The following is a 72,089-nucleotide window of genomic DNA, read 5'->3' on the forward strand; positions in this document are numbered from 1 at the left end:
TTAGATTATTTACAGTGTGGAAACAGGCCCTTCCACTAGTCCACACCGACCCTCCAAAGAGCAAACCACCCAGACCCATTCCCCTATATTTGCCCCTTCACCTAACACTACGGGCAATTTAACATGGCCAATTCACCTAACCTGCACATCTTTGGACTGTGGGAGGAAACCAGACCACCCGGAGGAAACCCACGCAGACACGGGGAGAAACTCCACACAGACGGTTGCCTGAGGCGGGAATTGAACCTGGGTCTCTGGCGTTGTGAGGCAGCAGTGCTAACCACAGTGCCACCGTGCCTGTTTTTATTTCAGATTTCCAGTATCAGCAATATTTATTTTACTTCTGTTTATGTTGCTTCTGGTTCATTTGCCAATTACATGAAATTGGTGTCTTCTAATTAACAAAAATCCTTCTGAAACTGGAAACAGTTTCTCCTTATTCACTTCAGATATTTTCCTAATTAATCTAATCAGAGATGTCATTACAGCCCTGGAGGAGGCAGGACTTGAAACTCAGACCCCTGGCTGCCAGGTAGTGCCACTATAGCCCGTCCTCATTTACTTTATTTCCTTTTTTTAAAGTTCAGAAGTATTATCACATAGCTGAACGAATTAACCATCACCAAGACTCCTTATTTATTTTATCAACTTCTGAACACATCAGTTTCAGCTGCCTTAATGCATCTTTTCATTCCGAAATCTTGTGACTTTAGAACCTCCTTACAATTATCTGCTGCCATGTGATGTTTGTTGAGTTCTTTTTTTGCTGGTACAATGTTATTCAAAGTCTGTTAAGGGTCTCCAACAATTAAGGTCCTTTGTACCAATTACACACACTGAAATCAGTTTCCAGATCATTAATTTAACTTAAATTTCAGTCTATTCCTGGAGATATTTTCTAACCAAGCTGTTCAGGCCTGTTACAGCAGATGTCTAGGGCAAGGTAGAACCTGAAACTGACCTTGTAGCCCAGAGGTAGGGACACTACCTCTGTCCCACACGAACCCTCCAGTCTTTCCTCTGGATATTTTCTAACCAATCTGTTAAAAAGTGTTGTCCCACACCTCTGGGACTTGAACCTTGTCCTACTGGTTCAGAGGTCAGGATACTGCCACAATACCACAAGTACCCTCCAATCTTTTCTACACCTCAAACTTGGACAGGTGTCACGTGAGACTCAGTGGCAGCACTTTCACTTCAAGCCCTCTGCTAGGAACCTGAGCACACATTCTGGGCTGACAATCCAGTGTAGTGCTGAAGGGTGCCTGTTCGATTGGAGGTGCTGTCTTCCAGAAGAGACGGTCAACTATAGACATTAAAGAGTCTATGGAATCCTGTCTGATTATCCTGCAAGTAACCCCATTGCAGTGTCCAACTCTGTACTGAATTATTTCAAAGTTTTGCTTTCACTGCTTTACCTGATAGTCCATGCCAGGTACTGGTGCCTCTTCCTGTGAGTAAGAATCTGCCCGTATCAGTCTGTAAATCTACCATTTACTAATTCTCACGTGCTACTCAGACAATCTGAAGACATTTTCCATATTCACCTCTTGCTGCCCTTCGACTCCTATGTCTCACTCAGTAACCTCACTTGTCAGATATCCCTTTAAAAAAAATTCAATCTCCCCAGCCTAGTCTCATTCGTCAGCGTGACATTGGTTATCAATCTCGTGGCTCCCCTCTGCACTGCCTTCAACACTTGAATATCTCCCTCAACTGTTGCTGACTAGAACCACTTCAAATACTGAAACTGCAGTGTGAAAAAGGCACTGTTTCATTTGACTGCAATTTCATCTGGCTTCCATCTACTGTTTCAGTGATTGGATTTCCATAAATGGAACTTTGCCGGATCCTGTTCCTGTCATTCCTCATTTCCCACCACCTGTGGCAAGGCAAACAGAACCCTGCTAAATCCAAGATTGGATTTCAGTAAATCTCATCAGAAAGATAGTAGCAAAGTTAACCTACACATGATGACTAAACAATGAACCTTATACTTAACAGTGTAAAGCTTGCTTCAGCCCGACTACATTCAGAGACACAAACACAGGCCCCTCACAGCCTGGAATAAATGGTGGAAACATTCACGAGGTCGGGATTCATCTGTTGAAAGAGGAAGAGTCAGAATTAATGTGCCTTGTCAATGATGCACCGCTCTGTAGTTTATCTGCATGTTGAAACATTGCGATAAATTTGATGAAAGAAGCTTCTCTCAATGAACCATTTAATTCCGATTGCATTAACACTAACATGGTAGGAAATGTGCAAACAGACTTGTCATTAAGATTGAAATTATTTGTTCAGCTGCTTTCTGCCTTCTCCTTGTCCACCTAGGTACATCTTCGAGCAGACTCCCCATTCCCTGAACCAAAGCCTCCTTGGGCTTTCTCTCCTGGTCCCTCATACCCTGTCTCAGTCCTCCTCATTGCTAAAACCCTTCCCCTGAGCATTTGATCTCATTCCCACTATTAGAAATTCGAGTTCTCTTTAAAACTAAATTCTTTTAACATTTTACATTTAGTATTTCCAGTATAGCTGAAGGGTTACAGCAGTAACCACCCTTCTACAAATATAAACAGACCTCAAGCATACGAAAACAAAAGGAAGGTTATAAGAATCACCAAGTTTACAATGTTCTACTGGAATGATGTCAAAAATTTACCAGATGCTACACTCATCCAATATCAATGATCAAAAGTATCAATTGATGCAAAATGCATCAATTTGCAAAAACTATGCAAAAGCTGTGTCAATTCCGAGTTTTCCTATTCTCAGAAAATCATGTGTTTTAGTCTTAAAAGGGCAACTGAAGTGCAAATGATGTTGGGCAAGAGGATAACATTCATCCTGACTAATAAGGAATTGCCCATGTCATTGGCCAAGAGGGTTTATTCAAGTGATTGGCACAATATAGGTGACCTACCCCCAGGGGTAGGTGGGGGTAAGCATGAGGACCAATCACCACTTTCTTGAGAGGGGTCTTGAATTTCTCCTCCAGCAGCCCAAAGGAAGATCAAAGATGGTTTCCATCAAAGACTGCACGATGTCAGGGACGGACACTCCACCACTCCCAAAACTCCCACCACTCCTCCACTCAAGAGAATAGCTTTGGGATTGGTAAAGTATTCTCATCTGCCACGGGCCACATGTTTACTTTGTGTCTAAGTTAGAAACTGCTGCTTCTTAACAAACTCCATATACTTTCTAACATTGTTTACAGATGGCCAATTGCATGTATTAAGTAACAATGATCACAACCTCCAAAATCTAACAGCACTAAACTAATGACCAACCTCAGATTTACCATGATCCTATTGAGTGGCAGAATGAGCCAAGTTCCTCACTAAGTCTGACCCTCTGCCAGCCCCCTACTCTGGAATGACTGAGGCTTCAAAGCAGAGCTTCTGTCTTTTATCCCCAGCATTGGCTTCCTATATGAGTGACATGTTGGAAATGGCAGAGCAGGTGATGTGCTGCAGCTGCAGAATATGGGAGCTTCTAAATATTGGTATGATCCAGATCAAACTCATCTGCAATAAGTGTTTGCAGCTTTAGAAATTTCACCTTAAGAGCTGGAGGTGAACCTCAGCAACTGACACACATCAGGGAGGAGGAAAATTCGCTGTACATAAGAATACGCTCACACCTATTAAGATGTTTTGATCAGTATTCAGGGACAGGAAGACGTGATTGCAAGCGAGGCAGGTATAGGGAACTAGAGGGTAGGAGCTTCAAAACCTCAGCCTTTGTAATTGTCCAAGAAGTTTGAAGTTCTCTCATCCTGTTTAGATTAAAGTGAGGGCTGGAGTATTGATGAACTAACTGGATCATGGTACCCTAGTACAAGATGCCATTCAAGAGGCTGAAGTAATCAGGATGTAATCGTCATCAGGGAGTGTAGTGAGGAGTCTAACAAAGAGTATGAGTCCAGACAGTTGGGTTATCCACTCAGTGCCAGGGTTTTGGACATCTGCCCAGGGCTAGAAAAAAGCTTATAGTGGGAAAGGAAGGATGTGGTGAGCATGATCCATGTTAGTATCAATGACATAGACACAGCTAGAAAAGCAATTCTGCTGAGCGAGTGTGAGAAGTTAGATGCTTGCTGAAAGGTAACCATTCGGGAGTACTACGTGAGCCACATACAAATTTGCACAGTGTGACTAAGATTAGAGAAGTTCATGGTTCAAAGACTGGTTTGGGAGAAGTGGGCTACAGTTCACTTGACAGTGGCACCAATTCTGGGAATAATTTGATCTGTATTATTGGGATGGATGACACTGTAACCTTCCAGGGACTTACATGAGCCACATAGCTAAAAAGTAGATAGTGCTTTTTAAAAAACATCCCTAGCACCCTGCGGCAGAACCAGAATCGATACTCGAGGGGATGTATTTGCAAGTGCAGTTGGAGATCGTTTTAATCTAACATGGCAGGGGATGGGAACCTACATAGGGAGATGGACGACAGGTAAGGACTAAAACAAAAAGACAGAAGGGGAAATTAAATAGGTGATGGGAGGAGAATTCAAGAATTGAAGTGAGCAGAGCCACTATGAACAAGACTAAAAATGCTGAAAAGACAGGCCTTCATGTCTTGTACCTTAATACATTGAACATTTGCAAATAAAGTGGATGAATGAGTCACACAAATATATCTAAATGGGTATGATATAGTGGGGGTTACGGAGATATAGATGCAGGGTTACCAGGAATGGGAACGGAATATCCAGGGTTTTCAATTTTTAGACAGGATGGACAGAAAGGAAAAGAAGGAGGGATAGCACTTTTGATTAAAAACAAAGTGAATGCAATTGTGAGGAAGGATACTGGCTCTGGTGAGGTAGAATCTGTATGGTTCCAGTTCTGAGGAAGGGTCACAGGACTAGAAACATTAACTCTGGTTTTTCTTCACAGTTGCTGTCAGATCTGTTGAGGTTCTCCAGAAATTTCAGTGTCTTGTTGTTTTAGAATCTGTATAGGTTGAGCTTAGAAACATGAAGTGGCAGAAAACAATAGTAGAGGTCGCCTACAAATCACCAATTGGAGAAGAAATTAAAAATGAAATTAATGATGCAAGTAATAGAGGCATGTCTGTAATTATGGGAGACATAAAAGTGCATATAGATTAGACCATAAGACATAGGAGTGGAAGTAAGGCCATTCGGCCCATCGAGTCCACTCCATCATTCAATCATGGCTGATGGGCATTTCAACTCCACTTACCAGCATTCTCCCCGTACCCCTTAATTCCTCGTGACATCAAGAATCTATCAATCTCTGCCTTGAAGACATTTAGCATCCCGGCCTCCACTGCACTCTGCGGCAATGAATTCCACAGGCCCACCACTCTCTGGATGAAGAAATGTCTCCGCATTGGGCAAACCAAATCAGGAGCAAGACTGTAGAGAAAGAATTCTTAGAGTGTACAAGGGATCGTTTTATGAATCAATAGTAGAGGAACCAATTAGGGAGAAGGCCATCAATGACTGGGTATTGTGTAATAAGGAAGGAATCATTAAATGTCTAGTTGTGGGTCCTCACAGACGTAGCAATTTCTGAGACTAGGGTACTGAATTTAAATAAAGGAAATTACAATGGTCTGAGGTGTGAACTGGCTATGATGAATTGAGGATGGCTATTTAAAGGGATGATGGTAGATAGGTAATGGCAAACATTTAATGAGTGCACAGACAAACTGCAAAAGTTAAAAGTAAAATGGAAAACATGGTCAGATCTTAAATAATAAAGTAACTTATGGATCGTATTAACTTCAAGGAAAAGGCATACAAATAGGTCAGAAAAGCAACAGACCTGAGGATTAGGAATAATTTAGATTCCAACAGAAAAAGACAAAGAGACTGTTTAAGATGGGAAAAAGTAGGAGTATAGTTGTAGCAAACATACAAAACAATACTTAAAGCTTCTATAGGAAGAGAAAAAGATTAGCAAAGACAAGTATAGGTGCCCTACAGTCAGAAATACTGGAAGTTATAACGGGAAGTAAAGAGATTGAACACTAATTAAATGCGTACTTTAATTCTGTCTTCACAAAGGGAGACACAAAACTTTTGGGGCATTCAGGGAAGGAGGAATTGAAATATCTTAATGCTAGTAGGGATAGTGCTGGGGAAACTAACAGGATTAAAGGCAGATAAATCTCCAAGGCCTGATAACCTTCGTCAGAGTATTTAAGAAAATGACCCTCAAAACAGCAGATGTGGTCATCTTCCAAATTCTAGACTCTGGAACAGTTCCTAATTGGAAGATAATTAATGTAATATTACTACTTAAGAGGCAAGGCAAAGAGAAAACAGCAAATTGTAGACTTGTTAGCCTAACATCAGTAGTGGAAAAGAACATTTACTACCCTGATTCCTGGGCTGGTGGGACTTAAGTACAGAAAGAGATTGGATTGGAAAGGACTCTATTCACTAGCCTTTAGAAGAATGAAAGCAGTGGCAGCAGAAATAGTGGCTCCATGGGTGATAATATTCCAAAATTCCCTGACTACAAGAAAGGTTCCAGGAGATTGGAAACATGTTCATATCACGCCCTTATTCAAAAGGGAGGGAGGATGGCAGAAAATAGGAAACTATAGACCAGTTAGTTTAACATGTCTCACTGGGAAATTGTTAGAATCTATTATCAAGGAAGTAACAAAACATTTGAAAAGTCACAATACAGTCAGCACATATTTATGAAGAGTAAATCATATTTGATTAATTTGCTTGTTATTTGAAGATATAACAAACAAAATGGATTGTGGGGATCCTTGAGGTGTAGTATATCTGAACTTTCAGAATGCTTTTGATAAGATGCTGCACGGAAGGTTAATACACAAGGTAAGATCACATGGGGCTAAGGATAATTTATTAGCTTAGATACAGCTTGGATACTGTTGCTAATCAACAGAAAGCAGATAGTCAGGATAAACAGTTATTTTTCTGATTGGCAAGATATAAGTAGGGTTTGGTCCTTGGGGCCCCAATTATTTAAAATCTATATTAATGACTTGGATGCAGTGATGGAAAGCACTACAACCAAATTTGCAGATGACACTAAAATAGGTGGGAAAATAAGTTGTAATTAGGAAACAAGAAATTTACAAAAGGATACACATACATTAGGTGAATGGAGCAAAATTGCAGATGATGTTTAACATGGATAAGTGTGAGGTTATCCATTTTTATCAGAGAAATAGAAAGGGCACTTAATATCTAAATAGACAGAAATGGTTAGAGCTTGCAAATGAGATATTAAAGATCACAGAATCATAGATCATAGAATCTCTACATGTGGAAGCTGGCCTTTCGACTCTTTGTATCCACACGGACCCTCTGTACAGCATCCCACCAAGACCCACCCCAGCCCCCACCTTATCCCTGCAACCGTTTTTTTCCCATGGCAGAACTTTAATTTAGTGTTTACCATATATTTAGTCTGCCTATCCCTGGACATCATGGTCTATTCGCCAATCCACCGAACCTGCACATCTTCTAAAGTGTGGGAGGAAACTGGAGCACCCACTGAGGCATCGCGGTGCCGCAGAGATGTCTTTGTGTCTGGTGTCAGAATTCCTGCTATTATGGATGCTGCTATTTGGCTCTAATGTATTTTATTCTTAGACTGGAGAACAATTACAGCAAAGTCACATAACCAGTTTTCTATCAACCTTTGCGAGGGACACAGAGAAGAACAGCCTGTTTTAGCAGCCCAAACTGTACACAAGAGAAGACATGAAAAAACCACAATAAAGAAAACTTTAAGTCAAGTCATTCATGAAAACAAGGCAGGTCCAAATATTTATTTTGACAACATCACTTCCAAATACTGTATAATTTTGAGACCTATTAAAAAAACACAAAATCTGTTTCTACATTTCTTCTATTATGTAAAAATATATAAACCCATTATTTCTCTTGCAGATTGGTAATTGCTCTGTCAATAATTCCTGCCATCAGTTTTATAGTGTGGGCGAATGCCACAGGCATTCTGTGGATATTTCACCATTTCCAATCAGTCTTTCAGCTCAGAGCGGCTCTCTCATCTTGCTGTTGGTCAGGATCAAGTTGCTTGTTGCTCTCATCACCATTCCAGTGCCTCTTTCACAGTGCTAGTTCATCATGATGAAATTGGATTTGCAGTGTGCTGGAAGTACATTACACAGAACTTTAATTCAGTGTTTACAGGTAGTTAACATTATAAATCCATCACGTCCCGCTCCAATTCCTACAACCAGGGAGATACAATCTGGGGATCTGTGCCCAAATTCAAAGTCAATCCTGTTTTGACCCAGCCATTAAGAAATATGAGCTCTGCCTTGACCTCATTCATAATGCCCCTTTAGATTGGTTGGAGAAGATGGAATATATCAGAAGAAAGCCAAACCCCAATACTCCATAGTGCGCTGAATTGAACATGTGCATCTTAAGGGTGTTCTGGGCAAGACAAGCTTTTCAGTCAAAAGGCCACCTGGAAATTGTACTGGTGGTGGCTATCCAATATTCAAGAAAGAGGCAATTGCAAGATAAGATTTGCTACAAATAAAAATAAAAGTGGGCGGCACGGTGGCATGGTGGCACAGTGGTTAGCACTGCTGCCTCACAGCGCCTGAGACCCGGGTTCAATTCCCGACTCAGGCGACTGACTGTGTGGAGTTTGCACGTTCTCCCCGTGTCTGCGTGGGTTTCCTCTGGGTGCTCCGGTTTCCTCCCACAGTCCAAAGATGTGTGGGTCAGGTGAATTGGCCATGCTAAATTGCCCGTAGTGTTAGGTAAGGGGCAAATGTAGGGGTATGGTTGGGTTGCACTTTGGCGGGTCGGTGTGGACTTGTTGGGCCGAAGGGCCTGTTTCCACACTGTAAGTAATCTAATCTAAAAACCTTTATTATGATAATTACACTGTTATTAACAATGCTTCACACACAATAACAAAACCAGACCAAATCCTCTTTTACACATTCTCTCAATAAAATGTGCATCATGCAGTTGGTCGCTCTGCTTCATGACGACCTTGAAATATGGTGTCACATTTTTCTCTCTCTACGGATACTACCCGATTTATTTATTTCCAGCATTTTTGATTTTATTTTAGTTTCCCATCAGAGACAACATTTTGCTTGTCTTGCCAACATAAATGTCGCTTTTATTGTGATCTACCATTAGTGCTGGAACTATTAAGCAAAGAGCAAAAATCAAAAGGTATCATGAAGAGAGTCACCTTCACCTTCCTGCTCTCATTTCAAGAGCTGGGATGTAATAACCTTGCAACATATTGTAAAAGAGGTGTTATCAAGTTTGAAATCTGTTCCCACTGTCTAAGAACCTTTCAGTATTCCAAAAATACATAACTTATCCTAAAACCAAACTAGTAAATTCATCATTCTTCTTCCAAACTCTCAACCATAACTACATTTCATCACAGTCCCTATAGTGTTGAAGCAGGCCATTCGCCCCATCGAGTCCACACCAACCCTTCAAAGAGCATCCCACCCTGACTCAACCCCCTCTACCCTACCCCTGTAAGCCTCCATTTTCTATGGCTAAGCCACCTACCCCTGGACACCATGGGTTAATTTAGCATGGTCAAACCACCTAACCTACACATCTTTGGACAGTGGGAGATAACCGGAGCACCGGGAGGAAACAGATGCAGACACGGGGAGAACATCTGTGTTGAGTTTGCACAGTCACCAGAGGCTGGAATCAAACAGGATCCCTGGCACCTTTGAGGTAGCAGTGCTAACCACTGAGACACCATGCCACGTTGCACCATACTGCACATCTGTGGCAAGAACAGGAGAATTTTTTCAAAGTGAAGATGCAGAAGCACATAACCAACTGAGCAATCAGATGCACATCTCAAAACGTCTGCTCAGAGACCTTCAGGCAAATATATTTTGCAACTAACTGTTTTAATATTTCAATATTTGTTCAACTAATAGAAATGTTGATCTAGGTTTTACTGGGTCTATACTCTGCTTCTTTCACCAATTACTTTCAACCTGAGTTGTCTTATTACTGACACTTCTGCCTCACAAACAATTTTTCTTATCTACCTAATCTATACTTTTCACAGTTTTGAACATCTCTAGTAAGTCCACGCTTAACTTTCTCTGTTGTAAGGAGAACAACTTCAGTGCTTTTATACCCCCACTTCTGACACTATAATAAATTATATTATTATTATAGAAATAGAATTAATCTTATCGTCAAGTGTACTCAAATCTAGGAATACATGAGTACGGTAAAAAGTGTACAAAGTCGCCATTCTTCGGTGCCATTTTGGTTACAAAACAAGAATTTTTAAAAAAAGCAGGAATAAAAGAAAGCTAAAAGGCAAGAAAAATATCCAGATCTTAAAGTCTAAGTCTTATCTCCATAAAGATGTCTGGAACCACCGACGCAGGCATTTGGGCCTAGCCCTGGCCTGAACTCTCACTTGGCCTGCAGGTCTCACACCGATCACCAGGAGGAGCCACATCTTGTTACCTCCACCTCACATTGCTTGAGAAGCTTTGCCACTACTGCTGCTGCTACCAGTCCTAAACATTGGGAGGAACGACATCTTTGCTGCTGCTGCAACCTCCAATTGCCAGGAGGCTGCCGCCACTCCATACATAGCCCCTTTTTGCTGCTGATGCCGAGCTGCTGCCACCTCCAAATCAACAAGAGGCACCCAGGAGGAACTGCGTCCGCCACCTCAGACTGTTGAGAGGCTGCCACCATACCATGCACAGCCCGTTCCCGCTATCTTGCCAAAGCCGCCAACTAATCTGCCACAAAAGGCTTGTTGTGCTGTGATATTGCTTCCAGCCAGGGGATGCACGATTCCTGGATAATCATTCCCAAAGGAAAAGTGCCTGATATAGTGAATCATTTTTATATGTCTAAAGAATTTACAATGTGAAAAAATTGACAGGACATATCCATAAAAGCAATACTTTTCATAGATTTCTGATGCAAAAATACTCCAGTGGGGAAAGACACCCTTCAGTGCAATACTTTGTCAAGACGGATCCGAAAATTTTAGCCTGAAATTTTGGACTGTCAGCGTCCATGGCACCAGACCCCAGCAACAATCAGCATCAAAGTGAGGGAACAAGATAAATGGGATAACAAAGGGTTGACTTGTTTTTACATGAAGTGAATTAAAACTGAAGTGAGAGGAAGTTTTGAAATTACTGTGTGTTCACTTGTAAAACCAAAACTCAAATCAAAACTGCAATAGTCTAATGGGTAATCTCCTATGCACATACCTTGTGCTCACATCACTTTTCATGTTACACGTATTCTCCAAGAAGGCATGCCTCCAATTACCATCCAACTCCAATTTACCTCGAAGTCCTTCCTCTGGATATCTTGTTGCAGCTGCAGACTAGAATAGAAGCTCCTACAAACGTGAGGTGGCTAGCAGGCCACAGTTTTTCCTCGTCTGTGGCAGATCAGGCAATAATGCAGCACAGGAGACTATTCAGCCCATTGTGTCTGCTCTTTCATCCTCCTGGGAAGGGATTTTGTGTTTAACTGAGACCACTGTAACTTGGACGGCTTCAGTGGGTGCGTGCTATCCCAGCGCCATTGCTGAAAAGTGCACATTTTGTACAATATTGTAAATATTATACAAGCCAGGCTACTGGCTTGACAACACTCAATGGATAGACGTATCTATGGAGCAAGGCCACTTGCCAGTGTGAGAGGAACGGTCGACCAGACAATTTCAGGAGAAACAAGACAAATGTATTCAGGCATGGCAGAAACTCACACTTCAACTAATCCCCATTGAGTAAACAAAATCAAAATACAACTCAACAAAAAACGTTGTCAACGCAAGAGGAGAAGACCAATTTGCCTCGACTCAACAATACAGTGTACACTCAGCTTCCAGTCAGATCTGCTTCTGTGAACAGTCTATTCATGGATACTTATCAGTGTGTTATGGAAGGACAACAGAATAGAGCTGTCATGCTCCGTAATGTGAAGGAACACCTTTCATAACCTTAAGATGCTGGTTAGGGACAGTTACTAGTGTAATGCAACAGTTAATCCTAGCCAGCAATACACTCTCCTGTGAAAGTATAATAAACATTTGCACATCATAACGTCCCACAGGCAGCAATGTGATAATGATGAACTAATGCTAGCTCAGGAATAAATAATGAAACATTGGTCAGGAGACAGGGAGAACTTAACTGCTCTTCTTCCAAACAGAAACCAGCGCAGTTGAATATCATATCTGAAAGATAGTGCAGCATGCCCTCAGTACTGTACTGGAATGTCAGCTGAGGGATGGCCCTACATTCCAAAACCTTCCGTTTCCATTCCTTCAAATTTCCAGTACTTGTGGTTTCTCTCTCCACATCTGTTAAATCTTTTCCCTACTTACCGATAAACTCTGCCACAGCATCACACTCCCCTTCTGTTTTTATTGTGCCAACAATGCTATCATTCTCCAAGATTGGGAGAAAAAGGTGGACAAAGTCTGACGTGTATGGAGGAGCAATGACATCCAGTACCTGCAAGCACACAACACAATTCAAGAATGATATAAGACAGAAGGTGGTCATTCAGCATAGTGCATGTGCTAGCTACCTAAACAGTCCCACTCCCTTGCTGTTTCTTCATAGTTTGCAAATATGCCCCTTTAAGTAAACACCAATGTCCTTTTGAAAAATACTTTTGAAATTCTCTTGAGTAGTACACTCAAATACATAACAACTTGATGTGCAAAGAAAACTTTCTTCATGTTGTTTCCAGTTAATTTGTCAAACACCCTAGATCCATGTCCTCTGGTTACTGACCCTCTTGCCAAGGGAAATTGTTTCTCCTACTTTGTCTATCAAAACCATTCATCATCTTGAATATTTCTGTCAAATCTCTTTTTAACGTTCTCAGTTCTAAGGGGAATGACCCTGTTTCTCCAGACTTTCTATGTGGCAGAACTCTTAGCTCTAGGACAGACACAGTAAGCTGAATTGCTTTCTTTTATGCAACATTGTGTTTAATATCTCTATTATAGGAAATCACCTCTGTGCCCTTTCCAAAACATTAACACCCTTGAACCTCAGAATTGAACACAAAACCCCAGTAGGTTTAGTACGTTTCAGCACTCTACACCTCTATGAATAAAGCCAAGGTTTTCAAGTGGTTATAAAAATAGTTTTCTCAACTTGGCCTGCCACCTTCAAAGATTGGTATATGTATAACCCCAAGCACTGCCCTTTCTGCATCCCATTTAAAACTGCAGTAAGCTCATACTGCTCCAAATCATTCATCTGTCATGGAAAATATCACTCCATGCTTCTCTGCATCATCTGCCATAAACTACCCAGCTCACCAGTCTGCCTACACCATTAATATATGTTGCTATCACCTTTGCAGTTTCCCATATTTTGTGCTACCTGCTCCTGAGAAAACGTACTCTCAAGTAGAGCACAACCTCCCGCAGTCCCATCTCAAGGGGCTGAAGGTCCAAGCTTCTGCTCTGCAGAGATGCCAATTAGGCAAGGCTCACTGCTGCCTGCTGCATGGTACAGCAGGGTCTGGTTTGGCTGTGGGACTCTTAAGGGAACTCAGCCTGTGCCAAAACTCGCTTTTTGATACAAGAATGCTATGAGTGGAGTGGCGCCCACAGAACAGCATGACTCTGCACCATTGGCACAGCAAAGGCAAGCCTAATGAAAGAAGCACAACACACTCTGTAAACCCAGAACCTATGGTCTCTGCCTCACACAATCATTCACTGAGCATCCAGCTGCCGGAAATCAGTGTGCATGCTACTAACCTCTGTGACAAAATATCTGATGAGTGAGATATCTGTGTCCAGTTTCTCTAAACATTTGCGGATGTAGCTGACTACAGGTAGGACATAACCGCGACTCAACAAGTGGACCATCCTGTCCAGCAGGGTCTTCTTCAACTCCAGCTATTAGTGACAGAGAAAAAGCATTCAATATTCAGTTACCTATACGCAACTCTCACTATCAGATATTCAGGTCAAAGTCAGGGGAAAGCTGCAAGGCTTCTGCTTTGGCTGTGTTGACATCACATTAATATTCCACCAATGTTTTTATTATGAAAATATTAAAAATGTGACAATGACTAAATATTCTGTTTTTTGTGATGTTGTTTGGCCAAGCCACCAGGGATAACTTCTCTGTTCTTCGTCAGAAAGGCAGTGTGGGATGTTTTATACACCTTTATAGGGAAATGGGGATCTCTATTTAACAACTCATTAAAAAGACAATACATCCAAGTTGAAAATCTCCTTCAGTACTGCACTAAAGTAAAGGTTATATCATGGAGTTTCCACCCTACAATGATGCAGGGACACCGTGCACAACCACTGGTGCAGTGCTCCTCCTGCACTGTCAACCTTGGTTATTACGGACACAAAACCTACAGTGGGAGTTGAACCAAGAACCTTGTAATTCAGAGGCGTGAGGGCTATCAACTCTAGTACAGCTGGCTCCAGGATTGCTATTAAGAGTAGCTCATCAAAGGAACCTTCCAAACCACCTTCCCGCTGGCTTCTCATGGGGTGGAGAAATGGAAATAAGTCTTGAAACAGAAAAGGCAAAGATGAACCTTTCTCTTATCTTCTCTTATCAGTACCCGGCTAACATCTGCATGCAGATACGAGGCAAACTTTATTGAGAACTGGCAGAAAACCTACCCTTTGGGTCTCAGTGCACAGATTAGCAGACAACATGTGAAACTGTGTGGATCTTTATTCTAATTGTATCTGACTCAAAGATGTACAAGACAAAAATGTCGTTTGCTCTCAGCGGATGAATGAGAACTTTTTCACAGATAGGAAAGTTTCCCTATGTTATTAAGGTACATGTTACACATTCCATATATCATAAGTACACACGAAGTGCACCTGTCACAATGCTTTGAAAACTCAACTAGAGATTATCCATACTGTACAAGAGTTTGATTCTTACACATCTACATCATTATCTCATAATGAATCTCCACATTACTGTAAACTGTGCTGAACAACAAGATAAATTCTTCCAATGGTTTTGCAGTTTGTGACCATTGTCCAAAACTAATTAATAGATGCAGAAAGGAGCCTTAAACTTTGCTGAAAGCACAAAACTCAGCTAAAATTCTGCCAGTGTTCACACTATGCTTTCCAGTCTGCACCAGAATGTGACCTTTATCCTGAGGCCCCCAGTCCAACTATTCGGAAAACCAACAAGCAAACGGACATTAGATTGGCATGTGTTTTGTATTGTTTTTCCATTGTCTCCGTCAGTCCTCTGCCAATCCAAAACAACAGAAGGATTACCTGTTCCATGACATCAAGCTGGGAATGTTCAGTCTCAAACAGTTTCACAAGGAGCTGCAGCACTTGGGGATGGAGGAGTTGGTGGCAGGTACTGATCTGAAGAAAGACACAAAAGCATAGGATGACAATGATAATCAGGTCCTAAATTCTTCGAAAAACAATAACCAATACTGCAGCTCAGGTCCCCAGATGGAGAAGAGGCACAATATTGCTTAATCTCATCTAAGCTGATTTCTACCAGGACAGCAACAGCAAGGTTACAAATGGGCTCAGCAATTCTAGAGTTAACCAACAAAAATTATCACTATTTAGAACTGACAGTTCCAAAATATTTCTTTCTTATTTGGTTATTTGTATGCACAGCAACTTATCTTTACATCACAGTAATGCAATGCACAAGGGCAATGGGTTGGAATGTTCCTTTGATGTCTTGGCTCTTATCAGCAACCCTGGAGCCAGTTGCGCCTGAAGTTTAGGTGACATCTAAAAGGGTGAGAGTGATCACTTGAGTGATCGATGTGGTACTTCCTGCATAGTGCAGATGCAGCTTACAGGAAACACCTTATTTACATCACTTCCCATCCAAACACACCCAGAAAAGGATCGAAAAGTGTGGTGCTGGAAAAGCACAGCCGGTCAGGCAGCATCCGAGGAGCAGAAGAGTTGACGTTTCGAGCCAGAGTCCTTCATCAGGACTAAGGCAGTTTATGCCTGAAACGTCAACTCTGCTGCTCCTCGGCTGTGCTTTTCCAGCACCATACTTTTCAATTCTGATCTCCAGCATCTCTTGTCCTCACTTACACCCAGAAAAGGCCCAGTTCTACCAAATCTGGATTCTATAACCCACCATGAATCCATGTGCCAACAACTTTACCTATAGCTATGCACTTACACAGGATGTTGCTTGGAGTGGAGCTTTTCAGTTGTACAGAGAGGCTGGATGAGCTTGGGTTGTTTCTTTTTGGAGCAGAGAAGGTTGGGGATATGGGAGTTAAAGAGATGTACAGGATTATGAGGGGCATCGTCAGAGTGAACAGAAAACAGCTGTTCCCCTGAGTTAAAAAGGTCAGGAAAGGGGGCACACTTTTAAAGTCAAAGACAGGAATTTTAGAGGGAATTTGAGGCGAAGTTTTTTTCACCCAGGAATGCACTGCCTGGTAGAGTAGTTGAGGTGGGTAACCTCAACATTTAAAAAGTACTTGGATGAACACTTGGAATGTCATAACATCCAAGGCTCCAGGCCTAGTGTGGGAAGTGGGACTAGTGTAGGTAGTCGTGTACTTTTGGTGATACAGACTCGATGGGCAAAAGAGTATCCTCTGTACTGTATAATTCTACAATTCTCGGAAACTCTATGGGGCATTTACAGCTGCTGGTTTCCAATTGCGTCTCACTGTTTATATGAAACATATCGCTCAAGAATGAAACTCTTTTCAACCCAGCTCCCTCTGTCAATATGAAGCAGCTCCAGATTAGGTACAAAAAGAATACAAGCACCACCCACTGCTATTCAGTTTCCACATCTCCTGGCCTCTTATTAGTGAAAGTGCCAACTTAATAGCCACCCATTCAGTCAGTTCTCAACAGTGAGAAATATCTGTTTTCAACAGGAGGCTTGGCAAATAAATGGCAGTCAGGGTACTCAGAGGTACATAATAATAAAAAATAAGGCATTGAATCTTTTGCAACATCCTCGTCATGTGAGGTCTCAGTTTAATGTGTCTCGGTAAGGATGTTCACTGGGTGAGTGCTACACTGTCAATGAAAACACAATGTTTTGATTCAAGGGTCAGCAAGCTACCACTGAACCAAGACTAACAGTTATAGATAGGTAAGGTTAAGTCAAATTAATGTCTAAAAGTGAACTAGTAATAATGGAATATGTATTAATGAAAGGTACCTTTAGAAGAGGTATCAGAAACACCACTTCTGAAAAAATCATAACAGACTCAAAACATTAACTCTGTTTCTCACTTTACAAATACTGCCAGACCTGCTCAGCTTATTCACTATTCTGTGTGATTGTCTCAGATTTCCAGCATCTACAGCATTTTCCCTTTATCAAAAACATGACAAAAATGTCTGGAACTTGTTCCAGGTGCTTTTGAGATGATCATACAGCGATTTTCAGGGTCACAGTTGAAAGCCTTGAACATATTCAAGAAAGAGACTGATGATTTTTTTTTAGATTTTAAAGGCATCAAGAGATATTGGAGAAAAAGCAGGAATAAAAGGATGGAAACAGTGATCAGCCACAATCATCTTAAGTGGCAGAGGAGGTTCAAAGGACTAAATAGCCTACTCCTGCTCTGAGTTTCTATGGTTCTGCTGTTAAACTCACCAGTCAACCATACCTATACATTGTGAAGCAAAATGCTATCAGAAGCAGAAACTCAGGTAACTTGTGTTTTTTTCCGCCTGAACTAGATTAGCAGGACTGATAACAACAAAGCAATGACTATCCCCATCCGAGATGTGCTAACGTGGTTCAGAACAGGAATGAGAAGCAAGTGATAGACAGGGCTAAGCAATTCCACAGCCAATGGATCATATCTAAGCTCTGCAGTCCTGCTACTTTCATTTGTGAATGGTGGTGAACAATTAAACAACTGACTGGATGAAGCAGCGTCAGGAATAACCCCATCCTCAATGATGGGGAACTCAGCCCGCCAATGCATAAAAGGCTGAAGTATTCTTAACAATCGCCAGCCAGAAGTGGATGATCCATCTGAGTTTCTTGTTAATGTCCCTAGCATCAAGGATGCCAGCTTTCAATCAATTCAATGCATTTCATGTGAAATCAAGTCACAGCTGAAGGCTCTTAGATAAACACTATGGGCCTTGGAGACATTTTTACAAAAGTAATAAAGGCCTGTGCTCTAGATCTAGCCACACCGCTAGCGAAATTGTCTCACTACAGGTACATCTACCCAGCAATGTGGGAAATTGCCCAGATATGACCTGTCCACAGAATCAAACCCTGCCAGTTATAGCCCCAATCTACTCGAACATCAAAAACAGCACTTCCTTAACAATAATCTCTTTACTGTCACCCAGTTTGGGTTCAGTCAGGGCCACACAGCTCCTGACATCATTACAGCCTTGCCTCAAACTTGGTCAACACAGTGAACTTGATGGCAAATTAGGGTAACTGTTCTGACATCAAGGCAGCATTTAATTGAATGTGGCATTAAGAAGCCTTAGTAAAACTGAACTCAATAGGAATTTGAAAAATAAATCCCTGCTGTCTGGAGTCATACCTAGCACCGAGGAAGATGGCTGTGGTTGTTGGAGGTCAGTCAACTCAGCTCAATGACATCCATGTAGGAGTTCCACAGTGTAGATATTTTAATCAAATGTTCAGAGAGGTTATTACACACCTATGGAGTAGGTGAGCCTTAAACTCAAGACTCCTTGCTCAGAGGTAAGAACACGACCAGTCCATTACAAGAGCCCCTCTTTCCTCAGGGTAGGGTCTGAGGTCCAACAATCTTCCGCTGTTTCATCAGTGATCTTCTCTCCAGTTTAATGTCACAGGTAAGTTGTTCACTGATGATTACACAATGTTCAATACCACTCAAAACTCAAAATACTGAAGCAGTCTATGTCTTTATGCAACAAGACCTAGACAAATTCAAGCTAATGGGTAGGAAGTAACATTCATGGCACACAAGTGCAAGGCAATGACCATTTCCAACAATCTTCCGAAAGCAACCATCGTCCCTTGACATTTAGTGACATTACCATTGCTGGATCTCCCCACTATCAACATGCTGGAAGTTTCCATTAACTAGAAACTGAACTGGAGTAACCATATAAATACTGTGGCTACAACGAGCAGGTCAGAGGCTAGGTATCCTGCAGTAAGTATCTCATGTCTTAACACCCAAAAGCCTGTCCACACCTACAAGGCACAAGTCAGGAGTGTAATGCAATATTCTCCTAGAAAGGTACAACTTAAGAAGCCTAACACCATCCAGGGCAAAGCAGTCTGCCTGACTGGGAGCACATTCACAAACATTCACTCTCTCCATCCATGACATCAAGTAGCAGCAGTCTGTGGATACCCCTAAGACTCTTTCAAAAGCACCTTCCAAACCCAAGATCGCTATCACCTAGAAAGTGATAAGGCCAACATTTACAAGGGAACACCAGCACCTGCAAGTTTCCCTCAAAACAACATACCATCCTGACTTCAGACTTCACTGCCATTGTGTCACTGCATCGAAACCCTAGATCTCTGACCCGAACAGCATTGTGGATGCCCCAACTCCCCAAGAACTACAACTATTCAAGAAGGAAGTGTACCTCCTTCTTCCTCGAGGCAATTAGGCATTCCCTTGGCACAACATCGTGGGCTGATGGGCCTGTTCTGTGCTATACTGTTCTATGTTCTATTTCTCAAAAGAATTTAAAAACACACATTTAATTGTTATGTCCTTCTTCATGGGAAAAGAGCTCCTATCTTCCAACACGACAAAAAAAATCTTAAGTTAAATTAATGATACGGGATGGAGATTGTATTTATTTCAGTTACCTCATCCAGTAGTGCGAGGTGAACAGGTGTATGGTCAGTCTGCAACTGAAAATAGCTGGGCTCTGATACTGTCCAGTCAACCCATTTCAGCACTCCCATTGCTACCACTGGGAACCTAATAATCAGAACAAAATAATCAGGTATCATGATGCAAAAATACAAAGGCAAGTATTGCTTGCACATAGACTGGTAAAGAATTTAATCATCACTATTCCAACAGTTCCCATTGACGTACTAAATTTTAGTCCCAGAATATCTTGGCATTTCTTAATATATCTGGCTAATTCTGGTATCTGACAAAAAAAAGACAAAGCCCATCAAACCGCCAATACCTCTGACATGCAGGATCACTGCCCAGCACACCGACAGAAGTGATGGATGTTATTATACTCTGCTATAGGCTGTGTACAGCGCAGGTTTAAATGAAGAGTAAAGCTCTACACTTTCTAATCAAATACTCCCATGTCAGGGCACTCCATTACAGATCAATCACTAGACGTCTCTCAACATAAACACAAATCTTTCAGCTTTATGCAAAGAAGCATTGAGGTTTAAAGGTATACAGAGCTTTGTGGGCTGACAGTTTCACATAGCTGATAAGATGGGGCTGTGGATAGAAATTTAGTGCTTTATAAAAATAGAGCATGAGTATTTGTAGTAAAGTAGGCCATAGAGAAGAGGAGGAGTAATGAAAGTTCTCATAGAGATAATGCAGGGGATGGGAGAATGGCAATGAAAGAATGGCAGTAGATAGAGGTTCAGCACTGTACAGATGGTCCCATACCCTATGACAATCACTGCATACAATGATAGAGGAGCCTCAAAGCTCCAACATATCCCGTGGAACTCACCGAATACATTGATAGAGGGTCCCCAGCTCTGCAACTAACTCTGAAGCCCCTTTGTTTTCATTGCAGCACAAATTGTGAACGGTTTCGATGGCCTTTGATGTTGATTTCAGCTCATCTTTGTTGATATTAAATCTTTTGTTCTGTCGATATCAATAGCACATCTGAGTTATAGAGATACAAAGTACTGAGACATATTACAGCTAGTACATTCTGGACTCAAACATTCCTTGGCCTTTCCCAAATTTGTCTTGTTCTCTCTGTAAATGTTGCAGTTTTCTTTCCTATTTTCTAATCAACCTATTCAGAGATGTTATCATACACCACTGAAGCAGGTGGGATTTGGACACAGGTCTTTCAGTCTAGGGATAGGGACACTACCGCTGCATCTGAAAAGGGTCCTAATCATAAGATGTTTCTAATCAACCTGTTCAGACATGTTATTACACACCTCTGGAGCATGTGGGACTTCACCCCAGGCCTCTCATTCCAGAGGTAGGCACACCCCCAATGAACTACAAGAAGGCCCTCATCATAAAATTAAACTTTTAATTTTTTAAAAATGTAACCTATTTTTCTAATCAACCATTCAGAGATGTTACTGCACACCTTGGGAGCAGGTGGAACTTGGAACTGGGTCTCTCAGTCTAGGGTTAGGGATACAACCACAAGAGAACATCATCATAAAATTAATGCATTGGTACCAAATTGTTTTCAGACTTTCTAATTACCATTCCACCAATCAACTCCTAATTAGCACTTAGACACTGATAACCTTGTTAAGACGGACCCGCGGGATCCCGTCTTTGCGTGTTCTTTTGGAAGGAGAGACCCACACTGGCAACTTTAGTTTGGCGCAGACCGCCATTTATTCACAGAATCCTGACTGGGAAACGATACAACGAATTATCAAGCATGCATTCGTTGGAGAAGGCGTTCTGCCCCCTCGTTCGGACTTGGCACAGTTATACTTCGCGCTGCCTTGAGTCCCCGGTTAGATTTTCCTTGTCCGCCTTCCTCATTGGCCCGTTCATCTGCGTGCGATGGGATCTGTCTTCCCATTGGCCGCATCGAGGTGCCTGTCCAGCTCCCGCCGTGCTTGACAATGGCACAGACGTCCTGGGGCCAGCGGTTCCGATCCCATAATCAATAGTTCATTGTTTAGAGAATCAACTCTCATTACTATGTGTCTGACAGGCTAGTCGTTTTCCGAGATTTAATCAATAGTTTCAGTAAGCAAATTAACAGGTACTTTTATCAGCTATGAGTTCCGATAGAGCAATTCACACTGTCTGACAGTTACCGGTTCCTTTATCAACTATGAGTTCCGATAGAGCAATTCACACTGTCTGACAGTTACAGGTTCCTTTATCAATCATGAGTTTCGATGGAACAATTGACACTGGCTGGCAGTTACAGGCTCCATGATTTAATTAACAAAATGTATATCAATTACGAGCTCCAGACAGGTAGTCATGCAGTTGCCAGCTTCAGCCCGCATAGCTGTTATTAACCGTTTCAGGGCTGGAACTAGAAGTGTCTGTTGCAGTAATAGTATTACCCTCCCTAGCCCTACATTAAACACCCTAGTAGTGTAATCACCCCAACAACCTGCTCACCAATGCTCAGTTTCCATTCCAACAGGACCACTCAGTAGTCCAAAAATAGACAACAGAGTTGAATTTTGCAGATATGTTTTGGTCAGCATAGAATTGTTTGAGCCAAAAGGGCCTGTCTCCATGTTGTAGGACTCTGACTCTATATGGGAGTGGCTGCCCACAACATCCACACCGTACTTGATCACGTGTGACACCAAGGTGCTCTAGTAAAACTAAAGTCACTGGGAATCAGGAAAAGGCCACACTAGCTGTAACCATACACAACCGAAAAGAAGATGGCTGTCGTTATTGGAGGTCAATCATCTCAGCACGAGCAAGAGTTCTTCTGGGCAGCATCCTAGATCCAACTCTGTTCTGTTGCAAACATCAATGACTTTTTCTCTATCATAAGTGGAGCCATTTGCTGGTGATTTGAAAATTTCCATTCTACTCCTCAGATCCTGAAGCAATCCATGCCTACATTCAACCAGACCTGGTCAACTTTCAGGCTTGGTGTGTTAAGTGGTGACTAACAATTATGTCACACAAATGCTAAGCAATTACCATCTCCAATAGGGAGAGTCCAAAAATCTCCTTTACATCCAAACATGTTACTATGATCACTGAAGCAGTTTAACTGTCTGAAGTGAAACACAGCATCTCTGATGATGCAGTATATCAGAATGCCAGTCAAGGCTACATTCTCAAGTACAGGAGTGGGGCTTGACCCTATGACCTTTTGACTTCAGGATGAATACTTCCAAAACATGGTCACAATTTGATCAGTAGAATTTATTTGTTCTTTTAAAAATGTTATATTCCAAAAGACAACTGTGCTAAAACAGAATTCAAGTCCACACTTTTATGTGAGAGCTACATTTATAGCCCAGTGATTACTATCTCCCCTTATCTGATAACCGATTCAAACTCAACTATTATCCATTAGGTCTCAGTATTGGTTCAGAACACATTGGATGATTAAAAAAAAAGACATGACAACAGATTACATTCCCATTTGTCCTTTGCACATTTAAGTTCCAAGAATCCTATCGCGGGTATATCTTATATTTTCTTAGAACTTCATGCTTTTTCTATGAAACAGATCAATAGCAATTTCATAGAGAAGTGGGCGGCACGGTGGCACAGTGGTTAGCACTGCTGCCTCACAGCGCCTGAGACCCAGGTTCAATTCCCGACTCAGGCGACTGTGTGGAGTTTGCACGTTCTCCCTGTGTCTGCGTGGGTTTCCTCCGGGTGCTCCGGTTTCCTCCCACAGTCCAAAGATGTGCGGGTCAGGTGAACTGGCCATGCTAAATTGCCCGTAGTGTTAGGTAAGGGGTAAATGTAAGGGTATGGGTGGGTTGCGCTTTGGCGGGTCGGTGTGGACTTGTTGGGCCGAAGGGCCTGTTTCCACACTGTAAGTAATCTAAAAAAAAAGCTAACTGCTGCTATCCACCTATTTGGATATCTCTCCATTCTCCCCCATCTATTTTCACATTGCAGTACCAATTCTCTGTCTTTTTGCATTCACACATCATGATGAGAGCACATTATCCCATCATGACTTATTATCAATGAAGCACTCAATGGATATTGCTGCTAATTCCCTGCTTGGAATCTCTTCCAATAATTTCTCCCACAAGAAAGATATAAATCCTCCTTGCATTCAAGAACCCATCTCAGTGATTTGCATAAGGAAAGCAAGAAGTTTCACGTTCCCAGTATCTCCCAATGATGAAAGCTTCCAAACACAATGCTGTGTTTTTTTTTAATGCTTTGTACACCCAAATAAACTTTCCAACTTGAGATTTTTCATAGTTGTACTCTATTCTAATACTTCAAAACTGGAATCTGGCCTTATGAGATGGCAAGGCCAGTCAATTCTGCTGTCCAATTGGCCTGGACTACAGCAGTACAAGAAGGGAGCTCATCGCCACTTTCTCTAAGGCAATTAGGGATGGGTGATAAATACTGGTCCAGCCAGCAACACACATGTTCCATGAGTGATTTAAAAGAAAACTCAAACTTCAGAACTCCTTCTTTTCTGTTTTGGAGTCCCACTTTGATGAATAGCACTGGGACTAACATATTCCACATAAGGTTTGATCCATTCTGCCTGATTTCCAACTCAATACATATAAAAGCCCCAAAAGCCTGATTTCCAATTTTGAATTCAACTTTAAGCTCATTTCTGAGAAAGTTTTCAAATTCACTGTTCCCATCTACAAACAAAATCATTTGCATGCACTACAAAAAGAACTGAAAGCTCCCCCTTATGATGACAATAAAACATGGCAGGGTCTGCTTTTAACTGAAGACAACCCAATTCTATTGAATCAGACCTTACTGGGAAATACCAAGCTGTAGACACATTATTTAGGCCATATACACGTGTATTTAACTCCCACAGCGTCTTCAATGCATTTTCTGCCTCTTTTGGAGGGTAAAGACATACTTTCCTCTTAAGCTGGTCTCCCTACAGAAATGTAGCTTTAATATCAATTGAAGTGCACTCCCAAGTATTTGTTGCTAACAAATATAAAAAAATTCAAAATTGCTTTTTCTGCCAGTGAATCTACTCTTATATCTTGATTTCTCAGTCTTTCTGCAAAATCATTTCAGATCATATTAGGTTAAAACAAGCAAATAAATAAACTAGCAGATTTCCCAAGGATTTGAGTAGTGTGGAACACCCTGATGACGGTTAGCTGCTAGTTTATTCTTCACTGTTGTTTTTAAATTGCTCAGTCACTTGGAACTTGTTTGAAAAATGTTTTACTCTAGGTCAACAAGTGAACTTGATTTTTAGAGACTGTTTTGCTTCAGCATTAAATATGATGTCTGAATTGTGAGAGGCTGCCAGACACACTACATTTATGTGTATACATAAAATATGCAGGCTGCCTACAACAAACTTCCTAACAATGTCCTTTCCTTGCTGCTTCCAATTTACTGCCAAGGCATTATCCATCTTTGTAGTAGGAGAAAGTGAGGATTGCAGATGCTGAAGATCAGAGTTGAAAAATGTGTTGCTGGAAAAGCGCAGCAGATCAGGCAGCATCCAAGGAGCAGGAGAATCAACGTTTCGAGCATAAGCCCTTCTTCTGATTCTCCTGCTCCTTGGATGCTGCCTGACCTGCTGCGCATTTCCAGCAACACATTTTTCAGCTCCATCTTAGTAGTGGCTGGCTACATCCCGTAGACAAAGACCTTTATTCATTCATTTTTCCTCTTTTGCCCAGTTCTGTTGGACTACAAGAGATGAAATAAATTGATAATTGGTAATGTCAATTGTTGGGAGATCAGGAGTTTCCAATTTTAAAATCGGAGAAAGGAATGAGGTTCAATGAAAGACCAGGAATGGGCCATGGCCTCATCTCAGTTGAAAGCACTTGGAAATAAGTACAGATGGAAAACGCAAGTAAAATTTAAAGGAATAGTAACATAACAAAGACAAAATAGGAAGAGATGAAAAAGGTTGCAATGGAAGACAGTTTGTAGGATTCAATAACCAATCACTAGGTTTTCCTTTTAATTTGTTCATGAATTAGATATGTTCAAAGAATAGTTTATGCACTATTACACAAACATTCTGTCTGTTGATTTGGAGATGCCGGTATTGGGCTGGGGTGTACAAAGTTAAAAATCACACAACATGGACTATAACCTGGTGTTGTGTGATTTTTAATTCCATCTGTTGACATAATGCATATTATTACATAATGTACTGACACCTGAAGACATCATTCCAACTGATATCAGAGTATTTGAAATTTACAACTGACCTTTTTCCATGACTCCACCACACTGGCTGCATAGGCCAGGATGTAGATGTATTTGTGTTTATGCTCAGGGTTGATTTTAGAGCCTGGTTTGAAGAGGGATTGCATGAAAAGATCGAGGAATGCAGGGACTCTGATCTGGAAGGAGACACATAAGGATCAAATTAGATTTCGCAATGCCTGGGTAAGAGAACACACTTTTAGGGAGGTAATTAATCATCAAAGGGAGTTGAGAATAGGTACACTGGTCACAGTTTGTGACATCTATTTTCAAACTCAGAGATAGTCGCACATACAAAATGTAAATAAATTTCTATTTATTTAAGGGTGACCCAACTGAAAGTGATATCTCAAATATCCACGCAAACTGGGCAACTGCTTTGCCAACATTCTGTCTGCAAAAATGACCAAGCTTCAAGGCTACCACATCAACACGCCACTGTCTTCCCTAGCCAAAATTTCTGTCTCATTCTTGCTGCAGTGCTCCAGTGAGATTCAGTGGAAGCTGGAAGAACAGCATCTCATTTTTCACTTTAAGGGCAACACCCCTGATGGTATCCAGCGTAGCATTTAGTCAGATTTGCTGCTTTATGCTCGTAAAGGAGCCCACATACCAGTATCTCATTTATTAAAGAGTTCAAAGGCTTAATTTATTGTCAAACTTATCACTAAGTGGCATACAAACTGTGCCGAAACTTGGGTTTTTAGTGCCACGTCACTGCAAAGTTATGGAACAGCAGCTGCCTGGAACAGAGATGCACTGTCCACATATTCACACTGTAGGGTAGAGACAAACCGCTGAGAATTTCCTCACTGAAATCAATTAGAACATCACTTCAGCATGGCAAAGCAAAGTGTTCCTAATAAGAGTCGCCAAGAATGTAAAAACAGCTTGTAAAAATCAAGAAAACAAAGAAACAAACAGCTTTTGATGTAGACTAGTCTGTTTTTCTTATAATATAATGCAAACAAATACATTTCAATATTCTGTGGTAATGTAATCCTTCTGTGAATATTTCCAATCAAATGAATACCACAATTTCACTTTAATAATACAAAGACAATACTACAAAGCTGGACCACAGAAAACCCTTCATCAGAACTCTGGAAAATCTCATCTTTTTATTTATTTACTTCTATCATCATAGAATCCCCACAGTGTGGAAACAGGCCATTTGGCCCAACAGGTCCATCTCAACCCTCCAAAGAGTATCCCACCTCGACCCATTCCCCTACCCTATTACGTTTTACATTTTCCCATGACTAATGCACCTCATCTACACATCCCTGAACACTATGGGAAATTTAGCATGGCCAATTCACCCAACCTGCATATCTATGGACTGTGGGAGGAAACCAGAGCACCTTGAGGAAACCCATGCAGACATGGGGAGAAAGTGCAAACTCCACACGGATAGTCACCTGAGGCTGGAATCGAACCAGGGCCTCTGGTGCTGTGAGGCAGCAGTGCTAACCACTGAGCCACCATGCCACCCATCTTATTTTAATTTTTAATCCCTCTTTACAAATTTAGAGTCTGTAATGCATCAATGTCTGAACGATGGACTGAATCTCACTTCATAATTTTAGGCACCTGACTCTCCCGTTCCTGTGAGATTTTAACCAGATCAGGTCAATGTGACCCAACTGAAAGTGATATCTCAAATATCCACGCAAACTGGGCAACTGCTTTGCCAACATTCTGTCTGCAAAAATGACCAAGCTTCAAGTTGCCTATCACATCAACATGCCACTGTCTTCCCTAGCCAATATTTCTGTCTCATTCTTGCTGCAGTGCTCCAGTGAGATTCAGTGCAAGCTGGAAGGACAGCATCTCATTTTTCACTTGGGGACCCTGCTGCCTCAGGACTCAATATTGAATTAAATGACTTTAGATCCTGAACACCTTCTCCTATGTCCTTTGCCCATTCCCACACCCCAGGCCCTGTCATGTCATGGGCTATTTTCAGCACATCCAACCCATTTTCACCTACTCATCATCCCCACTATAAGCCTTTTTTTCCCTTTCCTGGGCATAGGATAATCCATCCTTCTGTCTAACCACCAGTCTCTCTTTCTGTAGCTTCATCTCAAAGTCTATCCACTCACTCCTCTACCCCGATCATCTCCTGCCCTCAGCATACATAAACATCTTTTCCTAGCTATTATCAGTTCTGAAGAAGGGTCACTCAACTCATATTAACTCTGCTTTCTCTCCATAGATGGTGCTAGATTTGCTCAGTTCCTCTAGGAACATCTGTTTCTGTTTCAGATTTCCAGCACCCGCAGATCTTTACTTTATCTCAATTACCTTTTTTTTCATTTATGGGATGAGGACAACACTGGCTAGGCCAGCATTTACTACCCATCCCAGAGGGCTGTTAAGTCAACCACAATGTTGTAGGTCTGGAGTCAAAGCCCAGGTGAGGGTGACAGGTTTCCTTCCCTGAAAGGACATTAATGAATCATCTGGATTTTCCGTGAAAATCAGCAATGGCTTCATGGTCATCATTGGACTCTTTCCTCCAGATTGTTATTGAATTCAATTTTCACCTTCTGCCACAGCAGGATTTGAAGCCAGGTCTCCCAACATTTTGCTGGATTAATAGTCCAGCAAAAATACCACTAGGCCACTGCTACCGTGTACCCTGTATCTGAGTTGCCCCAAATTGATATATAAATGGTGAGCTGTTCAAACCCACACCCAATTCCATTGCTGACTTTTGACTGTTTTTAGGATGGACAGTATAATGAAGTGGGAGAAAAATTTCCTTCGCTGATGACATCTGTGCACATGCAAGTCATCCTGACAAAGAAGGTTCTGCTATGGCTGCAGTGGCATCTGTACTGTGCAGGTGGGGGCCACTTGGGCTAGCTATTTTGATGTTAGCAATATAGACTCTGTAAAATAAAACAAACCAAACAGGTTTCTTGACTTGCGTGGAATTCAGTGACTCCTGCCAGAAACTGCACGTGTACGGACAGTACTAAGAATAGCTATGATGCTTCACACAATTGAACAGCTCACTATACAGGCCTGGCTGGAATGCAAGCTCCTGGGACCATACCTTGGTTCAAGACAAGACACGAGGAGTTACTTGGGAAATTAAAGGTGTGCAATGTTTAGGGAGAATAGCTTTGAGTACTATTCTTACCAATTCCACAGGAGGTGGATCCATACTCGTGAACATTTTGTATAACACAGTGATGTCAGCAGGATTCAGAGCTCCCTTGGATAACATGGCACCCAGTGCCTGGCAGGCTCGGGGGTAGGATGCAGCAGTGCCCAATGCCAAGGTGATCTGGCTGGCATCATGACCTCTAAGAGAAGGAAGTACAAAGATAATTATTTTTTCCAAAATCACAAAAGGAAGACTGTGCAAAGAGCTGAGAATGTGTGTTTGAAGTTACCATATAACTAGGAAAAGGATGTGGTGCAGAAGTGGGTAGAGGGCCCCATTACTACGCTGGGTCTGTTGATCCTGTTTGCAGGGGGACAGTACTCCTCATGTCTCAGGGTTACTGAGGTAAATATCAGCCTGTATTTGCATTTCTCAGCATCAGCCTCAATTCAGTTGGTAGCAAACTCACACCACTCAGATGGTTCTGACTGAAGTCCTCCTTCAGAAGGAAATCAAGGCTGCCATTCCAGTGCTGTACTGAGTGTGTTCTGAACTGTTGGAAATGCCAATGCAACTGAACGCGAAAACAAGATCTCATTTACCCTCGCAGGCAGATAGTGTCATCTGATTATGTGTATTTTTAAGTACAGCAGATGAATTCTTTCTGGTTAATATTTATCCTTCAATCAACAAAAGAAAGAGAGATTATCACATCTCTGTTAGTCACAGCTTACCATATTTCTTACATTACAACAGCAAAAATTATTTGAACTACTTGTTTGGTTGTACTGCAGCCATACAAAGTGGTATATGAATGTAAGTCTCTCTTTCTCTCATTTATCTTTTTCCAATAATCCCTGCTGAAAAATGTATTTCCATACATATTGACTGATGACAGATTCCTCATAACCAAGCATTCTGTTGACCAGAGACTAACATGTTCTGAGGTTCAGAAGGGAGGCCAATGTTTATGAAGCTGTCTCCCAGCAACAATCGGCACCTCTGAGAAGTGTAGTAAGAATAAGGTTTTTGGGGTTGAGAGAATCAAGGAAGGAGTTCTCACATTTCCAAAGCTGTCTGTTTGAACTCAGTAACCCAGAGAAAAGGAACCCAAGAGAGAGGAAAAGCAAAAGAATGAGTGCAGGTTTCAATATACTACTCATTCCCATTTGATTGCTTCTCAATTTAAGTGATTCACAGAAATACCTCCATCAGTTCATCTGCAATTCTAGTGGAAGCCTACTATGCGAGCAGAAGGTAACAAGCACCAATCCATGTAACACTGACTGGCACCAAGCAGTTCAGGGGTCACCGCCAGGGACTGGGTGGCCCTAGGCCATCGATACAGATGGTCTCACCTTAGAGTGCACTATAGCAGTGGAACATGGGGAAAAGGTTTGACTGTTATGATCCCCGTGCTTTATCATTATTTATCAATCTCGAATGGCTGAAAGTCAAGAGATGGAAAGCAGGGAATTATAAGTCAGTTACTAGCACTGCTATCATCAGGAAATTGTTTGTTTTATAAATAACCTTAGTGACTGAACACCTTAAAAATTCTGAGCCCAAAGGAAATCTAAACAGTAGGTTATACTTGATAAAACTGACTGAACTTTTTGAAGAGGTAACTAAAATAGTTGCTAGGTGAATGTCTCTGGATATTATTCATATGGTCTTATGAGGGGGCATTTGATAATATGCCTCATAAAAGACTGCTAGCTAAAGCTGTAACTCTTGGTTGTAAAGACAAGTTATTGACATGGTTGGAAAAACGACTGAGTGGAAGGAAACAGAGAGAAAGCATTCTTGCCTGGTATCCTAATTGGAAGCAAGTGACTAGCATGATTCCACAAGGATCTGTGTTGAGGACTCAACTATATCCACATAATTTATGACCCAATTGACAGGATAGAAAATCACAGATCAAAATTTCCTGCTCACGCTTTGATAGCTGGAATTGTAAAATAGGGAGGTATTAATAAATAAAGTAAGTGAATTTCAGTGTAGGAAATGTAAGGTATCCACTTTAGACCTAAGGACACACTGCACTTTCTAAATGGTAAAATACCACACCAGGAAGAAATAATGGTTTAGTGGCAATGTCACTGGACATGTAATTCAGAGACTAGGAGAAAGTGAGGACTGCAGATGCTGGAGAGTCAGATTCAAAAAAGATGGCGCTGGAAGAGCACAGCAGATCAGGCATCATCCGATGAGAGTCGACGTTTTGGGTATAACTCTTCATCAGGAATATGGAGGGGAAGGGAGATGGAGGTGGGGGGGTTAGAGCTGGCTGGAAGGTAGGTGGGAAGGTGATAGGTGGATGCAGGTGGGGGTTAATTGTGATAGGTTGGTGGGGAGAGTGGAGCGGATAGGTGGGAAGGATGGTGGACAGACCTGGGCTAATGCTCTGGAAAGGTTTCAAATCCTATTACAGTAGCCTGTAGGATTTAACTGCAATGAATAAATCTGGAACGATTGTCGATTATTGTAACAACACATCTCGGTTTTCTAAGATCCTTTAGCGAACACAATCTGTCATCTTTACCAGAGCTCACCTGTCACCCCACGTACCTAGCAACATGGTTGACTCTGAACTGTTCTCAAGGGAAATTAGGCTGTGCGGTAAATACTCACAAACCCAAAAAAAACTAGCGGAGGTCTGAAAATATGTGGAGTCTAGATATATAGATCATCAAAATGTCAAAGCAGAAAGAAAAAATAATTAAATAGGCTTATGTATTCACTATCTTGATATCTAGAATATAAAACAGTGGAAGTAATGATTCAGGGATACAAAACTCGATTTAAGTCTCACCTGGAATACTGAGTGTGGTTCTGGGCATCACTGATTACTAGCCTGAAGGAAGTGAAATGCAAATTGATTGCAATCATGCCTGGCTTCTAAGATTTAGGTTTGAGGAGTAATTATAGAAAGTAAGCCCTAATGCAACAGCAAAATACTTCTGGTTGTAAATCTGCAATAAAAACTGAAAATGCTGGAAATACTCAGCAAATCAAGCAACATCCATGGACTGAAAGGTCACCAACCTAAAACATGAACTCTGTTTCTCTCTCCTGATAACACTAGATCCACTGAGTAATTCCAAAATTTTCTGACTTTTATTGTACAAACTACAGTTGTGGTAACTTTGCTGTAACAAAGGGAGGTGCAGCATTGAGGTTTTTTAAGAGAAACTATTTCTACTAGTTGGGGAGTTGAAGACTAGATGCCATAATCTAAAAATTAGATCCAGACTTCTCAGGAGTAAAATTAGGAAATACTTCTACACACAAAGAGCAGTATAAGTATTTGAATTTTTCTTCTGCAGATAACAATTGATGCTGAGTAAATTGTTAATTTTAAATCTGAGATTGATAAATTTTGTCAAAGTTCTTAAGGGATGTGGGGAAAAGATGTGTACATGGAGCTACTGTGCAGATCTGCTGTGATTGCACTGAATGGGTAACAGGCTCAAAGAGCTAAATGACCTATCGCTTAAAGAATGCTCTATTGCTCTATGACAGTGATATTAAAGGAATATTGAACAGGAATTGGACACACCTATGGCTATGTGATCTAAGGAATGCAAGATAACTTGTGCCCATCTAACTTTACCCTTAGCACTTTAGGAATAATGGAACAGAAAATCAGTGAGGAAAGAATTTTCAGCACATATATGAAGAATAAAAGTTTTGGGACTTCTAATGTACTTACTTCTCATGCGCATATCTCTGAACTTCCTGCGCAATTCGACGTACAGCTGCTCCACCTTGTTCCTCCTGGGCCAGGACAGACATTATGGACTGAGCATAAAGGTATGTGTGCTCTCCATGACACACCATTTTCTGAGGAAATCACAAAGCACAGGTTTCATGCATATCCCTTACACAAGAGGCTCTACGTTAATCCTGAGCTCGCTACAAACAGCCTGCTTATAATAACAAAGCTCATTCATGAAGAATAGTTGCCTACACAAGATGCTAGGAGAAAGATGAAGCTTTATAATGGTGTATTACTAATTCAGAACTTGCCTTTTAAAGTAGATGTAAACAGGTGTTGGTTTTCATTGCTACAAAGATCCCCTCCTTAAAGAGGGCTAGAAAATCATTTGGAACACTGAGCTAAAGATAGTGTCCCATGAAATCATGTGACTTAAGCTCAATAACTAGATAAGTTACATAATAAGACAATTTACTGGGGTGTTCACTGAATAGAAACTTTATGAGCTGCAGAGACAGATGGCCAGAGGAAAAGATTTGCACCAGCTGAAGGGTAGTTTTGATTTTGGAAGTCAACAGAGCTGAAAGGAAACCTCAAGCTATATTAGCAGTCCAAACAGACATCATTTGAAAAAGTTCTTAACTTTTCTTCAATAAGGACCAGTCTGAGAGTTAGTCTGTATGTCTCAGGGGGAGGAGATAATTATATTTGGTGAATATGTAGAAGGTCAACAAAAGGAAACATGTGTGACCTCAGCAGTTCAGCAAGATATTTTAAACTGAAGGTTGGTGAGATACTTCACTGGTGCTGAGTATCTGCAAAGGTTACCGCTGAGGAGAAAAGGATTGAATCATTCTTCTTGCTGTTCATGACATGATCTTTCAAAATTATCACATATCCACTTTTTAAAAAATTTGGTGTAAGAGAGATTCCACTGTCATTGCTCCCAATTTCTGAAAATCATAACTGTAAACAACATGCATTAGCTGTCATGTTACACTCACTGCAAACTCAGGCAGGTTTTTCTCCAGATGTTCTTCACCTCCGTCAATGAGCGTGGCAAGCGAGGTGCGGAGAACACGGGAAAAAACTTCCAACTGCTGACAGGCTGTTGACACACTGGTTATTTCACCCTGGTATCCAGCATCTGAGATCAGCTGTAGTGAGACAAAGAGACAGCAGCGAAGACCATCAGACATCAGTCAGTCGTCCCACTCTAATCTGGGAAGATCTGGTGACTAGCAGCTAGCTACAGCTGCAATAAATTTAGACCAAACCATTCCTGTAATCCTAGGATTAAACAAAATAAAAACTTTGATACAAATTCCTTCCTCAACCTCCTCTACCAAATGAACTTTCTCTTGCTGGGCTACATTTCAAGCAAGTGTTCTCTTTCCCTTTCAAGTTGCCACTCTCCACTTGTCTGACAAGACAGTGAATTTCAGCTGGCTATCCTGATGTCACGGAAAAGCTGAGCTCAATTATGTCTTCACTTGACATTGTTTCATTAACATCAGGAATCAGTGGATAACAGGAATATCAATGGAAACTCTGGAAGGCTTGTCTCACCATTCCAATCATGTGGGTGCTGAGGCAGGGCCACAAGTACTCCGACTACTGCATGAAAGAGATTGGCTGAAAGGCAAAAGTGGAGGGTCAACCCTTATCGTGCTGTATCACACTTGACAATGCTTCTACTTTCTCCCCAAACCCTTGGAGACCTGAGTTTTGAATCTGAGGTCAGAAAGATTGAACATTTCCATGAAAAACAGACCTCAATTTAACACTTTTGACATACCTTTGATTCAAAAGATATCTACAAACTAGTCTTAGTTATTTATCCAGTTCAGGATAATTTGTATATTAAATAAAGATGTTACAATGCCCATTTGAGCATGGGGCTAAGCCATACTGATTAGACATTTCAAAAGATATCATGGAATACAGGGAGACCTAGCCATTTGGATACAGGACTGGCTCCAAGTAGAAGACAGAGGATAGTGGTGGAGGGTTGTTTTTCAGACTGGACGCCTGTGACCAAAGCAGTGCCACAAGGATCTGTGCTGGGTCCATTACTTTTAGTCATTTATATAAATGATTTGATGTGAGCATAAGAGGTATAGTTAGTAAATTTGCAGACGACACCAAAATTGCAGGTGTAATGGACAGCAAAGAAGATTACCTCAGATTATGACAGGTTCTTGATCAAAGTTCTTAAGGGATGTGGGGAAATGGGATAATGGGCTGAGGAGTGGCAGATAAAGTTTAATTTAGATAAATGCGAGGTGCTTTGGGAAAACAAATTTTATCAGGACTTAAACACTTAATGGCAAGGATGTTGCTAGGGTTGAAAGATTTGAACAATAGGGAAAGGCTGAATAGGCTGGGACTGTTTTCCCTGGAGCGTCGGAGACTGAGAGGTGACCTTATAGAGCTTTATAAAATCATGAGGGGCATGGATAGGGTGAATAGACAAGGTCTTTTCCCTGGGGTGGGAGAGTCCAGAACTAGAGGATATAAGTTTAGGGTAAGAAGGAAAAGATATAAAACGGACATAAGGGGCAATTTTTTCACGCAGAGGGAGGTGCGTGTATGGAATGAGCTGCCAGAGGAAGTGATGGAGACTGGTAAAATTGCAACATTTAAAAGGCATCTGGATGGTATATGAATAGGAAGGGTTTAGAGGAATATGGACCAAGTGCTGGCAAATGGGACTGGTTGTGGTGCCAACCAGGTCGGCTGTTTTGTCTCAGACAGTGTCTGGATTCTTGAGTGTTATGGGAGCTACACTCATTGAGGCAAGCGGACAAATTCCATCACACTCCTCACTTATGCCTTGTAGGCCTCAGGGAAACAGTTATTACAGAGGAGTTGGCTACACCTACTCCTAATTTTTATGTCTCTATATTTACACTTAGGGTAGTCAAAAACTAGGGCTGTAGATAAAATAGAATCACTAATAAGCATAAGTCAGTCAGGAGGAACCTCTTTACCCAGACCATGGTTTGAAAGTAGAATTCACTACTACAAAGAGTAATTGAGGGAACAAACATCGATGCATTGTTGCTGTGTTTATATAGTATGAACATGAATACAAGAACGCCTGTACCTTAACAGTAAAGTTCAGCATCAAACAGTCAGGGTGAGCTTCAGCTAGTTTATAGAAGAGGTCTCTCCAAGTCACATGAGCAATCATCTGCTCTAACCAGGCTGGGGTCTGAAACAAAAAGAAATTCTTGAGAGTTAAGCCATTCAATGCAAATCAGCCATGCGTCACTCTGCTTAAAAGACTATCAGAAGCCAGGTAAAGTGGACTATCAAATAGGACATGCTTGGCTGCTCAAACTCAACACGGGAGGAGTGGAAACTTGAAATATATAGCACAACCTTAAGATGTCCAAATGCAGTCAAGTAAGTCCTTTAAAATTATGGTGGAAGAAACAGAAGTAGGATATTCGGCCTAATGAGTCTGTTCCATCATTCAATGAGACCATGGCTGATCTGAAAATCCTCGATTGCACATTCCTATCTTTTCCCATAGCCATTGATTCCCTCACTAATTAAAAAAATCTGTCCACCTTTAAATATTTTTTCAGGCAGAGATAAATAAATTCCTGATTACCATGGGGATGAAAGATTATTGTGGGGTGTGCAGGAATGTAGAGTTAAAGTTAAAATCAGATCAGTAGAGCATGCCTAGACGGGCTGAGTGGCCTACTCTTGATCTTTGTTCGTAAATCACTTCCTGATGATGTGAAATCATGGGTGCATCTACACATGCTCAGATGGATTACAGCAGCCAAAATTGATGGCATTTGATCTCCTACATTGCGATTACACACTCCGGTGACACAGTACTTTTCAGGCTTAGACTAAATAACACCAGTGGAAGATTCAGGAGCATTGATCAGCTGATTCACATCATTTTTTGCTGCAGTCCAACAGAATTCAAATTCTTGAAGTATAAGAAATAGCTTATCAAATTAACCTGCCAAATTACACTATTTCACCAAGGGAGATACTACATCCTCACCTTTTCCAGCAGCATGAAATTACAACACACAAAGTTTAAATAGGCAAGTTCGATTACAAATATGAATGAAAGGACTGAGAATGGAAATACATCGCATGACTTTACAATAAGACTGAATTATGCTTGAGCTCCCTGTTCACCCAACCTACCTCAGGTGAAAGCTACACTTGAGAGCAATGGTAGACTCGTTTATAATAAATGGCAGAGGAAGAAAACAAATAATAGTCATCCTACACAGAAATCTCTCAGCATTAGAAAATACCTTTTGTCAGAAACCCATATAAATTTAGATTAATCTTTGCCATTGTTGTGGTTCTGTTCACCGAGCTGGGAATTTGTGATGCAGACGTTTTATCCCATCTAGGTGACATCCTCAGTGCTTGGGAGCCTCCTGTGAAGCGCTTCTGTGATCTTTCCTCCGACATTTGCAGTGGTTTGAATCTGTCGCTTCCGGTTGTCAGTTCCAGCTGTCTAATAAGCACATCGATCTGGACCCAATATACCGGCCACTGCAGCAGACAGCTGGAACTGACAACCGGAAGAGACAGATTCAAACCACTGCAAATGTTGGAAGAAAGATCACAGAAGCACTTCACAGGAGGCTCCCAAGCACTGAGGATGTCACCTAGACAGGGGATAAAACATCTGCAACACAAACTCCCAGCTCGGCGAACAGAACCACAACAACAAGCACCCAAGCTACAAATCTTCTCGCAAACTTTAATCTTTGCCATATTGGAAAACATGTCAGGAATATTTTTGTTAATCCACTTCCTAGTCTTAACATCAATTAAATTACTTCACTTCCAGTGATGCAAAGTCCTGGATTCCTGTACAGTCTGTGCTGAAGACAAGTGCTCACTGAATGAGCTGAAGCTATCGCACAAGATTAAATACATGGAATGAGTGAGAACAGTTGGGTGAAATGATGCAATTTAACTAGGAACTCCTCTGTGGCCACACACAAAATGGCAGAGCTGGGAGCATCAATATTTAGATAAAGCCTTAAAATCACATCGTACAATTCAGATTCACCAACTGATGCAAGTTATGTAGACAGGCCAACAAGAGGTGAGGCTATACTGGATTTGGTTCTAGGTAATGAACCAGGCCAGGTGTTAGACTTGGAGGTAGGTGAGCACTTCGGGGACAGTGACCACAACTCGGTGACTTTTACTCTAGTGATGGAGAGGGATAAGTGTGCACTGCAGGGCAGGAATTATAGCTGGGGTCAGGGAAATTATGATGCGGTGAGGCATGACTTAGGATGTGTAGATTGGAAAAATAGGCTTCAAGGGAAGGACACAAATGATATGTGGAGCTTGTTCAAGGAGCAGCTATTGGGTGTCCTTGATAAGTATGTACCAGTCAGGCAGGGAGGAAAGGGTCTTGTGAGGGAGCCGTGGTTTAATAAGGAATTGGAATCCCTTGTGAAAGGGAAGAGGGCGGCCTATGTAAAGATGAGGTGTGAAGGTTCAGTTGGGGCGATTGAGAGTTATAAGGTAGCCAGGAAGGATCTAAATAGAGAGCTAAGAGCAGTGAGAAGGGGACATGAAAAGTCCTTAGTTGGTAAGATTAGGGAAAACCCAAAGGCTTTCTATAGGTATGTCAGGAATAAAAGACTAACTAGGGTAGGTATCGGTCCAGTCAAGGATAGTAGTGGGAAGTTGTGCGTGGAGGCGGAGGAGATTGGAGAGACACTAAATCAGTACTTTTCATCAGTATTCACTCAGGAACAGGACATTGTTGCTGATGTGAATATTGAGTCATAAGTGATTAGAATGGATGGCTTTGAGGTATGTAGGGAAGAGGTCTGGGGAATACTGGAAAGGGTGAAAATAGATAAGTTCCCTGGGCCTGATGGCATTTATCCTAGGATCCTCTGGGAAGCTAGGGAGGAGATAGCGGAGCCATTGGCCTTGATTTTTATGTCGTCGTTGTCTACAGGAATAGTGCCAGAAGACTGGAGGATAGCGAATGTGGTCCCCTTGTTCAAGAAGGGGAGTAGGGATAGCCCTAGTAACTATAGGCCAGTGAGTCTCACTTCTATTGTGGGCAAAGTCTTAGACAGAATTGTAAGGGATAGGATTTATGAACATCTGGATAGGAATAATGTGATCAAGGATAGTCAGCATGGTTTTGTGAAGGGCAGGTCGTGTCTCACAAACCTTATTAAGTTCTTTGAGAAGGTGACCAAGGAAGTGGACGAGGGTAAAGCAGTAGATGTGGTGTATATGGATTTTAGCAAGGCGTTCAATAAGGTACCCCATGGTAGGCTACTGCAAAAATTACGGTGGTATGGCATTGAGGGTGCATTAGAGGTTTGGATTAGGAATTGGCTGGCTGGAAGGAGACAAAGGGTAGTAGTTGATGGTAAAGGTTCATCTTGGAGTGCAGTTACTAGCGGTGTTCCACAAGGATCTGTTTTGGGACCATTACTGTTTGTCATTTTTATAAATGACTTGGAGGAGGGGCTTGAAGGCTGGGTGAGCAAGTTTGCGGATGATACGAAAGTCGGTGGAGTTGTGGACAGCGAAGAAGGATGTGGCAGGTTACAGCGGGATATAGATAAGTTGCAGAGCTGGGCAGAAATGTGGCAAATGGAGTTCAATGTAGCTAAGTGTGAAGTCATTCACTTTGGTAAGAGTAACAAGAAGATGGATTACTGGGCTAATGGTAGGCTACTTGGTAGTGTGGATGAGCAGAGGGATCTTGGTGTCCATGTACACAGATCTCTGAAAGTTGCCACCCAGGTAAATAGTGCTGTGAAGAAGGCATATGGTGTACTGGGCTTTATTGGTAGAGGAATTGAGTTCTGGACTCCTGAGGTCATGTTGCAGTTGTATAAGACTCTGGTGCAGCCTCATCTGGAGTATTGTGTGCAGTTTTGGTCGCCATACTATAGGAAGGATGTGGAGACACTGGAACGGGTGCAGAGGAGATTTACCAGGATGTTGCCTGGCATGGTAGGAAGATCGTATGAGGAAAGGCTGAGGCACTTGGGGCAGTTCTCATTGGAGAAAAGAAGGTTTCGGGGAGATTTGATGGAGGTGTACAAGATGATTAGGGGTTTAGATAGGGTTGACAGTGAGAACCTTTTTCCGCGTATGGAGTCAGCTGTTACTAGGGGACACAGCTTTAAATTAAGGGGAGGTTGGTATAGGACAGATGTTAGGGGTAGATTCTTTACTCAGCGGGTTGTGAGTTCATGGAATGCCCTGCCAGGAGCAGTGGTGGACTCTCCCTCTTTATGGTCATTCAAGCGGGCATTGGAAAGGCATATGGAAGTTATTGGGCTAGTGTAGGTTAGGTAGGATTTGGTCGGCGCAACATCGAGGGCCGAAGGGCCTGTACTATGCTGTATTTTCCTATGTTCTATGTTCTAAAGTGTCCATTGTGGGTTTTTTCCCCCCTCTTTGAACCATTCTTCATATGTTATTTACAACAAATATACAGCCTACTTTTGAAAAAGCTTCAGAACGTTACCTCTCCCTCCTCTGTGAATATGGAATCAGCTTTCCGAGGGTCAAAGTGTTTGATCAGCAAATTTTTCAAATGATTTTCAACAGTCTCCTGAACATGTGATGGCTCAACCCCTGAAAGAGATACAAGTTGCGCTAGATTTCAGACAAACAAAACAGGCATGCCGCTCTGTACTTTAGCAATACAACTCAGTATTGCTAGATATAGAGATTTGCCAGAAAATATCCAGCTCAATAAAATCCAAAGACATTGGATACAGCCCAACTCAACCAGACCAAAGGACCTGGACCTCATTATCCAGACCAGCCAGTCAAAAAGAATAAGATCAGAGGACATCCCTACCAGCTCTGAGGGGGTGGGTGGTGGGATCTCTCTCTTTCACCTCAGTCTCCTCCAATGGGTTGAGGAGAGTAAAAATCAATTAAGATCCCAAGTCATAATCACAAAGCTGCACATGTTCAAAGGGTGAGAAGGGAATTAGTGTGGACTATTTTCCCCTTTTTGTTCAATTGGTCTGCCACCCCTGAGGAACAATGGCCACTTGGATAAGGTACAGAAAGCTAACCAAAGAATAAAATCGCTCCGAAATGTCAACTCAAGATGCATCTCAACCAGGGTGAGGTAAAAACCAGAAACCACCTCAAATGGGAGAGAACCATGGAGGAGGGCTGAAGCTGAATCTCTTGTTAACATCAGTGACAGCTTCTGAGAGCACCGAGGCCCAACACAGCACACTCGGAGCCATAGCTAAAAGAACCTGATAGCCTCCACAAAAAGAGATGAGCGAGTTGTCCTCAATACATGTAGGGAGGTTAGGAATAATGCAGCGATCTCTAAGGAGGGTGCCTGTAACCAGAAAGGTGGATTGAAGTGTGTATACTTCAATGCCAGAAGTATAAGGAATAAGGTAGGTGAACTTGCAGCGTGGGTTGGTACCTGGGACTTCGATGTTGTGGCCATTACAGAGACGTGGGTAGAACAGGGACAAGAATGGCTGTTGCACGTTCCAGGGTTCAAATGTTTTAGTAGGATCAGACATGGGGGTAAAAAAGGGGGAGGCGTGGCATTACTTGTCAAAGACAGTATCACAGCAGTGGAATGGACGATGGAAGAGGACTTGCCATCTGAGGTAGTTTGGGCTGAGGTTAGAAATAGGAAAGGTGAGGTCACCCTGTTAGGTGTTTTCTACAGGCCTCCTAATAGTCCTAGAGAAGTAGAGGATAATATTGCGAGGATGATTCAGGAAAAGAGTGAAGGTAGCAGGGTGGTTATTATGGGGGACTTTAACTTCCCAGATATTGACTGGGAGAGCTATAGCTCGAGTTCATTAGATGGGTCGGTGTTTGTACAATGTGTGCAGGAGGGTTTGCTGACACAATATGTCGACAGGCCAACAAGAGGGGAGGCTATATTGGATTTGGTTCTAGGTAATGAACCAGGCCAGGTGTTAGATTTGGAGGTAGGTGAGCACTTCGGGGACAGTGACCACAACTCGGTGACTTTTACTTTAGTGATGGAGAGGGATAATCGTGCGCCGCAGGGCAAGAGCTATAGCTGGGGGCAGGGAAATTATGATGCTGTGAGGCATGACTTAGGATGTGTGGATTGGAAAAACAGGCTTCAAGAGAAGAACACTAATGAGATGTGGGGATTGTTCAAGGAGCAGCTACTGCGTGTCCTCGATAGGTATGTACCAGTCAGGCATGGTGTAAAGGGCCTTGTGAGGCAGCCGTGGTTTAGTAAGGAATTGGAGTCCCTTGTGAAAGGGAAGAAGGCGGCATATGTAAAGATGAGGCGTGAAGGTTCAGTAGGGGCGATAGAGAGTTATAAGGTAGCCAGGAAGGAGCTAAAGAGGGAGCTAAGAGAAGCGAGAAGGGGACATGAAAAGTCTTTAGCTGGTAGGATTTGGGAAAACCCAAAGGCTTTCTATAGGTATGTCAAGAATAAAAGGATGACTAGGGTAGGTATCGGTCCAGTCAAGGATAGTAGTGGGAAGTTGTGTGTGGAGGCGGAGGAGATTGGAGAAACATTAAATCAGTACTTTTCATCAGTATTCACTCAGGAACAGGACACTGTTGCTGATGTGAATATGGAATCACAAATAATTAGAATGGATGCCCTGGAAATATGCAGGGAAGAGGTTTTGGGAATATTGGAAAGGATGAATATAGATAAGTCTCCTGGGCCTGATGGCATTTACCCCAGAATCCTATGGGAAGCTAGGGAGGAGATAGCAGAGCCATTGGCCTGGATTTTTATGTCGTCATTGTCAACGGGAATAGTACCAGAGGACTGGAGGATAGCGAATGTGGTCCCATTGTTCAAGAAAGGGAGTAGGGATAGCCCTAGTAACTATAGGCCAGTGAGTCTGACTTCAGTGGTGGGCAAAGTCTTAGAGAGAATGGTAAGGCATAAGATTTATGAACATCTGGGTAGGAATAACGTGATCAGGGATAGCCAGCATGGTTTTGTGAAGGGCAGGTCGTGCCTCACAAACCTTATTGAGTTCTTTGAGAAGGTGACTAAGGAAGTGGATGAGGGTAAAGCAGTAGATGTTGTGTATATGGATTTTAGTAAGGCGTTCGATAAGGTTCCCCATGGTAGGCTAATGCTAAAACTACGGAGGTATGGCATTGAGGATACATTAGAGGTTTGGATTAGGAATTGGCTGGCTGGAAGGAGACAGAGGGTAGTAGTTGATGGATTATGTTCATCTTGGAGCGCAGTTACTAGCGGTGTACCACAAGGATCTGTTTTGGGACCATTGCTTTTTGTTATCTTTATAAATGATCTAGAGGAAGGACTTGAAAGCTGGGTAAGCAAGTTTGCGGATGACACAAAAGTCGGTGGAGTTGTGGATAGTGAGGAAGGAAGTGGTAGGTTACAGCGGGATATAGATAAGTTGCAGAGCTGGGCGGAAATGTGGCAAATGGAATTCAATGTAGCTAAGTGCGAAGTCGTTCACTTTGGTAGGAATAACAAGATGATGGATTACTGGGCTAATGGTAGGCTACTTGGTAGTGTGGATGAGCAGAGGGATCTTGGTGTCCATGTACACAGATCTCTGAAAGTTGCCACCCAGGTAAATAGTGCTGTGAGGAAGGCATATGGTGTACTGGGCTTTATTGGCAGAGGAAATGAGTTCCGGAGTCCTGAGGTCATGTTGCAGTTGTATAAGACTCTGGTGAGGCCTCATCTGGAGTATTGTGTGCAGTTTTGGTCGCCATACTATAGGAAGGATGTGGAAGCTTTAGAACGAGTGCAGAGGAGGTTTACCAGGATGTTGCCTGGAATGGTAGGAAAATCTTATGAGGAAAGGCTGAGGCACTTGGGGCTGTTCTCATTGGAGAAGAGAAGGTTTAGGGGAGATCTGATAGAAGTGTATAAGATGATTAGGGGTTTAGATAGGGTAGATACTAAGAACCTTTTACCGCTAATGGAGTCAGGTGTTACTAGGGGACATAGCTTTAAATTAAGGGGTGGTAGGTATAGGACAGATGTTAGGGGTAGATTCTTCACACAGCGGGTTGTGAGTTCATGGAATGCCCTGCCCGTATCAGTGGTGAACTCTCCTTCTTTATGGTCATTTAAGCGGGCATTGGATAGGCATTTGGAAGTTATTGGGCTAGTATAGGTTAGGTAGGATTCGGTCGGCGCAACATTGAGGGCCGAAGGGCCTGTACTGCGCTGTATCCTTCTATGTTCTATGTACATTCAACTTGTTTGCTCGGCTTTGTTGGATTACCTAGTGCAGGCCAGGCATTACCTGTCTGAATCAGCCACTCTGCCAACAGGTTTACAGTCTGTGCTACTGCTGTATAATTCTCAGAAAGCATCTGGATCACATGTTCTGGAGAGCCCCCTGCCTGGAAATACCTGGAGAAATGAAACAATATAATCAAGGTCAAATACCATCACAAACCAAACCGCACAGGGTCAGTGCTCAGGATTAGTGGGTGCATTTTGGAGATGACAGTCGCACTCTGACCGCCCTGCACTTTATGTCTATTTTCTGAAAGGTTTCATATTTCTATGAAGCATATGGTGCAGTCCATAGGTTATGTCACTAACGAAAATGGATAATCAGACCCCAGCATGATTATGATAAATGGAATACCAAAATGTTTCTCAGGACTGGCTGTCTGTGCCACAGGAATCACTCTGTAGGTTCTGGAAAAATAGAAAATGATCGATTTTTACTCGGCATGGATGGGTCGTGATTGGAATTCAACCCAAGTTTCAAATGTTAAATTTATACCTATTCAATATCTAGGTCTCATCTCCAAAATGAGCATTCTTGAATGTTGGGATTTAAAATTCTTCCATCAATACATTAGTTAGAAGTTTGGTGCCACACTGTGGTGAGGAATGTATACTACAAACCTACAAGACATTCAATAGCTCACCACGTTTTTCCCCCAGAAATCCCTTGACAAAGTAACTACAGAAGAGACAATAAAAGGGAGTACGGAACAAGGGAATGTTAGAAACTTCAATGAAAACTAGCCAGAAGGAAGGACACGGTGAATCTGAAAAACAGATAGTATCTCAGAGCAGTTGAAAGTGAGTATCACAAAGGCTGTTTCTGGGAACATCACTGATCAAAAGTGTCTTTAAATGATTAAAAGGTTTCTGTCAAATCAGAAAAAAGGTGCCTAAAGGCTATATTGATTTTCAAAAGGGACTTTGTGCCAATGGCTTGGATTTAGTGAAGTAAGTAGCAAAGCCTCAAGAAATTATGGTTGAGAGTTGAACGCTTGCCAAAGAACCGGAGAACAACAAATGTAGTAATTATTTTAAGAAAATAATGGAGAGAAAACACAACACAAGTAATCATGGACCAGACAAACAGGAGAAGAAAATTTAATTTAGAAATAAATATGTAAATAGGTGAAGAAAAGAATGAGAAACAGTTAACATCAATTTCTGCAAGGAAAACTGCACTTGCCAAACTTGGGAAGTGGTTTTGAGGAAGTGACAGAAAGGGATGATTGTAGCGGGCTATATGGTGGATATGGTGTACTTCGGTCTTCAATAAGGCATCACAGAACAAGGTTGCGAGTAGAAATTGGGGAGCAGTGTGGATAAAATAAAAGAAGTTAGAAGGAAAGTAAAAGACTAAGTAGTTCCTCAGAGCAGTTGGGAATGGACAGCGAGTGTCCCATGGTATGCTGCTTTGGCACTTCGACTCACTTCTGGTTATACAAATTAGATTAGATTGGATTAGATTCCCTACAGTGTGGAAACAGGGCCTTCTGCCCAACAAGTCCACACCGACCCTCCGAAGAGTAGCCCACCCAGTCCCATTTCCCTCTGGCTAATGCACCTAACACTATGGGCAATTTAGCATGGCCAATTCACTTGACCTGCACATCTTTGGACTTGTGGGAGGAAACTGGAGCACCTGGAGGAAACCCACGCAGACACAGGAAGAATGTGCAAGATACTCCTCATCCTTCTAAACTCCATCAAGTATCCACCCAGAGAACTCAAACCTTCCTCATATGTTAAGCTTTTCATTCTTGGGACCATTCTTGTGTGAACCTCCTCTGAACACGGTCCAGGACTAGTACATCCTTCCTGAGATAAGGTGTCCAAAACTACTCAAATACTCCAAATGTGGTCCGACCTGAGATTTATACAGCCTTAGAAGTACAAGTCAAAAAGTGTGGTGCTGGAAAAGCACAGCCTGTCAGGAAGCATCTGAGGAGCAGGAGAGTCAACGTGATAAGTTCTGGAGCACAGGCCCTCAGTACTGTTGCTTGAATGTTGCCAGGGCCCATAGTCCTTGAAGCACCCAGTGCCTCTCCCCACCCTACCCCACAATCTGGTTTACTCGGTTTGCTTTCAGCAAAACTGTCCATTATGTGGAGTGATTTGAACTGGCTGAAGACTGGGATCTGAGATGCTGGGCACCACTGGAGGAAGCATGAAGTAGAGTGTGGGATATGCCCAGCCAAGAGGTTGCAGATTGTATTGCAGTACAGTTCTGCAGCTACTGATGGTCCAGTCAAGTTACTAGACCTGTTCAAAGTCTGGCCCTTTAGCATGGTGATAATGCCACCCAACACTATGGTGTGCAAAGATGGGACTTTACCTCTACAAGGACTGTAGGAGAAAGTGAGGACTGCAGATGCTGGAGATCAGAGCTGAAAATGTGTTGCTGGAAAAGTGCAGCAGGTCAGGCAGCATCCAAGGAGCAGGAAAATCGACGTTTTGGGCATGAGCCCTTCTTCAGGAATGAGGAAAGTGAGCCAAGCAGGCTAAGATAAAAGGTAGGGAGGGGGGACTTGGGGGAGGGGCGTTGAAAATGCAATAGATGGAAGGAGGTTAAGGTGAGGGTGATAGGCCGGGGTGGGGGCAGAGAGGTCAGGAAGAAGATTGCAGGTTATGAAGGTGGTGCTGAGTTCGAGGGTTGGGACTGAGACAAGGTGGGGGGAGGGGAAATGAGGAAACTGGAGAAATCTGAGTTCATCCCTTGTATGTGGAGGGTTCCTAGGCGGAAGATGAGGCGCTCTTCCTCCAGCCGTCGTGTTGCTATGGTCTGGCGATGGAGAAGTCCAAGGACCTGCATGTCCTTGGTGGAGTGGGAGTGGGAGTTGAAGTGTTGAGCTACGGGCTGGTGGGTTGGTTGGTCCAGGTGTCCTAAAAGTATTCTCTGAAATGTTTCGCAAGTAGACAGCCTGTCTCCCCAATATAGAGGAGGCCACATCGGGTGCAGCAGATGCAGTAAATGATGTGGAGGTACAGGTGAATTTGTGGTGGATATGGAAGGATCCCTTGGGGCCTTGGAGGGAAGTAAGGGGGGAGGCAAGTTTTGCATTTCTTGCGGTTGCAGGGGAAGGTGGCGGGAGTGGAGGTTGGGTTGGTGGGGGGTGTGGACCTGACGAGGGAGTCACGGAGGGAGTGGTCTTTTCGGAATGCTGATGGGGAGGGGAGGGAAATATATCCCTGGTGCTGGGGTCCGTTTGGAGATGGCAGAAAAGATGACGGATGATACGATGTATATGGAGGTTGGTGGGGTGATAAGTGAGGACCAGTGGGGTTGTGTCGTGATGGCAGTTGGAGGGGCGGGGCTCAAGGGTGGAGGAGATGCGTTGGAGAACATCGTCGATCACGTCTGGGAGGAATTTGCGGTCTTTGAAGAGTGAGGCCATCTGGGTTGTTCAGTGTTGGAATTGGTCCTCCTGGGAGCAGATGCGGCGGAGATGAAGGAATTGGGAATATGGGATGGTGTTTTTACAGGGGGCAGCGTGGGAGGAGGTGTAGTCTAGGCAGCTGTGGGAGTCGGTCGGTAGTAAATGTCCGTGTTGATTCGGTCGCCCAAGACAGAAATGGAGAGGTCTAGGAAGGGGAGGGGAGTCTGAGACGGTCCAGGTAAATTTGAGGTCAGGGTGGAAGGCGTTGGTAAAGTGGATGAACTGTTCAACCTCCTCGTGGGAGGGTACTGGTTGGTACGGTGGGAAAAGAAGAAGCAGAGGGCTTTGAGTCCTTCGTGACGGGAGATGGAGGTGTACAGGGATGGGATGTCCATGGTGAAGATAAGGCGTTGGGGACCGGGGAAGCGAAAATCATGGAGGAGATGGAGGGCGTGGGTGGTGTCCCGAACGTAGGTGGGGAGTTTTTGGACTAAGGGGGACAGGACTGTGTCGAGGTATGCAGAGATGTGTTCGGTGGGGCAGGAGCAGGCTGAGACAATGGATCGGCCGGGACAGTCAGGTTTGTGGATTTTGTGCAGGAGGTAGAAACAGGCGGTGCAGGGTTGTGGGACTGAGAGGTTGGAGATGGTGGATGGGAGATCTCCTGAGGTGATGAGGTTATGGATGGTCTGGGAGATGATGGTTTGGTGGTGGGGGTCATGGTCAAGTGGGCAGTAGAAGGAAGTGTCCGTGAGCTGGCGTTTAGCCTCAGCGGTGTAAAGATCGGTGGGCCAAACTACCGCGCCTCCCTTGTCTACCGGTTTGATAGTGAGGTTGGGGTTGGAACAGAAGGTGTGGAGGGCTGCACGCTGCGAGGGTGAGAGGTTGGAGTGAGTGAGAGGGTGGAGAGGTTGAGGCAATTAATGTGGCGGCGGCAGTTGGCTGTGAAGAGATCGAGGGCAGGGAAGAGGCCAGCACGGGGTGTCCAGGTGGATGGGGTGTGTTGGAGGCGGGAGAATGGGCCGTCAGAGGGTGGGCGAGAATCCTGGTTGAAGAAGTAGGCGCGGAGGCGAAGGCAGCGGAAGAAATGCTCGATGTCTCGCCGCGTGTTGAACTCGTTAATCCGAGAGCGTAGAGGAATGAAGGTGAGGCCTCTACTGAGAACTGATCTTTCATCCTCAGAGAGAGGCAGCTCTGGAGGGATGGTGAAAACACGGCAGGGCTGGGAGCTTGGGCCTGGTGTGGGGCTGGAGCTGGGAGTGGGGACAGGGTTAGGTGTGAGGGCGGGGATGGAGATCGGGGTGGGGCACCAGGACAGTACCCCACTGGTCCTCACCTACCACCCCACCAACCACCATATACATCGTATCATCCATCGTCATTTCCGCCACCTCCAAACGGATCCCACCACCAGGGATATATTTCCCTCCCCTACCCTATCAGCGTTCCGAAAAGACCACTCCCTCCGTGACTCCCTCGTCAGGTCCACACCCCCACCAACCCAACCTCCACTCCCGCCACCTTCCCCTGCAACCGCAAGAAATGCAAAACTTGCCTCCCCCCCTTACTTCCCTCCAAGGCCCCAAGGGATCCTTCCATATCCACCACAAATTCACCTGCACCTCCACACACATCATTTACTGCATTCGCTGCGCCCAATGTGACCCCCTCTATGAGACAGGCCGCCTACTTGCGGAACGTTTCAGAGAACACCTCTGAGACACCTGGACCAACCAACCCAACCACCCCATGGCTCAACACTTCAACTCCCCCTCCCACTCCACCAAGGACATGCAGGTCTTTGGACTCCTCCATCGCCAGACCATAGCAACACGATGGCTGGAGGAAGAGAGCCTCATCTTTCGCCTAGGAACCCTCCAACCACAAGGGATGAACTCACATTTCTCCAGTTTCCTCATTTCCCCTTCCCCCACCTTGTCTCAGTCCCAACCCTGCAAACTCAGCACCACCTTCATAACCTGCAATCTTCTTTCTGACCTCTCCTCTCTGTTAGGACAGGACTTCTGTCCCCGTGTTCGTTTGGAGGAGAGAGACTTTCACTACCTAACCTTAATAATGGATACCAACAGCCCCCACCCCACTCCGGCCTATCATCCTGACCTTATCACCCCCACCTTAGCCTCCTTCCACCTATTGCATTTTCAACGCCCTTTCCCCACCCCCCCCAAGTCCCTCCTCCCTACCTTTTATCTTAGTCTGCTTGGCACACTTTCCTCATTCCTGAAGAAGGGCTCATGACCGAAACGTCGATTCTCCTGCTCCTTGGATGCTGCCTGACCTGCTGCACTTTTCCAGCACCACATTTTCAGCTCTACAAGGACTGTGTGGAGGTTACTTCTGCTAATACTCATACAAAGATGCGTTTGCAACAGGTAGATTGGTGAGGATGAGGTAAAGTATGTTCTTTCCTCTCATTAGTTGCCTCACCACCTGCCATGGACCCAGTCTAGAAGCTACATCCTTTCGGATTTCACCAGTTTAGTAATTAGTGGTGCTTTTGAACCACTCTTGGTATTGAATACCGAAATTCCCCAACAGAGTACACACTACATCCCTGCCACCCTTAAAGCATTCTCCACATCATGTTCAACATTCTGGATTACTGATTCATCAGCCAAGGGAAGGACTGTATGTGATAATCAGGAGGAAGTCACCTGGTCTTTGTTGACAAAACCTAGCGTGTTTCATCTCACCAATTAGACCCAGTACCCCACCACAACCATCACACAACATTCCATATCAACCCAGACCCACTATCACTACAGGAGACGCACCTCAATTTCCTTTTAGACACTTTACAGCCTTGTGGATTCAACATTCAGTTCAACAATGTCAGAGCATGAAGTTTGTTCTCCATTTTTGTGCCCTACCCCACAATGTGGTTTACTTAGTTTGCTTTCAGCAGAACTGTCCAATTGCTCTTAAGACCTATCTCTATTCTACACAACTGTTGCTACTCCTTACAACTTTTGTTCTGTGACACCTGTGATTTCCTACCTACTTTACCCTCTAACCTTTCCCTGACCCGCCCTTCTGCTCCACTTGCCCCTCCCCATTTTTCTCTACAATATAAAACCCATCACTGTTCCACCTCTCCAGTTCTTAAAAAGGAGTCATACTGGACTCAAAATACTAACTCTACTTTTCTTTCCACAGATGCTGCAAGACCTTCCGAGTTTCTACACAACAGACATCTTTTCGGTTTACAGCATTGCACTTTTTTTTGCACAGTAAAAAGAGACTTCCTTTGTGGATGGAGGAATACCTAAAGGAGTGAGAATACCTTCAATATTTGTACTTGTGAAAGGAAACATTTTATTTCACCTGACCTGGAATGTGTTACATCTAAGTTAGATCCCGGAGTGGGTATATTCTCCTTGTTGTGACGCAGATAGTCGGCAGCTGATGCACGCTTTATAATCAATCCTAGCTGTGGAAGTTGATCAACTAGGAGAAAAGTGAGGACTGCAGATGCTGGAGATCAGGGTCAAAAAGAGTGGTGCTAGAAAAGCACAGCCAATCAGGCAGCATCCAAGGAGCAGGAGAGTCGACGTTTCGAACATAAATTCTTCATCAGGATTGAGGAATATTTCTGATGAAGAGCTTATGTTCAAAATGTCAACTCTTCTGCTCCTCAGATGATACCTGACCGGCTGTGCTTTTCCAGCACCACACCTTTTGACTGTGGAAGTTGATTGTCTTGTTCTAGTTTTAAACTCATTATTGAGATCCCCAGTGGCTTGTTACATTGTATTTACAACACAGAAATAGGTCATTCAGTCTAACTGGTCAATGCAACCATTTATGGTTCACATCAGCCTTCTGCCAATCTTCTTCCTTTAACTCTATCATCATATCCTCCAGTGAATAAAAGTGCTAGTATAATACTGAGGCACAAATGTTCAATACTGCTATGCCAAATTAACTGATCTCACCTATGAAACAACAGACAATTGGCAGGAGTTGTGGGGCTTGTGGGTGGGAGGTTGTGTGGGGGGTTGTGAGGGGGTGTTGGGGCATGGGGGGGGGTGTGGTGGAATTCCATTACAACATTAAGATTCATAGCATCTCTACACTGTGGACAGGTCATTCAGCCCACCGAGTCCACACCAACCCTCCAAACAGCATCTCACCCAGCTATGCCCCCTTACCCTATCCCTGCAACCCTGCATATCCTATATGCTAATCCACCTAGCCTAAACACTGCTGAACACAATGGGGAAATTTAGCATGGCCAATTCAACTAGCCTGCACATCTTTCAACTGCGGGAGGAAACCAGAGCACCCGGATGATACCCACACAGACATGGAGAGATCGTGCAAATTCCACACAGTCACCCAAGGCTGAAATCAAACCTGGGTCTATGGCACTGTGAAGCAGCAGTGCTAACCACTGAGCCTTCATGCCATCCAAATGGTTGAAGGTCCTGATTATAAATTGGTGTTAAATCCTATAGGACAGGAATGTCTCTGTATATGTCTAAACACTTGTAAAGTGTGTACTGCATACAAACCGCAAGCTAAACACAATAAGGTGCAGATGAAACAAATACAGCTGCAATGAAGGATCTGAACAAAAGACTGTTTCATTTTAACTACTAGAGCAGAAACTTACTCGAAAGAGAGAACAAAAACAATCTGGAAACTTCTGTCCGCACTGAGAGTGAAACAGTATGGAGTGTGGCTGGTCTCGGTTGTGAATGAAACAGTACTGAGTATGATGGTATCCGACTTGTCCATAGCTACAGGTTTCTCTTACCTTTTCAGTGTGTTGAATATAGGTGGCTCCATTATGTAGTCTCGGCTGGAAAATTTTTGCAGGCACTCCTGCTGCACCTCTGCATCATCTTCACCATCCCCCTCATCCTCATCGTGCTGTGTGAGAATATCACATTAATAGTCAGGCCAGGAACACGTTCCCTTTCAAACTCCCCTCTTTCTCTCCCTTTCTACTTTTCCTTCTTCTGAAGGCGCTGATTTAAACTTCAAACTTGAAGCTTTAAAACCCAAAAGGATGAGTCACCCTCAAGAGCAAGGAATTTTACAGAGGAAAGAGTACAGATAAGATAGAGCAAAATGTTGCATCTATATATTTTTCTATGATGCCTCGAACAGTAAAATACAACAAACTGCTTCGAAAGAATAAGTAAACAAACTGACACCAAGGAACACAAGACGATATTAGAACAAGTGACCAAAATTACTACACAAAGATTTCAAGTTTTAATCACAGAATCCCGAGTGTGGAAGCAGATTATTCAGCCCATCAAGTCCACACCGACCCCTTCAAAGAGCATCCCACCGAGACAACAACTATCGCTGTAACCCTCTATTTTCCATGGTTAATCTACCTAGCTTATAATCTGTGGACGCTATGGGCAATTTAGCATGGCCAATCCACCCTAGCCTGCACATCTTTGAACTGTAGGAGGAAACCAGAGCACCCGGCCTAAACCCACGCAGATATGAGGAGAACATCCAAAGTCCACACAGACAATCACTCAAGGCTGGAATCAAAACTAGGTCCCTGACACTGTGAAGCAGCAGTGAGCCACCCTTAAGCCTAACAGAGAAGCAGAAAGGTTTACGAAAAGATTTCCCGAGCCAAGGAAGCAAAATGGGCAGCGACGACAACAAAGATTGGAAGATGCCAGAATTAGAGGAATGTCGTGACCTAACAGCATGATGATAATAGTGATCATGAGTTCATCTAACTCACCATTAAGGAGAGCAATTGTCACTTTCAGAGCATCTGAGAGTCAATCGTGGCTTGAACCGGATTGGTTATAAATTAGCAGAAGTACTCAAATTGCCAGGGATAAAATGAGCCAGGGTCTGCAATCCTGACCAATATTTGATACTGCAAATATATGTTGGTATTATAAAAGTAATAGGAGGAACTCCAATGTTCCCATGAATCAAACGATCAGTTTTGTTACCACTGGCAAGTATCAAGGTGCTGTGTGTTTTTGAAACAATACTGTACCAGAGAGAGTTCAGAAAATGGGGCAGTGAGCCATACAGCAGGTGTAAAGACAGAGGCAATAAAGACTAAAGAACTACAGACTGAAAGGCCACTAGTTTCAAATTAGTAGTACATATCTTGCACATCATCCAGAAATATTTTAACTTCAGAGTCTTGCTGTAAATGTTGGTGAAGCTTCCAATGGCCTCATCCCCTGCGAAAACAGATTGCTTTTTGGGAAGCTGAGAATGGCGGTAAGGCCCCAATTCAGATTCTTGGGACTATGTTCATTCAGACATAGGGGTCACCTGATATTTGCAGGGATTCCTCAGAAACAGGTCAGTGTGTGTAAAAATATATATATATATATATTATATATATATTTGTGTTTTTGGAATAGATTATTATATACAGAGGAATACCTAGAAGATGGAGCTGTGGGGAATGAGCAATGAAGATTAAATACGTGCGAGTGGGTTTGGTCCATCCATCCATCCTGCCTGCCTGCCCCTCACCAGACCCCGCCTCCAGGTCGGTAAGCCACGCCCATAATTATCTCGCCCTCGCTCTCCCACTTCCGGTCCGCCCCTCAACTGGAGGCGCTGAACTCCCTAGCCCCGCCCCCTCTAACGGCTCCCCGCCGACATTCGCGGCCTAACTCGACACTGTCCATGGTGCAGGTGCGGAGCCTGATCCTCACCATGGAGCCATCCTGCTCCTCCCAGTCCGCAGCACTGCCGAAATACTCCTCGCTCATCCCTTTTGCACGGAGACCTCCTCACCCGCCGCCGCCAGTTGCCGCACGCTCAGTACACCTTTCTCCCATCGACTGAGGCGCAAACAGATGCACGGCCGGGCGGCAGGGACTCCCCCCGCCGCCAGCAGCAGCGACGACAGACATCCACCGACACTGCCATCTACAGCACTGGAGGAGCAACTACAGTCACCGCAATTGTGAACCAGAGCCTTTGCTTGTTGTTCGATAATAATTTTACATACGTGGTGATTTTAGCCTAACAAAGGTCTCACTGCCTTTCACAGGAAAGTTATAAAGCATCAAGTCATAAAAGGAAATATTAGGCGTGTTCATCAAAAGCTTGGATCAAATGCAGTAATATGTTTCAAGGACTGTCATGAAAGAGGAAAGGTGTAGAGACAGAGATATATGGGACCTGGGCAACTGAAGTCATACAGTCCTAGAGATACACAGCACTGAAACAGACCCTTGGGTTCATCTCGTCCATGCCGACCAGATATCTTAACCTAATCTAGTTCCCATTTGCCAGCACTTGGCCCACTTCCCTCCAAAGGAGAACGTAGAGGACTGCAGATGCTGGAGATCAGAGTCAAAAACTATGGCACTGGAAAAGCACAGCAGGAGAGTCAACGTTTCGAGCATAAAGCACTTCATCAGGAGATTCCAGCGCCACGCGTTTTGACCCCCATAGCCCTGTAAACCCTCCCAGTCATATACCCATCCTGATGCCTTTTAAATGTTAAAAATCACACAATACCGGGTTATTGTCCAACAGGTTTATTTGGAAATGCTAGTTTCCAGAGCGCTGCTCCTTCATCAGGTATCTAATGAAGGGCAGCACTCCAAAAGCTCATACTTCCAAATAAAGCTGTTGGACTATAACCTGGTGTTGTTTGATTTTCAGCTTTGTCCCCCCAGTTCAACGCTGGCACATCCACATCATGGCTTTTAGATGTTATAATTGTATTAGCCTCCACTACTTCCTCTGACAGCACTTTCCATACACGCACCACTCTCCGTGAAAATGTTGTCCCTTTGGTCCCTTTTAAACTTTTCCCCTCTCACCCTGAACCTATGCCCTCTAATTCTGGACTCCCCCACTCCAAGGAAAAGACCTCATCTAATTATCCTATCCATGCCCCTCCCAATTTTATAAATCTCTGCAAGGTCACCATTCAGCTTTCAACACCCAGGGAAAAAACCCCAGCCTATTCCTATAGCTCAAACCTTCCAACCCTGGCAACATCCTTGTAAATCTTTTCTGAACCTCTTCAAGGTTCACAACATCCTTCTGATAGGAGCCACAGCTACCCAAATGCTGGAGCTGTTAAAATGGGTGATCCTTGAATGTCAGTAAGTTGACAAGTGGCAAGTAACATTTCGCCAGACAAATACCGGGCTATGACCATCACCAATAAGACACAGTCTAACAGCCCGTCCCCCTCTTGACATTCAATGGCACAGCCATCAGTAAATATCCCACTATCAATATCTTCGGGGTTACCATTGATCAGAAACTCAGCTGGACCCGCCACATAAATGCAGTGACTACAACAGCAGATCAAGATACTGAGGGGTGTAACTCACCTCCTGATCCTCAAAGTCTATCCATCATCCACAAGGCACGAATTAGGAGTGTGATGGAATACTCCCCACTTGCTTTGATGGGTGCAGCTCCAACAACACTCAAGCTTGACACCATCCAGGACAAAGCAGCCGACTTGATTGGCACTGCATCCGCAAACATCCACTCGCTCCACACCAACGCTCAGTAGCAGAGTGTGTATTATCTACAATATGCACTGCAGAAATTCACCAAAGATCCTCAGACAGCACCTTCCAAATGCATAACCACTTCCCTCTAGAAGGAGGGCAGCTGATACGTAAGAACACCACCACCTGGAAGTTCCCAGCCAAGCCACTCACCATCCTGACTTGGAATTATAATGCTGTTCTGTCACCGTCACTGGGTCAAAATCTGAAATGGCCTTTCGAAGGGCATTATAGATCAACCCATAGCAGGTGGACTGCAACAGATCAAGAAGGCAGCTCACCATCACATTCTCAAGGGCAACTCAAGACGAGCAATAAATACTTGCCAGCCAGCAATGCCCACTTTCCATGAATGAATTTAAAAGAGTTGCACTATCACCTCTGAGTGGCAAGATTCTGGATTCAAGTACCACTCCATTGTAATGGATGAAGAAATGTTATACTGTTGGGGTTGCAGTCTATTAGCTGAGATTTTAATATGAGATCCCAATCTAGATTCTTGGAAGAATATAGTTTGTAGAACAGACGAATTAGTTATCCCCGGCTTTCTGGCCATCATTTATCCCTGGAACAGCATCATCTCAAAAAAATTGTCTAGTCACTCCCACATTTGAGCTTGCCATATGAAATGGTTGCATGTTCCTACATTATAACAATAATTATATTTCAGGAGTAATTATTTGTCTACAAAGCACTTTTGTCGTCCTGTTGTTGTGAAACCATAGAATGGTTATGCTAAAGAGGAGATTATTATGCCCACTATGTCAGTGCAGTTTCTCTGAAGAAGCAATTCACATAGTGCCACTCAACACTCATCTTCATCTGCCTTTTTCCCATTGCCTGGCAAATGTTTCCTTTTGTGATAATGCTCCAATTCCCTTTTGAGAATCTCAAATTGATCCTGCCACCGCAACACTCTCAGTCAGTGTTTTGCAGATCCTAAATACTTGATGCATGATTTTTTTTCTCTCATGCAGTATTGCTTCCATTGCCAGTTACTTAAACCAGTGGCCTCTGGTTCTCATGCTTCCACCAATGTTTTTCTCTTATCTCCCATGTTCAGACTTATTATTAATGAATTAATTTTTTGACTACTGTTTAACCTGAACCCGACAGTGTATTGTTCAATGTTTAATATAAAACCAAATTATATCGAAATTGTGAAAATGCAGTCAATTGCATTTGACCTCTGAAATTCAGCTTTTTTTAGGTTTGGCTGTAATGACATCAAATTCAAGCATACTTGGCAGAACCCAAAGTGAGTGAGGAGGTTATAATTCTTTATAGTACTTTCAAAGACACCTTCCATCAGCTCACCAATGATCAAGATTGGACTAATAAGACTGGATTTATCTTGCTTCTTGAGAAAAGGACATACATGAGTAGATGCCAGTACTGTAGCTGTACTGGAACAGTTTGGCTATGAGTGTAATCATTTCTCTCTTTGGTACTAATTCTAATATTTTGTCATGGCCCATAGCCTTTTCTGTATCCAGTGTTTCCAAAGTTTCTTGATACCCCTTTGAATGAATTGAATTGGCTAAAGAATAGCATCTATGACGCTGTGGTCTCAGAAGGAGGCAGAGGTGGATCATCCATTTGGTACTTATTATTTAAGGTGTTTGTAAATGCTTCAGCCTTGCCTTTGCACTTGTATGTTCAACTCCGTCACTATAGAGGATCAGACTATAAATAGGAGTCTTCTCTTCCTGTATTTCTTTGATTGTCCATCATCATGCAATACCACAGAACTTCGATCTGATCCCTCCATTGTGGGATTGCTTCACTAAGTCTATTACATGTGTTGCTTTCATAACCGTTATGTTTTAAAAGATGCATCTATGAAATATTTTAATATTTTATTTATAATGCTTGATAATTTATTTTCAAAGTTCCTCATTATTTTCATACATTTTTAAATTTCTCTCCTAATCTCTCTATATTCTCTCTTATAGAAAATAAGAGTTAAATAGACCAATCAGCCTGCTCTGTCATTCAACATCATCATGGTGGTTCATCCAACTCAGTACCTCGTTCCCAATTCCACCCATATCCTTTCATTCCTTTAGCCCTCTAAGAATATGCTCCAATCCTTCCAGTTATATTCTAATTATACATTGTTGTTGTAGTTTAGTACAACTGAGTGGCTTTCTAAACCATTTCAGAAGGCAATAAAACGACAAGCGCATTGTTGTATGTTTGGAGTAACACACTAGCTACACCTGAGGAGAATAGACAGGGATTTGCTTCTTTGGAAGGTCAGCATTGATGTAATGGGCCAAATGTCCTCCTTCTGTGCAGTAACCATTCTTTGATTCCATGACAGTTAAATTCAGCAAATTTCCTCCACTGAAAGAGGGCATTCCAGTGGTTTCATCATCACTATTACTGAAACTTTTTTTTTATTCCCAGTTTATTTAATGAATTAGCAATCTCAAAGTGCTCTGGTGTGAATTGAACTCATATCTCAAGATTATTAGTTCAGGCCTTTTGGTTACTGGTCCAGTTATCATAGCCAAAATGCTCCTGTGTCTTGAGACTGTTCGGGCTTGAACAGCATATTGGGGAACTTCAAACCAGTATCTACAGGAAAATCACACATACGGACCAAATACTATACTACAGAAGCAATCATCCCAACACCCACATACGGAGCTGCATTAGAATATTATTTCAATGAGCCACCACACACTGCAGCATAGAGGAAGTACAAAGAGCAGAGGAAAATCACCTATACAGTGCATTCAAACATAACAGGTACCCAATGAACACATCCACCGATTTCTCAGCAACAAACCCAAACAAGCAGAAAAAACACATTCAGAAAACCTTAGCCACTCTCCCCTATATCAAAGACATCTCAGAAATGACTGCCAAACTATTCAGACCACTTGGCGTCATGGTAAGCCACAAACCCACCAACACACTAAAACAGCAGCTAATGAACTTGAAGGACCCTATACAGACAACAAGCAAAACTAATGTCATTTACAAAATACAAGAACTGTAACAAACACTACATTGGACAAACAGGCAAAAAACGAGCCACCAGGATACATGAACATTAACTAGCTACAAAAAGTCATGACCCACTCTCAATAGTATCTTTACATATAGACAAGGAAGGACAAAGTTGGAACTCTATCAACAAACACATTGACTTGAATCCTATTTACCACCCCCTGAGAAACAGAACAGAAAATGACATCACCACAGGAAATGACATCAACAACCCAAGTAAATGTAAACACATAAATGATAAATGGGCCACACCACTCGTGCTTCATCCGGGGGCTCACTGTTGATGTTACTTAGTATGGTGACAAAACATCTGAAACCAAACCTTCCAGCTGAGCAAGAAAACCTACATCCTTGAACAACATATATTAAATAATGTCACTGCAATTGCTCTGACAAGCCTTGCCAGATAACACAAGGTCAACCAGTTCAAATATTTTATAAGTCTTATTTAACACTAGAATTGATAATATGTTCGGGAACTGATCCCTACAGCAATTAAGTTTTCCTTCGTTCACTTCAGCAACCACATTGTTATCAGAGTTCTCTGCATGCAGCAGTGTGTGTGGTCCCATGGTCAAATCACATGTTAGCTCTGACCTTTGAGTTTCCTTTCACTTACATATATATGGTTGAGGTGGACAGAAAAGGTTTGCTGATATCATCTCGAGAACAGTAGAAAGTTCTCCCATGCAGAGTTTTCCATAGAGAGTTCACTTAATACCCTGATTAAGTTTCCTGGAAGCTGTCAATAAATGACATGTTTGTTGCATCTTGCTGTGTGCAAAATGACCATCAATGCACTTCAAAGTAATTTGTTGTGTGTGGAATAGTTTGAAATGTTACGAGGAAATAGACCAAGACAATTTATAAATGCAATATTTTCTTTCCCAAGCTAAGAAACAGTATAAATGCTGAACAGTTAAGGGAGCCACGTAATACTGAGATTGACCACAAACTTAGGTTGTTTAGCTGTCAAGTCAGCATCACAAACAGCTGCAGTATGACTAACACCTCACTTGAATATGTAACCCACACGCTAACAGCCAGCACATCCAACATCAACCCACTATGTTCTGAGAATGATAGCATTTGAATGTAGTTGCTATCTCCTCGCATTCAGTGGATTACACCCATCCCACAACAGAATGTTGCCAACTCATAAGACATAGAAACAGAACTACTAGACTATTCAGCCAATTGAGTCTCCTCCACTATTCAATGAGAATATGGCTGATTTGATAATCCACTTTTCTACCCATAATTCTTGATTCCCTTACTGATTAAAAATCTGTCTATCTAAACTTTGACCGACCTAGCCTCGGCAGCCCTCTGTGGTAAAGCATTCCAGTGATTCAGTTCCCACTGAGAGAAGAAATTCCTCCTCATCTCTGTCTTAAATGGATGACCTCTCATTATGAGATGATAATTAAAGAAATTATTCACTGTTGTCCTTGACTCTCTCACAAGGAGACAAACCTCTCCAAATCTACCTTGTCAAGTCCCCTAAGAATCTTGAAAGCTTGAATGAGGTAATTGTTCATCCTTCTAAACTCCAATGATTTTAGGTGCAACCTACTCAACTTCTCCTCATAAGGTAGCCCCTCAATACTCAGGCTCAATTTACTGAAACATCTCTGGGCTATCTCCAATATCGTTATGTCTTTCCTGAGATAAGGACCCAAAACTGTTTGTAGGCTTCCATCCGTGGTCTGACCAGTGCATTGTATATTTTTAGTAAGACCTCCCTAATTTTAAACTTGATACCCTTTGAAATAAAGGGCAATATTCAATCTGCATTCCCTATTACCTGCTGATTTTGTATGCTGGCTTTTGTGATTTATGGCCAACTCTTTCTGTGCAGTAGCTTTCATCTGCTGAGACTTTTTTCTACTTGCTAAGCCTGTATGCATCCTTTTGGAGAAACTTTGTGTCATCCTCACCACTCGCATTTCCAACTATTTTGTGTCATCACAAACTTGACCATAGTATATTCACTTGCACGGTAGCACAGTGGTTAGCATTGCTGCCTCACAGCACCTGAGACCGGGTTCAATTCCCGACTCAGGCGACTGACTGTGTGGAGTTTGCACATTCTCCCCGTGTCTGCGTGGGTTTCCTCTGGGTGCTCCGGTTTCCTCCCACAGTCCAAAGATGTGCGGGTCAGGTGAATTGGCCATGCTAAATTGCTCGTAGTGTTAGGTAAGGGGTAAATGTAGGGGTATGGGTGGGTTGCGCTTTGGTGGGTTGGTGTGGAGTTGTTGGGCCGAAGGGCCTGTTTCCACACTGTAAGTAATCTATTCTAATCAAGTCTATAGTATATATTGCAATAATTGTGGCCCCAGCATTAATCCCTGTGGCACATCATTAGGTAAAGGTTGCCATTCTGAAAATGTCCCAATTCACTGCCTTATTAGTTAGCCTGTCCTTAATCCATTACAATGCACTACCCTCAACTCTGTGAGCTTTTATTAAGTGGCCTAACGTGTGGTACCTTATTACAATCCTTTTGAAAATCCAAATATATTACATGCAATGTTTTCCCTTTATGTATCCTGTTTGTTACGCTTCAAACAAATCTAATAAACTTGGTAGGTAAGATTTCCCTTTCATGAAGTCATGTTCGGCTATTACATCCTTTATAATAATCTAACATTTCCCCAAAATTGATATTTAGTTAACTGGTACATATTTACCTGTTTTTTTGTTTACTTCCTTTCTAAGATAAAGCAGTTTTACATTGACAGTTTTCCAATTGTCTGCAATTTTTCCAGAATCTAAGGATAATTGGAAGATTACACAATCCTTTATCTGAAATTCCGAAATCTAAAAAGCTCAGAAACTAAAGTTTTTCTCGTGCAGTTTTTTTCTGCATAACAAGGTTGTTTGGTGTGCAAACAGGTGACCCAACTCCACACCCATTCGACCCATGTCACTCAGGTGTGACGCGGCGGTGTGGCCCAGCACTGGCAGGTGTCAAATGTGTCTCAGCGCTCATACTAGTCACACGTGCGTCTCCTGTCCAGTATTTTTTTTATTTCACTGTCAAAATATCATTTATTCTAAAATCTGCAAAATTCCAAATTCCAAATTCCAAAAAACAATGGGCCCCAAGGATTTCGGATCAAGGATTGTGTACCTGTACCAGTGCATTCACTATCCCTGTGGCGACTTTCACTGATATCCCAGAATACATCCCATCAGGTCCAGGGGACTTATTTGTCTTTAACCCCATTTGTTTACCTATCACTTTTTCCCTCGTGATAGTTATTTATTTTCTCTACTTTTGGCCCTTGATTATTTAATATTTTTGGAATGCCGTTAGTGTCCTTGACTGTAAAGACTGATGCAAAGTATTTATTCAACTGCTCTGACATTTCCTGATTCCCCATTACTATTTACACAGCTTTGTTTACTTCGGTGCCTATGATCACTTTGGCCTCTCTCTTCCTTTTTATATATTTAAAGAAGCTCTCGCTGTACCTCTTAATATTATTCGCTCTTTAATTGTTTTTGGTCATATTTTGTTATCTCTAACACTTTCTTAATCTACTGGCTTACCACTAATCATTGCCACATTGTACTTTTTTTCATTTATTTGATACAGTCCCTAATTTCACTGGTTAACCATGGATGGATTATCCCCTTCCTTGAATCTTTCTCATTATGTTCTTTATTTGTTGTGAACCACAAACTATTTTTAGAAACATGTACCATTGCTCCTGCCATCACCATTGTACCCGATATGATTTATACATTAAATACTTGAGATTCTCTGCTCTTTAGACTTTACTGACATGATATTTTATATCTGTAATAATACATCAGCAATGTCAACCTTATCCTTAACTAGCTTTTTGTTTAAGAAAAGAGAGAAGCAAAAGTCATGGAGGCCCAACAAACTGAAAACTTTACCTTTACTTTAAAGACTAGAAATACCTGTATTTACTAGCCCAATTCACCAATCAGTTTCTTGCTGTGCATTCGTGTCACACTGTGATTCCTAATGTCATTCTGCCACTAGTCTCACTATGAGTCAGCCTCTCAGTCCAGGTCTTTTATCACCTGGTACTCACCTCTCTCTGGAGAATTTCCCATTGCGAACTTTTGGGACAACATAAGTCCCTGCACTGAATCATCACAGCTGATGCTCTCTGGACCCTCTAGAGCTGGATACTCCAGCACTTTTGCAGTTTAATGCATGGAGCACATGGGAAATGAGAATGAAGGTGGTGTTAGGATTTGTGGTCCCAGCAACCAAGAGAGGACTGCAAGCTTCCAATAAATTATTGACTTTCCTTTTTACTTTGTGATACTTTGAAGTCCTTTGAGATTGAACCAACATATAAGCATGTTGAATGATTAATCATGGAATGTATTCCCTTTGACTTCCTTATAAATATGTTGCACAGAAAGACCGAATTATTTTATAAAATATGGCAGCCCTTTTACATAGATATTTTGGTTACCCTAACAAGGGCGTTTATTTAATTGAGATTATGAACATGGCTGATCTGGGGCCCCTTGGGAGGGGAATCCTGCACGAATACGGGTTTTGTTATATATGATGTTAACACATTCCGAGCAAGTATTTTAATATCCAACTTCTATGTTAACCGTTGGGGTTTTTTTTCTCCCCCACTTCCTTTTTTTTTCTCTCATGTTTTCTTATTTGAAAGATGTAAATGACTTAATTATACACTCTGTCTAATGATTAGTAGTTAATTGAGTTTTGCTTTTTTTTCTTTTTTCTCTCTCGGTATTTTTCCTTTGTTAAATTTTGATTATTGTATATTTAAGATTTATTTTTATATCAATGTTTATTTTTGTAAATTTGTTAAAATGTTAAATTTCTAATAAAAATATCTATAAAAAAAAGCATGTTGAATGCATGTTTCGAGGTGACCACTCAGGCAATATATATTCTTAAAATCAACGAGGTAAAAAGATGCCCTCCAACGCACCTCCGCCCTCAGACTCCACCCCTCCAACCGTAACAAGGACAAAACGCCCCCGGTGCTCACCTTCCACCCTACAAACCTTCGCATAAACCAAATCATCCGCCGACATTTCCGCCACCTCCAAAAAGACCCCACCACCAGGGATATATTTCCCTCCCCACCCCTTTCCGCCTTCTGCAAAGACTGTTCCCTCTGTGACTACCTGGCCAGGTCCACACCCCCCTACAACCCACCCTCCCATCCTGGCACTTTCCCCTGCCTCCGCAGGAACTGTAAAACCTGTGCCCACCTCACCTCCTCCCTCACCTCCATCCAAGGCCCTAAAGGAGCCTTCCAGATCCATCAAAGTTTTACCTGCACATCCACTAATATCATTTATTGTATCCGTTGCTCCCGATGCGGTCTCCTCTACATTGGGGAGACTGGACGCCTCCTAGCAGTGCACTTTAGGGAACATTTCCATCCGCACCAATCAACCACACCGCCCCGCGGCCCAGCATTTCAACTCCCCCTCCCACTCTGCCGAGGACATGGAGGTCCTGGGCCTCCTTCACCACCGCTCCCTCACCACCAGACGCCTGGAGGAAGAACGCTTCATCTTCCGCCTCAGAACACTTCAACCCCAGGGCATCAATGTGGACTTCAACAGTTTCCTCATTTCCCCCTTCCCCCACCTCACCCTAGTTCCAAACTTCCAGCTCAGCACAGTCCCCATGACTTGTCCAGACTTGTCCTACCTGCCTATCTCCTTTTCCACCTATCCACTCCACCCTCTCCTCCCTGACCTATCACCTTCATCCCCTCCCCCACTCACTCTCTGCTACTTTCTCCCCACCCCCACCCTCCTCTAGCTTATCTCTCCACGCTTCAGGCTCACTGCCTTTATTCCTGATGAAGGGCTTTTGCCCGAAACATCGATTTCGCTGCACTTTGAATGCTGCCTGAACTGCTGTGCTCTTCCAGCACCACTAATCCACAATATATATTCTTATAATGCGTTCTACATAGTCAACCATTCTATTGAATGTGCTGGCTGAATTATGACTCAGTGGTTTAGCTGTTTTGTAGTGAGTGTCCTTAAATTAAGTATTTTTGACAGCCTTAATGAGCCAGTGTCTTTTGTGTTAGTTTTCTGCATTTGGCTGGACTGAAATTCATAGATTCATAGAATCATGGAGTTAAACAACACAGAAACAGACCCTTCAGTCGAACCAGTCCATGCTGAACATAATCCCAAACTAACCCAGTCCCACCTGCCTGCTCCTAGCCCATATCTCTCCAAACCTTTCCTATTCATTAACTTATCCAAGTGTCTTTAAAATGTTGCAACTGTGCCCCCATCCACCACTTCCTCAGGAAGTTTATTCCACTTGCAAACCTCTGTGTAAAAGATTTGCTCCTCATGTCTTTTTAAAATCTCTCTCCCCTCACCTTAAAAATGTGCCCCCAGTCTTGAAATCCATTATCCGAGGGAAAAGATACCTGTCTATACCCCTCTATACCCTATCTATACCCCTCATGATTTTATAAACCTCTATAAGATCACCTGTCAACCTCCAATGCTCCAGTGCAAAAGGTCTCAGCCTGTCCAGCCTTTCTTTATAACCTTTCACATCTGATAATATTCTGGTAAATCTCTTCTGAACAATGTAATAATATCCAACTTAATAATATGGCTGAGGTTACTCTGGATTGGGAGTTCAAAACAGTACCTCCTATTTCAGAGGCTTACTCTGTAACCTTGTATCTCATGTCCAATTCATTAAATTCAGTGTAATAATACTTTAGGAGGTGCTAAATATTTTCACATTTGGGAAACACATGTGCACTCTGCAAGCTGGTGATGAACATAGGAATGGATAATTGGTTTAGAGATCAGAAACATATCCTTGTGAGAGGAAGAGATGTGTACCAAATGTACCAACTGTGGAGCATATTGGTCGTTGTCTGTTACTGGTCCAAGACCGTCCAAAGTGGAGGAGGACTGTCCGGGAAGGCGTTGAGCACCTTGAGACTTACCATTGGGTAAAAAGGGAAGCCAGGCGAAAATAGAACAACGAACCAGCTATGACAAAAATGTCCCACCCACCCCCAGGGAAAAGACTTTGTCTATCTATCCTATCCATGCCCCTCATGATTTTGTAAACCTCTATAAGGTCACCCCTTAATTCAATCAATTAGTGTACTCAAGAATCATACAAAAACCTTTCTCAGTAGGGTTTAGTCACATGCCTTCATGTGATGTTCTACGTCTTCAGATGATATCAGAATAACACTGCGTTAGATGTTGATTTAAAGTGCTATATTTGTCAAATAACAAATATATAAAGAAATAATAGCATACACAGATCATTTCATTAAACTTTGTATGAAGTTGAAAATAATAAATGGTTTGCAGTGTTTGTATTAATCTTCCTACCCTTTGCATACTTCCAGTTCATAGAAGACACATTTACAAACTTTAAATCACCAGCTTCATCAAAGAATTTCTTTACACAACTTAAGGAGAACCATTTTGTACTGAAATTTACCAGTGAAATGCAGCAATCAAACAAGCTCTCTTTCCTCGACGTGTTAGTTAAGGTACCTACCAACAGCTTCACAACTACTGAAGAAGGGTCGCCAGGGTAGAAACATTAACTCTGACTTTTCTTCACAGATGCTGCCAGCCTTCTGAGCTTTCCCAGAAACTTCTGTTTTTGGTTCTCAACTACTGTCCAGCAAAAGCCTACATTCACTGATCAGAGTAAACATTGTTCTGCCATAAGATCAATCTTGGATGAAAGGGCCCTAGCCATTTGCTTACTATGTAAGTTCAATGCTGAGATAGGGTAACACAAAACTATCCTGTGTGATGGCTCCGCGATCAAATCATCACTTGCTTTATGTCACAAAAACTCAAGAAAGTGTCTCTCTTCACCAGTTTTGGCCCGGAGTTGTGCCCTCTCTACCTCAGAATACACCAGAAGGGAAAGGCGTCTCCAAAAATTGAACCATAGGTAAAATTATAGTCTCACACAAACCCATAAGTGGTTTTCTCTACTGACAACAATCAAGCGAAAAAGATATTTTGCCGATCACACATGAGTGATGTGTTGTATGGGCTTCAATGCTAGCCTGATGCCAGTTATGTAGGCAATACCTCCCATTGACTAGTTGACTGTATAAAATTCTGACATTAGATGTGTTTTTGTTCTTGGACAAGATTTATTAAGTTATCGAGACATCTAAAACTTATACAGGAAATAAGGACTATTTGCAGCAGCCAGCATGTTAATCATGCCCAACCACCTAATAATAAAAGTAAATTTTTAAAAATGACCAAAAGCATTTCAGACCTGATCAGAGATACACTGGACTGGAAGCAATCTGCAGCTCCAAGGCAGAGGTACATGCTGCATTGAGAGGTGGTGGTCTGTGGGAATAGCTCCATGTCCTAGTTTAGCCAATGAGTGAACAGAAATTGGAGACTCTGTGAGTCTAAACTCAAATTCCCTGGTATATAGGGGAAATTTTATTGAACACTGTAACTCAGGCTGGAAGGGCAAGAATTTTTTAAAAAGTTAGTTCCCGTTCAGATTAGAAATTACCACAACAGGACACAGATACAAGTCATGGCTCGGGGAATAAAATGGAATTATCAGAGCCAAAGAAGAATTTCACAGAATCTGGAAGCAGTGAGACGGGGAAATCATGTAATGTAGAATTGAGTTAGACAATTTAAAGAATTGAACAATTCTGTTCTCAAACAAGTTTAATTTGTGAGACATCCAGGAAAGTTGTAAAAAACTACATTAAACTACAAAAAGAGGGAAAACCATCAGTAAAGTAGCACAGCAGAGAAAAAAAATACTATTACTACAAAATAAAAACCATTTTAGGACATCAGGAATTGTATGCCAGGAAATTTAATTTCAGAGAAGCACTGAAGAAAATACAAATTGGACATCATGGAGATAACTGTTCTTGAATTAGAGTAGCTTCTAAACTGATACTAAATCAGAAGCTGAACAAGGAAACACATTTCTGTAAATACATATAACTGGAAGTATAGCAGTTGATGCTATTGCTCATCAAGAGATAAAAGGTAAAATAAGCAACAGATATAATCAAAGTGGTCTGAAAGCTCTTGACAATCTTTTCAGCTTAGAACAAATAAAATGCTTGAAAGATCAAGGATTAAGAGAAGAAAACTGTGCCAAGGGGAATCAGTTGATGACTTCATTTATGATCTCAACAGACTGATGGAGGAATCTTTGGACTACATTTATTTTACAGAGTAGAAAACCACAAAAGACTCTGAATAAACCAATGCAGTGTGAAGCACAGACATTGAACACTTGCCAGAGTATTTGCCAGTGTTTTGGAACAAAGAAACCTCACCAATGTGAAGAATGACCAGTTATTGAAACCAAATGATTCTATTGTAAAACAATAGAATACTTTCGGAACATGTGTCAGAGCACAACACAGTCTCAAAAAAGCAAAACAAAAAAACCAAAAGCTAACCATACGAAGAGGTAAACGAGTAGAAAGGTCAATAAAAGACAAGCCTAATGTTTTCATTTGGAAAATCGGTGAGTCAGACCAAGCACTTAGAGAACCAATCATTTATGTGAATAGATATCTCAGAAGCTAGTGTCACAATATTATCAAATAGTAAATCTTTGTTGACAAAATACTGCTTACAGCCGACAGAGGTTCGACTACATGGTCCAGGGAGCATCATAATTGATGTTAAAGCTTTATTATAAAACTTTCCAACATTGGGAGTACCAGGTACTACAAAACTTATGTGTACTTCACAACGAGACATTCTCACTCCTGAGGAGAAGGCACATAATGACATCAATCTCATTCAAAAGGTGGAAGAGGTAAGTAACTCAAACTAAAGAGTTCCTTTGCAAAAGTACATTCCAATTTGTTTAAAGGTTAATAACTGAATTCAACATTACACTGAAGAAAAAGGTGAAACACTTATGCTTTTATCTACTCAGGAAGGCAGCTCATCCCTTAATAAAGACATTGGAGAAGCTAGTTTGCAGAAATGTAAACAATTGGTATTACTTCCCTAGTCATTAAAACAACAAAGTGGTGTTTAGGCATGGTTACTGTACCCAACCATATTGGTACTGTTGAAATTTCTGTTATAGAGTCATGGAGTAATTAGAGATGTACAGCACGGAAACAGACCCTTAGGTCCAACTTGTCCAGACCAGAATCTAGTCCCATTTGCCAGGATTTAGCCCATATCCCTCTAAATCCCTCTATTCATATCCCCATCCAGATGCCTTTTAAATGTTGCAATTATACCAGCCTCCATCACTTCCTCTGGCAACTCATTCCATTCACGTACCACTCTCTGCATGAAAACGTTGCCCCTTAGGTCCCATTTAAGTCTTTCCTCTCTCACCCTAAATCAATGCCCTCTCATTCTAGACTCCACAACCCCAGGGAAAAGACCTTATCTATTTAGCCTATCCATGCCACTCACGATTTTATAAGCCTCTATAGGGTCATCCCTCAGCCCCCGACACTCCAGGTAAAACAGTCCCAGCCTATTCAGCCTCTCCCTATAACTCAAATTCTCTAACCGTGGCAACATTCTTGTAAATCTTTTCTGAACCCTTTCAAGTTTCACAGCATCCTTCCAATACAAGGGAGAACAGAACTGCGTGCAATATTCCAAAAGTGGCCTAATCAATGTTCTGTACAGCCACAACATGACCTCCCAACTCCTGTACTCAATGGTCTGGCCAATAAATGAAAGCATACCAAAAGCCTTCTTCACTGTCCTATCTACCTGCAACTCCACCTTTAAGGAGCAATGAATCTGCATTCCAATGTCTCTTTGTTCAGCAACACTCTCCAGGACCTTACCATTAAGTGTCTAAGCCCTGCTCTGATTTGCTTTTCCAAAATGCAGCACCTCGCATTTATCTCAATTAAACTCTATCTGCCACTCCTCAGCATATTGGCCCATCTGATCAAGATCTCATTGTACTTTGAGGTAACCTTCTTTGCTATCCACCATACCTCCAATTGTGGTGTCATCTGCAAACTTATTAACTATACCTCCTATGCTCACATCCAAATCATTTATATAAGATGAAAAGCAGTGGACCCAGCACTGATCTTTGTGGCACAGCACTGTTCGACCGTACACAACTGAGCAAGGCAGTAATAAGGGAAATTCATCCATATTCCTGGTTGATGAGAGTTTAACTAAAGGCTAAACTATTCAAAATTATAATTTTGATGATACTCAATGCAAATGGTGGATTTTGACAAGTATCACTGGATGAATAATTAAGATTTATTATCATGTTTACAGCTTCTTTTTGAAGATTTTGTTTGAATAGATTACTGTTTTGCTTTTCCTGTAGGCATATTCCAATGAACAATGCCAAACATTTTGTAAGATCTTTGTGGAGTCGTACACCACGTGGAAGACATACTAATCTATAGGACTACGGTTTAAGATCATGATCCAAGACTGCATGCTGTGTTAAAGTCTCCACAGAAGATGCTCTCATAGATAATGACGTGAATTCTCCAAAGAATCTACTAATATTTTAGGACATGTTGTCAACAGTGAAGGTACATTGTCTGATCTTAAGAAAACTAAAACCTCAATCCAGGATCTTTGGTAAATCAGAGGTAAACATTTTGTCCAACCCAACAACATTATAGAACCTTGCAACAATGGTCAAGAAGAAAGGAGGCTGGTATTGGAAACCTCATCACTGAATGCTTTTCAGAAGTTTAAGAAAATATTGATATCTATAGATGTTTTAAGATTAAGTAAGTTTTCCTGTCCAACTTACTTCACCAATCAATATTCAGGGGAAGCTGCATAGATGCGCTCCCCAGAACAATAGTTGACTACTTAACCTAACCTAACCTGTCATACACCTAGTAGTACAGATATTGCATCAATTAATTGGCACATCAAAGGGCCAGTGGTGTGGCCATGGAAACATATTTTGAGCACAGGAAACATTTTACCATTGATATTAATATATAGTGTACGATGAATAACTGGTCTTCCCAGCTTCAGTTTGAGAGGACACCTTGGGGAAATTGAACCCTGGACCCTTGGGAATAACTCAATGAAAGGTCCAAGCTCAGATACCAGTACAGTGGCCTGGGAATCTTCAGGGACATTAAGGAACTCATTGCCAATTGTCAGACATCTGCCATCTGTAGCTAAAATCAAAGAGCTCATTAATACCCAGCAAGTTCCCAAGCAAACCTTGGGAACATTACAAATAGATTTGTTTGCATTCGATGTAAGGTCATCAATTACTTATCCACAAGGGTAGTGTTGAAGAAATTACATAAAACAAATAACTCTCTTCAGACGATACCTTCTATGCACAGTATCCATGATTTGGTTGGTTCGGTCAACAGGCAAGTGAGCTAAATCTGAGCATGTGACAATCTCCCTGTAGTATCCACAACCTAACATTTATGTTGAATAGGTACTCAAATGATTAAATTGCTCTCCGAAGATGAGTTCCAATTTCTACACAATGCTATTGAATTATACCTCCACTCCGCTTTAATGTGATCTGTGTTACTGATGGGCAGGAAGCTGAAGAATCAACCCCCATCTTGCCTTGGAAATTAGCTCTGCATTTATGCTTCAGGATTACTGATATTACAAGACGTGCCTTTAAGAAGGATTTGTTCTGTCATTTTCTTTTGAAAGCAAGTACTGTGAACTTAGAACAGGGCTGTCCACTCTGAGACCAGAAAGCTACATTTTTTTTTAAAAAGTTGGATTAATCGAAGCAGCATGATAGGGTGGGATCAAGCTCTGACAGAACCAAGATTTCAGTTTTAGCCTTCAGTAGTTTCTGGGGTTTTGAAGTTGTCATTAAAGCTGTCATTCCCCTAGCTGTTTCAGCTAAAAGCTTGTGTTCTATTCCTGCTGCTGCTAGAATTGCATGTGAGACAAACTATTTTACTGAATTTGCCTTTCTCAAGGGTGTGTTTATGGGATGTTACTATATTAGAGCGAGTTGCA

The 72,089-nt window shown here is 42.3% G+C and overlaps 1 protein-coding gene across 2 annotated transcripts; it reads right to left on the reverse strand.

Moving 5' to 3' along the window:
- Window positions 1–7,778: 7,778 nt before the first annotated feature.
- nelfcd (negative elongation factor complex member C/D) lies at window positions 7,779–54,437 on the reverse strand. 2 transcript variants are annotated; one of them, XM_060836261.1, is made up of 15 exons: window positions 54,249–54,437; window positions 52,343–52,458; window positions 44,190–44,299; window positions 40,427–40,536; window positions 36,017–36,124; window positions 33,912–34,064; window positions 32,902–33,032; window positions 29,217–29,382; window positions 26,065–26,199; window positions 20,685–20,824; window positions 19,834–19,948; window positions 15,297–15,392; window positions 13,782–13,922; window positions 12,384–12,513; window positions 7,779–8,147 (listed from the first exon to the last, which is right to left on the reverse strand). In XM_060836261.1, exons 1-15 carry the CDS (start codon window positions 54,303–54,305, stop codon window positions 8,113–8,115), a joined length of 1,743 nt encoding a protein of 580 aa, XP_060692244.1. In that variant the 5' UTR covers window positions 54,306–54,437; the 3' UTR covers window positions 7,779–8,112. The 2 variants fall into 2 exon arrangements, with proteins under 2 accessions (XP_060692244.1, XP_060692245.1); XM_060836262.1 differs by lacking the exon at window positions 13,782–13,922.
- Window positions 54,438–72,089: the final 17,652 nt, after the last annotated feature.

The sequence above is a fragment of the Hemiscyllium ocellatum genome, chromosome 15, assembly GCF_020745735.1.
Source record: "Hemiscyllium ocellatum isolate sHemOce1 chromosome 15, sHemOce1.pat.X.cur, whole genome shotgun sequence".
Taxonomy (NCBI): Eukaryota; Metazoa; Chordata; class Chondrichthyes; order Orectolobiformes; family Hemiscylliidae; genus Hemiscyllium; species Hemiscyllium ocellatum.

Excerpts from the sequence above, each read along its gene's own strand:
- nelfcd (XM_060836261.1), bottom strand. The coding sequence starts at position 54,305 with ATGAGCGAGGAGTATTTCGGCAGTGCTGCGGACTGGGAGGAGCAGGAT. Across the intron at positions 36,125-40,426 it reads TATTCACAGAGGAGGGAGAG|ACCCCAGCCTGGTTAGAGCA; the intron begins GTAACGTTCTGA and ends TTTTTGTTTCAG. Across the intron at positions 20,825-26,064 it reads TGGTGGAGTCATGGAAAAAG|AACAAAAGATTTAATATCAA; the intron begins GTCAGTTGTAAA and ends TGATATCGACAG.